The 72,089-nt window shown below is 39.0% G+C and overlaps 1 protein-coding gene across 1 annotated transcript; it reads right to left on the bottom strand.

Annotated features, from left to right (window-relative positions):
- Positions 1-32,278: 32,278 nt before the first annotated feature.
- LOC127131254 (uncharacterized) lies at positions 32,279-57,698 on the bottom strand. The gene is made up of 3 exons (XM_051060183.1): positions 57,498-57,698; positions 32,828-33,265; positions 32,279-32,746 (listed from the first exon to the last, which is right to left on the bottom strand). The coding sequence occupies exons 1-3, from the start codon at positions 57,696-57,698 to the stop codon at positions 32,279-32,281; spliced, it is 1,107 nt and encodes a 368-aa protein (XP_050916140.1).
- Positions 57,699-72,089: the final 14,391 nt, after the last annotated feature.

Below are 72,089 nucleotides of genomic sequence, written 5' to 3'. Positions count from 1 at the left end.
GCATTTCTTCACATATTTGCAGCAGTCAGACTCCATTGTCAGCCAATGGTAGCCTGCTCTTAACATCTTCTTTGCCATGGCATGTCCATTGGAATGAGTACTAAATGAACCCTCATGGACTTCAGTCATTAACAGGTCTGCTTCGTGTCTATCCATGCATCTGAGCAGAACCATATCAAAATTCCTCTTATAAAGCACATCACCATTAAGGTAGAAACTACCAGATAACCTCCTCAAAGTCTTCTTGTCTTTAACAGATTCCCCAGGCGGGTAAATCTGACTTTGGAGGAAGCACTTGATATCATAATACCAGGGCTTATCATCTTTTACTTCTTCAACTGCAAACACATGAGCGGGTCTGTCCAAGCGCATCACGGTAATATTGGGAACTTCATTCCAATATTTCACCACAATCATTGAAGCAAGTGTAGCAAGGGCATCTGCCATCTGATTCTCATCTCGAGGAATATGATGGAAGTCAACCTTAGTAAAGAAAGTTGAAATCCTCCTTGCAAATCTCTATATGGGATGAGGCCAGGCTGATTCGTCTCCCATTCACCCTTAATCTGATTAACAACAAGGGTTGAATCACCATAAACATCAAGATGTTTGATTCTAAGATCAATACACTTTTCCAAACCCATAATACAGACCTCGTACTCCGCCATATTATTCGTGCATTTTAAAGTTAGCCTTGCCGTAAAAGGAAAATGTGTGCCCTAAGGAGTAATAATCACTGCCCCAATACCATTTCCATATTGATTAACAGCATCATCGAACACCATACCCCATCGGGAACCAGGCTCTGGCCCTTCATCGAGCGTAGGCTCATCGCAATCTTTCATTTTCAAATACAAAATCTCCTCATCCGGGAAGTCGTACTTGTTAGGGACCAATTATCACTATTTTTCATATATTTTTATTGGTCCCTTTTACCATTTTCTTATTGAATTACACACTTTTATTTTCACAATTTAGTAAATATGCAATTAAATTTAATTTGATTATGTTTTGAGTAGGTATTTCACTTATTTGTTAGTTTTGTAGAAATTATGAACAAAAGAGCATTGGATTGCATGATCATAATTTGGAAGGAGTTTGAATGGCATTTTGGAAGCATTTGAAGAACAAAGCTTGGAAGAAATGGTTTAAAGGAAGCTTGCAAGGCAAGGAAGCTGAACTTCCTTCAGTTCGCGCCGTGACCCTTGTTGGCATCGCGAACCTTGCAAAGACAGCAAGCTTGTTATTTGGTTTGGGCCAATGGTTATGTTTGGAACCCAACTTAAGTGTGATAGTTTTAGATCATTTTTAGAGTACTTTTCTGTTTTAGATAGAAATGAGACATTTAGGGAAAGGATGTACTCTTTAAACACACAATGGGAAAAGAGGAAAGATTATCATTCACAAGTTGGAGAAGAAAAACAGAGGTTATTATTGTATTTCATTTGACTGTCAAATATGATGATGAGGAGCTAAACCCCATTTTGTCAAGATTGGAGGTAGTAGCTATTCCTTATTGCTTATGTATTCCTATTGACTCTTGTATGTGATACAAGATTATTGATGTAATGATTGATATTTTTGCCCTATTTTGAATATTCAGATTTGAGTTATTATTGAGAAAGATTATTCAAGTCTTGACTTAAAATATGCTTTCAAGTAGTGAATAAATTGTAGAAATAGATTTATACACTACTCTTCTTTTGTATCAAACTTTAAAGATTGATTATATTAATAGTTAGGTGGAGAAATCGTCTAACGATTAATATAGTGATTATCACCATCTCATTTAGAAATAAATGTTATTGAGAGGATACTTGAATATCATCAATAATTTTGAGTCCATATAGTTGTCATTAAGGAAACATAACAAATTTGGATAGTGAACTCCAATCTTGCCAAGCCTTTTATATTTGATTAAAATTATTTTCATTGTTTAAGTGTTATTTTACTCAAGAGATAACTATTCAATCAAAACAACTTGGTTACATTTCAAACTTATAACAATGGGAATTATAGAACGGCAGTAATAACAATCAATCTCTGTGGATACGATATAAAAATATTTGCCGGAAATATACTTTTCAACAGTACTGCATAGACTGATAATCTTCAATTGGTTGATGTGCCAAGTGGTCAGCCAAGATACTTCCTTTAATAGTTTTTTGAGCTCGATACTCAATGTCATACTCAGACAACAGCATCTGCCAACGGGAAATCCTCTCAGTTAAAGCAGGCTTCTCAAAGATATACTTGATTGGATCCATTTTGGATATCAACCAAGTCGTATGATTTAACATATACTGGCGTAAGCGCTTAGCAGCCCAAGCCAAAGCACAACATGTCTTCTCAAGCGTTGAGTACCGAGACTCACAATCAGTGAACTTCTTACTCAAGTAGTATATGGCATACTCTTTCCTTCCTGATTCATCTTGCTGACCCAATACACAACCCATAGAGTCATCAAGCATATTCAAGTACATAATCAATGGTCTCCCTTCAATAGGCGGAGACAGAATCGGAGGCTCAGACAAATACTCTTTGATACTGTCAAAGGCTTTCTGGCAATTCTCGGTCCAATCATCACGCTGATCTTTCCGGAGGAGCTTGAATATTGGTGCACATGTGGCAGTCATGTGGGATATAAATCTGGAAATATAATTCAAGCGCCCAAGAAAACCTCGGACTTGCTTCTCAGTTTTGGGCGCAAGCATCTCTTGTATTGCTTTGACCTTGGCAGGATCAACTCCAATACCTCTTTCACTGACAATAAAGCCCAATAACTTGCCGGAACGGACTCCAAATGTACCCTTGTTCGGATTCAGGCGGAGTTTGTACTTCCTCAAACGCTGGAAAAGCTTCAACAAGTGTTCTACATGTTCTAATTCTGTTCTCGACTTTGCAATCATATCATCAACATATACCCCGATCTCCTTGTGCATCATATCATGAAACAAGGTAGTCACAGCACGTTGATACGTGGCTCCGGTGTTCTTTAAACCGAAGGGCATCACTCGATAACAGAATGTTCCCCAAGGTGTGATGAATGTTATCTTCTCCATATCCTCGGGTGCCATTTTAATCTGGTTATAACTGGAAAATCCTTCCATAAATGAGAAGACATTGAAATTAGTTGTATTATCTACCAACATATCAATGTGTGGTAGAGGAAAATCATCTTTCGGACTAGCTTTATTCAAGTCACGGTAATCCACACACATTCGGGCTTTTCCATCTTTCTTAGGCACCGACACAATATTGGTCACCCATTAAGGATATGTAGAAGTCACCAGAAACCCCGCATCAATTTGCTTCTGAACTTCTTCTTTAATCTTCAGTGCCATATCAGGATGAGTTCTTCTGAGCTTCTGCTTTACAGGCACACACTCAGGCTTCAAAGGCAGGAAATGTTGCACGATATCAGTATCTAGACCAGGCATGTCTTCATACGACCAGGCAAAGACGTCAACATATTCTCGCAGCAACTCAATCAACCCCTTCTTCATAGACTCTTCAAGGAGTGCCCCAATCTTCACTTCACGAATGTAGTCTTCAGACCCCAAGTTGACTGTTTCCAGATTCTCAAGATGCGGTTGAATGATCTTCTCCTCGTGCTCAAGCAGACGGGTAATCTCATCAGGAATCTCTTCAACATCATCTTCTTTCGCCTTAAATACAGGGAACTCAAAGTTGGGAGATGGTGTTGGATCATTATGTTCAATGGGTTTTATCAACCTGCATAATGATTTTGAGTATAAAAGAGATTTCAGAATTCAAACAAGGCAAATCATTATGCAGATGAAAAGATTGATTTTATTCTCTTTAGGGTTTTATGGTGATCACCAATTTCATGCAAAAAGCAAAAAGGGAAAATAATTTGAAAAACAAACATTTAACATGTAATTTTTGAATAAATATCATTGTATTAATCGAAATATGCCAACAATGTCATCACTTCTCCTTTTGGCATGGGAGAAGGGTTTTTAAACAAAATGAACATATTACGTGGACTTGTGGATAACTGCTGGAACATCAACAGCGACCCAATTATTGCAGATTCCTCCAGGAATGACAAAGTTGCCCAGATCCTCCTCTTCATCATCTTCCACAATGGCCGCATCCTCTTGATCTTCAACAGTGTGGATAAAACCACCACTCTGGAACAGCCCAAGCTTGTTGGAAACACCTGAAGAATACCCTATGCCAGCTCGGGATTTATTATCTTCCAATTTGATCATTTGTCCTAAACCAGTAGTTGCATCATGCTCAATGGCCAACTTAGCATCATTGTAGGAAGCAAATGAAGAAGGTCCTTTTCTTGAAGGCTCAACAATAGATAAGGCTTGGAACAGAGTTCCAACCTCATCCTTAGCGTCAATATAGGGAAAGGAAGATAAGTGGCTAACCAAGAGAGCCTTCTCTCCCCCTATCACCACCAACTTCTTGTTTTTGACAAACTTCAACTTCTGGTGTAGGGTGGATGTCACAGCGCCTTCCTCGTGAATCCATGGTCTTCCAAGCAAACAGCTGTATGATGGATGAATATCCATGACCTGGAAAGTGATCTAGAAATCACTAGGTCCAATCTTGATCGGGAGTTCCACTTCACCGATCACGGTTTTTCTTGATCCATCAAAAGCTTTGACTACCACTCCACTCTGCCTCATGGGAGGCCCCTAGTAAGAAAGTTTAGCCAGAGTGGATTTTTGCAACACATTAAGTGATGATCCTGTGTCCACCAACACATTGGACAAGGCATCATCCTTGTAGTTCATTGAAATGTGTAGAGCCAAATTATGGTATTTTCCCTCCTCGGGAAGATCAGCATCACAGAAGCTCAAATTGTTGCAAGCGGTTATGTTTGCAACAATGCTATGAAACTGCTCAATAGTGACATCGTGATCCACGTATGCCACGTCCGACACCCTCTGCAAAGCTTCGCGGTGTGGCTCAGAATTCATCAACAAAGACAACACAGATATCTTTGATGGAGTTTGTAGCAACTGATCCACAACAATATACTCACTCCTTTTGATGAGCCTCAGCATCTCATCACCATCATCTTTCAAAATGCCATGTTGGCCAACCAGGACAGGAGCTTTTACAGGCTTATCAACAACAGGGTCAACACCCTTCACAAAAAGTGCCGGATTGGAAGAAGAAGAAGTCCCCACGGAACCGGCAGGATTAACCACAGCAGTTCTCACAACATCTTCGTGGGGTATCGGCGGCACCGAGAAAACACGACCACTACGGGTCACACCACTGACGTCGAAAATGCTCACTACGGAAGTGGAGGGCAACGGCACCTCCTTCCCATCTTCTAGCATCACAGCGTTGTATCTGTAGGGAACAGCTTTATCTGATGAATACGGGACAGGGCCCACTGGTTTGATCATAAGAGTGGGAGAAACCTTCTTCTTGCTGCCATCATATTTGACGATAACAGGATCTGGAATCCTGAATACAGGAGAGATAACATCAACTTCATCCTCGTTGTGATTCTGAAGTATCTCGATCATATCCTGATCCAGCATCTCTTGGATGTCCTTCCTTACTTGTCGGCATCCTCTTTCATTGATAGTGCACACCTGACACCTATCATGATCATGCTCATAGTGACTGTATCCACACAACAGTCTATGCATCTCGACCAAAGATTGCCTCATATCATTAATATACAGGACTTTATATTTGCCAGGACAACCCTGGACCATATTTACAGCAGCTTTCCCATGCTCGGGCAATGGGTTCTTCTTCACATTAGGACCTATGTCCTCGAAAAACAAAATCCCACTTCTCACAAGGTGTTGCACCTTGGTCTTCAAGGGATAGCAATTCTCCACATCATGTCCGGGAGCACCGGAATGATATACACAGTGTAATTCGGGCTTGTACCACCACTGAGGGTTGGTCGGTACAACAGGTAGGTCTCGTGGAGTAATTAACTTTCTATCAATCAGGGATGGATAGTGCTCAGCATAAGTCATTGGAATTGGATCAAAAAAGACCCTCTTCCTCTCGTAGCTAGTGCTGGTGTTATTATTGTTTCGAGGCTGGTAGGCCTGCTGTTGTGGATGATGTTGTTGTTGATATTGTTGTTGTTGTTGATGATGTTGAACTTCTCGAAAGGCAGGTGCTATATGAGCCACCTGGTGTTGGCTAACGGCAGGACGCACGTTCTTCCTCTTCACAAAGGGTCTTCTCTTGATATGGGAGGACACAGCATGTGCCTCTCCCTCCTTCTTCTTCGCAAAGCTCCCATATATCTTTGCTGAAGAGCCTTCATCCTTGGATAAACGTCCCTCTCGGACCCCTTCTTCCAGTCTCATTGCCATATTCACCATCTCGATGAAGTCTGAGGAAGCACTGGCAATCATCTTCTCATAATAGAAAGAACTCAAAGTCTTCAAAAAGATCTTTGTCATTTCTTTCTCTTCAAGGGGTGGCACTATCTGAGCGGCCAACTCACGCCATCTCTGGGCGTACTCTTTGAAAGTCTCCTTCTCTTTCTGGGACATCGCCCTCAGCTGGTCCCTATCGGGAGCCATATCCACATTGTATTTGTATTGCTTGACGAAAGCTTCGCCAAGATCGTTAAAGGAGCGGATGTTCGAACTCTTCACACCCATGTACCACCGGAGAGCAGCACCAGACAGGTTGTCCTGGAAGTAGTGGATAAGAAGCTGATCATTGTCAGTTTGCGTTGACATCTTGCGAGCATACATCACAAGATGGCTGAGAGGGCAAGTGTTTCTCTTGTACTTCTCAAAGTCAGGCACTTTGAACTTAATAGGGATCTTGACGTTGGGCACAAGGCACAACTCAACATCACTTTTACCGAAGAGGTCCTTACCCCTCAGAGTCTTCAGTTCCTTGTGCAGCTCAAGGAATTGGTCTTTCATCTCATCCATCTTCTCATAAACATCTGGGCCCTCAGATGGCTCAGAATGATAGATGGTGTCTTCAACTCTTGGCAATGTGTCCACAATGGGAGGTGGCACAGAAAGGACCGGGCTAGATGCCGGCAGAGAAGCGAGAGTTGGAGCAAAACCCTCGGGCACAAAGTTGGTGGGCATCCCCCACGGGAACCCGGCTGGCATAGTTGGTGCAAAATAAGCTGTTGTGGCAGGCACAGTTGAGGAAGCTACCTCTGATACAACAGTCCTCGAGGGAGGAGTTGCAGGAGTTTGTGACGATTGGCTCTGAGCAGCCAGCACTGACTCCATCATGGCAGTCAGCCTAGCTACTTCCTCTTTCAGTTCCTGGTTCTCTTGCTCTAGATGCTCCATTAGTCTTGGAAGATTGGCTCTTATGTTATACCAGTGCGTCAGCTTGTCTTCAAAATAAATGAAGAGCAAAGAGTTAGACCACTGAGCTGAACAAAACCTGCTTATGCATATGATGCATGCAATGCTTGTGCATATGATTTTTTTTATTTGAGGAACTTTATGGAGATCTATTTGCAAATATTTGAAAATATTAATCTTTTAAGACATATATGGAATATTCATAGCAATAATATTTGGAAAAATTTTACACCAATGAAGTAGTACAGTTTTGGTAACCAAATACAATACAAGAGGAAAGGAGAAATAACATCCTATGGAGCCCTAGAAGCAATTGTCCAAAGCTCTCGAGATCGGAAGATAAGTTGCACGAAGCCTCTTCACCTCTCTCTCATAAGCTGCTTCCATATCAGCCTTCTCCTTAGCAAGTCGACCATACTTCCTCTTCCAAAACATGGATGATTGAGGAAAAAGAGAAGTAACTACATCATCAGGCTCATTAATAACCTGATGCTCCAGAAATTCTATCACAGCATCCTTATCTCTGAGTTGCTGAAGTAGTTCCTCTCGCTCACGAACCCATGCACGCGAACAGTCTTCATCTCTCAACTCCTCTACTCCTTGGTTAGGGAGGGTTGAAGGCCCAACCATAACCATAGGGGTAGGTCTCGGATAATCATAGGGCATGTGGTACTCAAAAGCTCTCTTCCTCACCCAAGAGGTGTAGGGTTCCAAAGCAATGCAATTCTTCGGACCAAACTCTTTCCTTCCCTTCCTATGAATCTTGCGCCAAGCGCGGACCATTCTGCCCTTCAAGTTCTGGGGATCTTTACCCTCTTGAAAGAACACACCTTCCAACAGAATGTTATTAGGTTTATCCTTTAAGGGGAACCCAAGCTGACGGCGAGCTAAAACATGATTGTAGTTAATTCCACCATATATACCAAGAAGAGCCACATTGGAGAATTCACCACAAGAGTCAATAATCTGAACGCCATCATACACACAGTTGTACCAAAAGATATCATCATTAGTGAGAGACATAAGTCTCGTAGACCACCGTAGACATCCCTTGTTCTCCTTGAAGGCGAGCGTCTGTGGCAAGTGCGAAATAAACCACTTGTACAACAGAGGCAGACAGCACACAATGGATCCACCACCCTTTGTATTCCTCATATGCAAAGAGAAATAAGTGTCACCCAACAGAGTCGAAACGGGATTAAGAGTAGAGAAAACCCTAATAGCGTTCACATCCACAAAATTGTCGATGTTGGGGAATAACACTAGTCCATAGATAAGAAGTACAAATATGGCCTCAAAGGCGTCCTCACTCATGGCCTTCCCAAACAAAGTAGCTTGGGCAATGAGAAAATCAGATGGGAGACCTTGAATTCCACCTTTGGTAGTCATATGAGCAACAATCTCAGATACATCTACATGAAGCATGTCAGCAATCTCTTGGGAAGAAGGAACCCTCTCCAAGCCACTGAACGGCAACTGATCCAAGATAGGTATACCCACAAGATAGGCATACTCCTCAAGAGTAGGCAAAAGCTGGAAATCCGGAAAAGTGAAGCACCGATACGGGGGATCATAGAACTGCACCAACAAACTTATCAGACCTTCATCCACCTGAGTAGAAACAATAGCCAGAAGCTTCCCATGGCGAGCTTTGAACTCCAAAGGCTCTAATACATAAGACGTCAAACTCCTTAACTCTTTCAAGTCAGGTTGTCTGAAACTGTACTTCTTTGTATTCCTTCTTTGTTTATCCATGTCTGAAAATTTGCAAATAGACCTCTTAAGTTCCTTGAAAATTTTCTTGTTGATGATATGGATGCAAATGAATGCATGAATGCATGGATGCAACAATCACACTCAAGGATCAAGCAAGTCACACCACACAAAGGTCACGGGATGGCTCAAGTCATCCTCAATATCAATCATCCATTTTGGTGGATTATGGTTTACACCTTATCAACACCCAAGTTCCATTGATATTGAGGATATACGAGAACGGATCAACCACGAATCAAGGGTTTGTTGCAAGTCACGGGCATGGAGTCTCGGTTAAGAACCACCTAATGGGAGTGTACTATGGTTAAACCTGACAATCATGTTCTAAAAAGGTCCCCATAGTCATCATCTCATCTTTCGGATATTATCGGATAAAATGACTACTCGTATTCCAAAAATATTCTCAAGAGAGATTCTTATGAGTGTAGTATCGCGTAACAATCGTATCAAATCTTACACTTGAACAACCTTCGCACTACGTCCTAAAATAGGCCAAGATGGGCTAGGTAATATAAGTTCCTTGGCTTCTAAGGTTTGTATTGGAAAGAGTAATGCCTAACCACGACTAGTCGTGTGACATTATTGATCCCAACAAGACCTCCACCAAGTGAATGGACTTGCAAGTCAACTTGCTAAGGAATAACTCCACACAAGTCAACAAGACTATGTCATTCTCCTATCATAAGTGCACTCGATTTCGGGTATAGAACTCATCTCACAAGAGACCACCAAGCACACAAGCAATTGATTTATATCAAGCAATTCATACATTACAAATAATACAGTCATCCCAAATTTACACAAAAATATGTCACAAATAAATACAATACAACAAGCAAAAAGTAGGCTAAACCCACTAGGAATAGATATAAGATAAATCCCCAGCAGAGTCGCCACTTTTCTGTAGCGGCGTATTCGTTACCTTTAGATTTATTGACTAAATCAAAAGTAAGCATACAATTCGAGTCGCCACCGCACTTTTATTTGTCCAAAGGAAAGGCTAAAAAGCAAACAAAAGTCAAGTAAGAAGTTTTATCAAATCAAAAACTAATAAAAATGTCAGAGATCTAGGTAAGAGGGTTGGTTATGAAATGGGAAGGTTTTAAGCACCGAAAACATCCTTAGTACTCTAAGGGAGCCCTTTTTGCAAAATGTATTGTAGGTTGGTATTTGTGAAAATATTTATCCAAACAAGATTGAGGGGATGAGAAGAGAATAGATTATATTTACATTTTTTTGTTTGAATGGATAAACCCATTGCCTACGTACCATCACAAAGGTAGGATCAAAATCTCGTAGTTCGGGGTAAAAATCTCAAAAGATTGGTGAATTGATTTGATCAAAAGCCTTAAGGTCTTTTGTTATCAAAGGGAGAAAACTCAACCTAAACCAACAATCCACCATATGAGGAGAGCTTCAACATACTAGTGAAGGATCCACCCTATAATAAGTATGGAAGACTTATAGTCCAATCACTAAGGATAAGGTGAGGTTTACATCAACCACTATGATAACTCAAACCTATGGCTAATGTTTATGAAAATAGGTTTTAGCAAAGGTGGCCATTGGAACCACAAAAATCACTTGAAGTGAGTTGTGTTTACAAGTTAAGTGTATTTACAAAATGTAGTCAAAGTTGACTTAAGATTTATTCACAATGATGTATTAATGAAAAGATTTTGAAAAATCAAAGGCATAAGGCCTAGGTTTCTAATTTGAAACAAAGTCAAAGTTTGCACATAAATGAGTTTGGCTTGGGTTAGAGTGGGGAGAAGAAGAGAAGGGTTAGTCCTAAACATGCAAAGACAAGAGAAGAGATAAAACCCTTGGAGTTCCTTTTCTAGAGATCATAAAGATGATTCAAGATGCTCCTTTTTTTTGGACTTAGAAATCACTCAAGCAATCAAACAAATATTATATTCAAGCTCCTAGGATCTCCATTTGGCTTGTCTCTCTTAACTTGGTTATTCATGACAATGGTCCTTATTACTATCTCAAGATGGAATCCCTATTACACACAAACAAACATCAAAAAGTTCACAACACAATAAGAGGAATGGACAAAGAATGAGTTTAGATTAGGGGTCCTTTGAAGTCAACTTTAAGATTTAGCATTCTAAAGGCATGAGGCCTAGTTGCTCTTCAACAATTTTAGCATTCTAAAGGCATGAGGCGTAGTTGCTCTTGAACTTTTTTAAGCATAGGTAAGGTCCTAATTCTAAGTCATTTCTCCTTTTCGCATTGGGTTCACACAGACAAAAGCAAAACAAGCACAAAGCAATAATATGTTTATATACAATATGAGCTCAACTGAGCAAAAGGAAAATGGCATAAACATAAAATATGAGCTCAAGTGAGCAAAGGGAAAAGCTATATGAATAAATGAGGAAGAAAGTAAATTGCGTTAAAGTAAATTGCAAGAAATTAAATGCTTGAATTAAAGTTAGTTGTTAGTAGTTAATGTTAGTGTGTCATAAGACAATTTAGCGCTATGTTAAGCAATCGTAAGTGGACTAATGTAGTAGTCACACCTATCTGAGGTCGGTCAATAAAACTATAGGCAAATAAACACAAGTTAGAGATCATGACTAGTAAGCCAAGCTCCTACAACTTGCCATGCCAAAAGAAAAGAAGGAAGGCCTTGTATGGATTTTAGGTTTTTTGCTTGACCAAGAAGCAACCTTTCTTGGACACAAAGCAACTCACTTGATCTTTGATCAAGTTGAGTTTGATTTGGATCAAAGAAGGTTAAGCCTCTCATATGTCAAGACCAACCACAAATCATTAACTCATTGGCCAAAATAAAAAGAAGAAGATGAAGATGAAATGAAATGGACAAAAGGAGAATTCAAATGAAATAATTACAACACAATGATCAAATGTGAATCATATCATCATCAACCAATGTAAAACAGAAGAGAAATGAAGATTAGAAGTCAACAAGTCAAATATATTTTTTAATATTTTTGGAATTAAAATAAATGCAAAATTAAAATGGACAAAATATGGTCAAACCTCAAATTCAATTCAAATCAACTTGGATATATCCAATTAAATTCTCATAGGTCTAACATGGTCAAACAAGGTTTGACAAAATTTCTCAATAATTTTTTAAAACAAAAACTATTTAAAATCAATTAAAAACAATGAAAAAATAACACAAATGAATTAAAGTCTCAAATAAATCTCAAGTCAATTAAGAAATTAATGAGACTATTTTTCATAGACTTATCATGATCCATATGTGTTAAGAAAATATTTTTGGATTTTTTAGATATCAAAAAGTATTTAAAATGAATTAAAAACTATTAAAAACAAAATAATTCACAAAAAATATTAAATGAAGTCACAAAAATAATTACAAATCATATTATGAAACTAGATTTTTCAAGAAAAATTTTGGTGTTGGTCTCATAGTTTTGTGACTTCAAATAAAATAGTTATGAATCTTTTAAATTAAAAGGAATTAAAAGAAAATAAAACGAAAAATAGAAAATAGCAAAAAACCAGGAGCGTTGGATTGACTTCATTAATTGACATGGTGTTATCCAATGGCTCAGAGGCGCTGGAGTACCATGGTCATGAGTCAAACGTGAAACAAAGTAATTAAAATAAGTCAATAGAAAGCATGGCCATGATTAGATCATTTGAGTGAGATCTAAAGGCACAGGTTCATCCACGTGGGGATGGTGGTGGAAACCACCATCTTCTCCGACCAGCAAACAACTTCCAGCCACCACGCGCAGGTTTTTGCAAGTTAATGAAAATAAGCAAACGTAGTACCAAAATGAAGCTGGGGTGATGTACATCACCCCTGTAACCTTGTATTGTGCTCAATGTTTCTATCAAGTGAGAAATCTGAGCTTGAAAATCCAGGTATGAAAATTGAAATGCTTCCAATCATGAAATCAAGACCACAATTGGCCTGCCTCTTGCTCGAGGACTTCAGAAAACAGTTTAAAACACAAGCAATTCACATTGTATAGCAAGCTTTAGATCAAAACAGTTTGGTGTTATACCTTTGAAGAGCAGCTTTGAACAGCACGATTCCTTCAAGCTTTTGCTTCCAATTTGATCTTGAGATGTGATATGAATGCAAGGCTAAGGAATAAGACTTGAAGATCAAATTATTGTGTTGAAATTCAAGCTTGAAATTTGAGAAATGAAAATTGGAATTCCTTTGAGTGAGGTTAGGTTTTGATTCCATCAGAGTTTCAGATCACCATAAGGTTGAATTTTGAATGAGCATGACAATGTATTTATATCCGAGATGGAGCAAGCAAATGAAATGCTCGTGTGCATGAGAATTGGGTCCTCCATGCATGGGCCTGTACAGGCGCATGTGAGGCCCAAAATTGAGTGGAAATGCAAGCTGATATCATTCTGAGATGGTTTGGACGTGCAATTGGCTTGGTGTTTGCTTGTGCATGAAGATTCAATGTGAATTGCATAATTGATCATAAATGTTAAGCCCTTCAAAAATCACACATGGCAAATCCAAACATGGTGGTGTGAGTAATGGTTGGAAAGCTTTTTGAATAAGGAAAAAAATTTATGTTAGGTAAAAATCCATTTGAAGTTAGGAAATTTATGAAAACTGACCTTGAAGTTTGAGGTACAAAACATGTCTAGGTTTCGTTTGAAAAAATTTACCAAAAGTGATCAACTTCAAGCCCTTATGTTGCATTGATGCATGCCTCAAATGGAAAAGTCTCCAACATAAATGTTGTAGATATTGTCAAGATGATCAATTTGGACTTAAATTTTGTATCATTTGGATTTGTTATGAGAAATTTATGGGCACTTGAAGTTGGACATTTTTCAAATTCAATGGTTTTGGTCCAAAGTGACCTATAATGTTTTGTATTATCACATGTGTTTATTTTAGGATTATGAAATTTTTTCCAACATGAAAATTTATGCATACATCATAATATTTCCAATGCAATTGGTCTCACCTAAGAATCATAGAAAATAAAGAAGTTAGGTCCTTGGGAAGTTGACCCAAAATTAGGGTTTCAGTCAAAATGACCTATAATGTTTGGAAATGAATGATGATCTTCCAAGTTTCAAATGGATTTTTGATGAACATGAAAGTTGTTCATATGGTTCTTAAGAACATTTTTGATCTGAGGGTCATCTTCATTTGAAAAATACATCAAAAGTTAGGTCTCAATGATCCTCAGTTTAGTCAGATGACTTGACTGGTCAACTTCTCAAGGCCAAACCTCAAATCTTGATGAATGAATAATTGAGGATACTTACATAGGCTCATATATGCATAAGATGATGAATGAAAGAACTCCCCTTGATTGAATTTGATCATAGGTTGAGGTTGCTTCATGAGCAAGGCACAGTTGAATTAGGGTTTCCTTGGGAAACAATCCTCAAGCCCTTTGGTTTATTTTGATCAAATTGGCAAGTTGAGATACTTGGGAGACATATATGATGATTGAGAGCTTTGTAGACCGTTGTCATGCTTGCTTTCATCTTCATCTATCCACTTCAATGAGCTTAGGAGCCTCCTAGGAGCAAGGGCGCACATGATCACTTGAGCTTCAAAATAAAAAGGTTAGTGACATATTTTTGTGCTTTTGGTTAATTAAACAAATAAGAAAAGCAATAATATACAATTCAAGCATGCTTGGTGGTCTCAAATCAACTCACACAAGTCCCAACCTAGGGTTAAGGAGCCACACATGCTATGATCCTTGAGGCAATGCAATGAGCAATGATATGATGCCATGAGGGATCTTAGGGTTTAAATTAGGGTCTTACAATCTCCGACGTGGAGCACATAGATTTTTTGGCTTTGTGGTTGTCACATTCCGTGTTATGTTAAAAATCCCTTCAAGTTTCCAAAAAATATCTTAAGCGATGGAGTGGATCAACTGAAGAATTTGGGGAAGTAAGGGAACCTTCTTCTGTCTGGCCCTTTTTGGTTACTACAACTTTGGCTCAATGCCACTTTCGAGGCCAGCCTGCCGAACAAGGGCCTCGTCGACGAGGATGTTGAGGGAATCCGGAACAGAAGGGTCGAAGGCCCAAGATTATCTCAACTAACCCCTAGGGACTAAGGACAAGCTCTTCAACCAACCTTCATGAGTTATATCATGATGTTTCCTAAGCGGCGTGCCTTCACCTCGAGCATGGCCCCATTCGCCCTCAGGAATATTGGCCCCAAGTGGTTTCCTAGGACCTTCCCCTCTCTATCTAAGAAACAAGAGACATAATCCTTGCTGATTTGGGAAGCCTTTTTAACTCCCAGGATTCTAACTCTTCGATTCAACCCTTCGAAGGTTTAGGTTACTTTGATAACCTACCAGCCCAACCTCGTTGCTCGACAATTTGGGTTGGTTCAGGTCCTCCCAAAGTTCCTGTATGACAAGAAAAGTAATCTCCTTCTCCATAATGCAGTCCATATCGAAACCACTGCTCTCAAACAAATAGCCAGGTATATTGGCAGAACCCATTTGACTCCATTCAACTTCGAGCCCAGTTTCCTCTGCAGTCGAGAATTTGGGAAGTGGTGGGCTAAGTACTACGTCGAAGAATTCTGTGACGTCACCTCCTTTATTCAGCTATTTGACAAAGCTTTTCTTCTTGTGCAAGAAAAGACCAGGAAAGGTACTTATCCTCTTATAAGAGAAATTCAAGCTTTTCAAAGCTATTTTAAAATTTCTTATCGACCTGATGATCTTAGTCGAACCATTCGCGAAGCAGTTGTTACGCTTAAAGAGAAATTTTCAAAGAAAATGGAAAACTTAAAGATTCCCTCATACGTTCCTCACGAGAAATGCTATCAAATGGCTCTTGAACCATTTCCCCCAAAGTTTCCTCCATTTCCTAATGTTGACATCGGAGTGACCCTTGCCCCTTCATTTCTAGATTGGTTTATTTGTGGAGATTCTATTAAAATACTTCAACAACAATCTCAGAAAAAAGCTCAGTGGGTGGTTGCGACTAAGCATACTTTAGGCAGTTTCAAGGGGCATCTTCATATAGGGATCGAAGATGTCCGAATCGAATCAAACATATATGAAGGTCTGACACAGGAGGTTTCCCTCGAAATACATTCCCTTTGAAAGCCATTTGCTCTCAGCTAACATTGATTGTTTTATATTATTCTTATTTATCTATCAAGATTCCACCCAAGAAACCCACTAGTAAAAGACCAATCGAGTTGAAGACCGAAGGAGGCAGCAAGTCGGTAAAGGTACCCCTTAATCCTTGTTCTTTTGTCTTTGTTGTACATTGATGATACTAATATTTCATTCTTGGCTCAGGATGCTCGAAAACCTACAGTGAGTCCCTTATAAATCCAAAAGCCTATTGTCGCCCCCATCATCATAGAATCTGATGAAGAAGATTTGTCGCCTGTTCTCGACCTTACTTCTAGGAAGAGGAAGTCATAGCCGAAGGCCACTGATGCTTCGGACCAACCTCCGATCAAACTTCCAAGGAAAAGGCATGTTGCACTTATTATTCAAGAGCCTACTCCTGAGGAGATGGAGAAGGTAACAACGGCCCAAAGTGAGAGCGATAACTCTAGCCCTGGGGTCGAAGGTGATAAGGTACATCACACGTCTCCTTACCTTACTTAACTTATTTACCTCTTTTAGCCATTTATACCTTTTGACCGTATTGATTTTAGGGTGGTGCAAGCACTGTCGTTCTAACCAAGAAGACCATTTCCTCAACGCCTGTCTTTGCGCCAAATATTTTAAATAACGTTGGCGAACCTACTTATCGACCATCATCTGAAAAGGGGTTTATAAGTGAGATTAACCAACCTCCATCTGGCGACCTCGACGCTTCACCACCAAAAACGGTTACTCAACTTCTCAAACCAGTGACTCTAGTCACGAAACTGATTCGAGCGAAGAAGTTGGACCAAAGGTAATCCAGACCCTATGGTTAAGGATAAGTTAGTTGAAGACGAGTAAACCCCTGTGGCTGATTTACATATAGCTGAAGGAGCGAATGATCCCCAGGGAGAAGCTTGGGGCATCGAAGACATGGTTGTGGAGGATGCGGATGAAGGAAACCCCGCCACCAATCCTGATGATGTTGAAGGCCTAAAAGAGGGAAAGGCTAATGCAGGAGAAGAGAACGCTCAAACTCAAACTCATGTTACTCCTATTATGGATGACGTTCTGGAGGTCGGAGTTTCATCGAGTAGTGTCGGAGCCTTTTCTGCATAAAAATTGGTTATCTTGAAACGAAGTCAGCCCCTTGAGTATTTGAAAGCTATGCTAAACTGCAAGGAGAGTTCTTCTGACTAAAGCCATAGTACTTCAGTGTCTGAAGATCAACCTTCGAGCACCCCTGCAGGCGAAGTTCTTTCTAAGATCAAAGACAAAGTCTTCAAAGGTGACTTGTTTCTGTTGCTGCTGGTTGATCCTTCTTCCCCTTTGACTCTAAAGGCTCTTCTCAGCGAAGTCGACCTACTAGAAGCTTCTCCCAAAGTGGAAAATGAGATTATCTGGAGATAGGAACTATGATCGACCAAGCCGTTGCAGATCATAAGTTGCTACCTCAGCTCACAGGGGAAATAGAGAAGAAGTTTGGTTTTGAGGCTACTGCCTGGGATGCTGCCACCGATTCCACCAGTAGGGAAATGGGATTGGAACAAACCAAACAGAAGAATAATGAAAAGGTCGAAGCTCACAACCATAACATTACTTCCTGGAGGAAACAAATAGAAGAACTTCAGGTGGAGATCTCTGATGCCAAAAAAGACAAAAATCAACTATTGGAGTTTGACGAAGCTTTGATGGCTCAAGAGCTATCATTTGGCATGGAATTTATCGAAAAGTCTCGACAACTTGAGTCTGACATCAGACTCCTGCGGTCAAAGAGATCTTTGTGCGAAAAACGGCTGGAGCTCCTTAAGGCCAAGTATCTTCAGATCAAGGCCAACCTTCCCTTTTAGTGTTGCTTTATTTCTCTGGAAATGTAATGAAATTTTCTTTGTAACGAATATTGGTCTTTTGGACCTATGACTTCAATAATACCATATTGGCGATGTTTTATTTATATGATTATTCGTCTCTTATTTTTACTTCTTGGATTATCGATTTTTGTTTTTTCAAATATTTCCTGTTTACTCTCATAATCCTTTTATCTTTACTAAGCTCTTCGATTTCATAGGCACTATTAGATAATATTTGTAAAACTTGGAAAGGGCCTTCCCACTTTGGGGACCACTTCCCCAAGGCTTTATCTTTTCGATCCATTGGAAGGATCACTTTCCAGACCAAGTCTTCGGGTGTAAAACTTTTAACTTTCACTTTCTTATTATAAGAGAGTTCTACTCTATTCTTTTGTCGCTTTAGCAGTTCTAAGGTATTTAACCTTTCCTCGTCTAAATCAACCAATTCATACAACATCATGCTCCAGTATGATTCTGTTGGGAGTTCATGTTGCCTTTGAATCCTTATGGATTGTAGGTGAATTTCTACTGGTAGAACAGCATCATGGCCAAAGGTTAGGCGAAAGGGAGTCGACTTAGTAGCCTCTTTGGGGGATGTACGACATGCCCATAAAATATGGTCCAAAGTTTTGTGTCAATTCCTAGGCTTCTTCCATACATGCTTTTTAATCAAACCAATGATCACGTTATTGGCAGCTTCAACTTGTCCATTGGCCTGAGCATAATAGGGCGTTGACGTTAATAATTTGAAGCCCATTTCTTTGGAAAATTCTTACATTTTTCGACCAGTAAATATTGATCCTTGATTCGTTGTGATCGTCTCCGGGACTCCCAATCTATAAATAATGTGCTTTTGGATAAATTCGACCACATCCTCTTGGTTCACATTTGGTATGGGTATAGCTTTAATCTACTTTGTAAAATAATCAACTCCTACTAATATATATCTTTGAATTTTAGATGATGGAGGTCGAATTTCTCCAATCAAATCTAAATCCCAACCCCTAAATGGCCAAGGCTTGATGATAGAATGTAATTCACTTGCAGGAATATGTTGTATGCCCGCATGCATCTGACATTCTTGGCAACCCTTCGCGAATTCAATACAGACTTTCAACATGGTAGGCCAATACATCCCTTGGAGAAATAAGAGCCATTTCATCTTATGACCAACTTGGTGTGCCCCACACGCTCCACTGTGCACAGTCGAAAGGGCAAAGTATGCCTATGACTCACTGAGGCACTTTAGCAAAATTCCCTCAGGATATTTCTTAAACAACTCTGAACCTAAAAGAACGTAACTCAATGCTCGATACCTGGTTTTTCGATCAGTAGACATTATTAGATTCTGCAAATACACCATTATTGGCCTTCTCCAGTCTTCATCCATCAAATTGTCTATTGCCAATATTTTGAAATTTCCTTCATCAGCATATCCTAGCTTCGTCTTTTCTAAATCTAAGGGCGTTAATCTAGTTGCCATGACCTTTCCCCTGACTTCAATGACTTTGTGCAACTTTTCCTTTGAAATTTTGTACCCGGATGCAATCTGAGCTAAATCATTAGCTACCGTGTTTTCTATTCGCGGTATATGTCGAATATAAATCATTTCGAACTTTTTTAACAATCGAATGACGATTATGAAATACATGATCAAATTCTCCTTAACATGTCTATATTCCTTTGTGATCTATTTTATGACCAACTATGAGTCTCCCATTATCTCAACTCAAGTTGCCCCTAATTCCAACAACATTTCAAGTCCTGCTATAAGGGCTTCGTATTCAACCTCATTATTTGAACAAGTACCTTCTACTTTGTACTGGAATTTTATTAGAATTTTATTAGGAGAAATAATTACGACCTCGGCGCCTGTGCCATCTTTATGACTAGATCCGTCAAAGTATAATTTCCACGGTCCCAATTCGACATAGTTCAATACGTTGGCGTCAATGGAGTGATCGACTATGAAGTCCGGTACCACTTGTCCTTTAATAACTCTTAATGGCATGTATGTTATAGATAATTCAGCTAATGCTAATGCCCATTTCCCAATTCGACTATGCAAAATTGGTTTGGATAACATATGTTTAATAACGTCATAATGAGATGAAACATACACGTCAATAGGTTTGATATAATGTTTCAATTTTGTACAAGAGAAATATAAGCATAAACATAATTTTTCGATCATGTTATACCTAGTCTTTGCATCGTTTAAAACTCTACTGGGGTAGTAAAAGGTTCTTTCGGCACCACTATCATCCTCTTGGGCTAACATGCTCCCTAAGGTTTTGTCAGATGCAGATATATACAATCTCATACTTTTATTTCTGCAAGGTGGTGGTAAGATTGATGGATGGTTCAAGTATGCTTTAATCTTATCTAATGCTTCTTGTTGAGACCACCCCCATTCAAACACTTCCTTGTTGAGTTGAAGCAAAGGGGAGAATGCTTGTGTGTTCCAACTAAGGTTTGAGATGAATCTTCTTAGGAAATTGATCTTGCCCAACAGCGACTTCAAACCTTTCTTCGTCGATGACACTTTTTCTTCCATGATGGCCTTGGTCTTATTCTGGTTTATTTCAATCCCCTTTTTGTGGACCACGAAATCTAGAAAATCCCCAACCTGCACACAAAAAGCGCATTTTAAAGGGTTCATTTTTAGACCATATTTTCTCATTCTCTCGAAAGATATTTGAAGATGGTCTACATGACTCTTCCCTGAAACAAACTTAACAACAATATCGTCTATATAGATTTGCATAAAAGTTTCTATGAAATCATGGAAGATTGAATTCATTGCTCTTTGGTAGGTCGCCCCAGCATTTTTCAAACCGAAATTCATCACTACCCATTCGTAGGTGCCTAAGGCTCCGGGGTACGGTAATGCTGTTTTTGAGACATCCTCTTCAGCAATAAATATTTGATTATATTCAGAATACCCGTCAAGCATGCTTAAATATTCATAGCCTGCAGCAGAATCGACTAACATTTTCGCCACTGGCATCGAATATTCATCTTTTGGGGGTTGCGGTATTTAAATCTCTAAAATCTATGCAAACCCTTAAAGTACCATTCTTCTTTACAACTGGCACAATTTTAGCTAACCATTCGACATACCTGGTCGTGCGAATGAAATTACAACGGAGAAGCCTTTCAACTTCCTCCTTGATCTTTGACAGTATTGTTGGAGCAAATCGTCTTGGGTTCTGCTTCATAGGATTCTTTCCAGGCTTGATCGAAAATTTCAATTCGACCAACTCCCTGCTTAAACCAGGCATTTCGTCATAGTCCCATGCGAAACAGTCTTTAAACTCTCTCAGCAGCTGGACCACTTCGATCTTGAGTTGAGGATGAATGTTGGCATTGATGTAAGTCGGCCTTTTTATTACCCCATCTCCCAAGTCCACTTCTTCAAGGGGGTCTTGAGCAAGCATCTTAATGTTTGTTGCTAGCGGATCCTTCTTGAAACCCAAAGGCTCACCGTCGTAGATCGCATCGAGCCTCTGGTCTTGCTCTTCATCTTAACCTTTATCAGGCGGCATTGGGTCAAAGTCCTTCCCAGGACCTATTGATGGAGAAATTTCACTTGCTTCGACAGCCATATTTTTGACCTCAGCCTCTAAGGCCAATTGCTGCTTGTTTTCGGCTATGTAAGTTGAAATCCTCTTTAAAGTTATAAACTCAATCATCATTACTGAATTCACTTCCCCGACCTGTGGGGTCGATTCCAGATACTCCCAAATATCTGAAGTTGTCTTCGCCTACTATCTCTCTGTCCCACCAAAAACCATAGTGAGGGTGTAGTAACAAGGAATAATAGGTGTTGTCATCAGGGGTAAACGTAAACTCAGGCGAGTCACGAGGAGCTATAGTGGTTAAGTGTTTGTCAAACTGGCACCTATCGACATGATTGATAGGGTTTTAAAGTACCCCTGATCTGCCTCTATATTTTCGACGATGCCATTTGGGTGCCAAATTATTATCCTCTGGTGCATTGAAGATGGGAAAGCCCCGACCCCATGGATCCATTCTCTTCCAAGCAAAAGATTGTAGTTAGCCTTTGTTTCCACAATCATAAACATTATGGACCTAGTGATTGTCCCCACAGTTAATTCGACGTGGATAGCCCCTAGGGGGAACCTACTTTACCTTCATAGTTGGTTAACACCATATTATGAGGTTTGGCATCAGTATCATATTTGCCAATTTTCCTCAGCATATGGTGAGGCATCAAGTTCACAGTCGTTCCACAATCCACCAATACTTTATTAACCGGGATGTCTTCGACTTTTCCAATGATGAAGAGGGGTTTCAGGTCAGGGTGTGCAAAAATTTGGTTAACCAAACTATATTACTAAACTGAATTGAATTGCACCATAAAATAACTGAACCACTTGAATGATTAATGAACTAAACCATTTAAATCAAACAATTCTAATTCAGTTTAAAACTAGTTCATAACTAGTTTTCTTTTTTAAATTACTTTAATTATATAAATAATTTTTTTTAATAAAAAGAAGAAGAACTATTGAGACGAAAAAAAATGGAAATTAAAAAATATATGTAATTATAAAAAATTAAAAATATTTTATTAAAAATTAAAAATTAAATTATAAAAAGGTACACTTTTTTTATAAAAAAAATCTGAAAATAATATAATTTTTATTTTATAAAATAAAAAATATTTTTTTCTGAAAATAATTATTTCTTTATTCATTAAAAATAAATAAAAAAATTTAAAATAAAAAAATATTTTTCAAAAAAATAAAAATTTATTGTTTTTTGAATTATAAAAAATATTTTTTTCAAAAAAAATAAAAAATTATTGTTTTTTGAAATAAAACTTTTCTGAAAAATAAAAATTTCAGAATAAAAAAAAATTTGTAGTGAATTTTTTCCCGAAACTTAAAAATTTTATTATTCTAAAACTTTTTATATAGAAAAAAAAATATTTTTTTTATTCTGAAAATTTTGTTTTTCCAAAAAAAAATATTCTGAATTTTTTCCCAAAAAATTATAATTAAAATAATTATTTTTAATTATTTTTTTCCAGATATTTAAAAAAAATCCAATTTTTTTACTTTTTTTTTCAGAAAAATAAATTTTTAATTTAATTTTTATAAATAAAAGATTGCTTTTTAAAATAAATATTTTCAAATATTAGAAAAAAATAATTATTTTAAATTAATTATTTTTTATGAAATTAAAAAAATTAATTTTAAAAGAATTCAAATTATAAAATTAGTTTATAATTGCAAATTGATTATAAACTAGTTTATAAATACAAACTGGTTATAAACTAGTTTTACACTGAATTGAAACCATTTTAGTAGTGAACTGCATTTTTATTGAAATGGTTATTATAAACTGAATTGAACTATAAATGTGGTTTGGTTCAGTGCAGTTCATGAACCATGAACACCTCTAGTTTCAGGTGGCTCTTCATGGCTTCACTGGGCCTTTCGAAAAAAGCACTTTGCTCTTCAGCACAGTCGTTGTTCATTACATAGTAACATATTGGCTTGTGAGCGGCCATCTCCTTCTCGGTGACACTGTCATTGTCTTCGACTTTAGTAATCCGATCGAATTCCCTAGGCATTACGGATACCACTCTGACTAAGATGTCTAAGGAAGCCTCCGAACGAGAGTCGAAGTTGCCAGTTAAATATTCATCTTCGGCAGCCACCTGATTGTATTTTTCTCCGGTCGTCTTACCTGAAATATTGGGATCTCTTTTGGTGAAGTTTGGGTCTTCTCTTTTCTTCATAATCACGTTGGTACTCGACTCAACCTGATCCCTCTCACTAGCTTCTCTTTGGGCTTTTCGCCTTCTTTGTTCTCTTCTCCATTGAGATCTCGTCATAGGGTTTTTTCCTTTATAGTTCTCGGACACATGCGAGGTCCTTTTGTCAGACCGAAATTACTGGCGGTAAGCCAGCGATGAACCTCTTTCAACCTCGAAGTTCTGCCACTTTCCATGACCGTGTTTCCTGCCATCAGTTTGCTTGACCCACTTTCCATTTGATGCCTCGATGCTTGGCTTAAAGGTCATGGGTTTGAAATTTCGTCCTGCTTGCTTGGTTTCGCTCAGCCTCACCATGGGGCGTATAGGATCAGGATATCTTTTGGGATCAAAAGTCCTTTCTGGCTTACCCACTAGATGATTTTGGATGGCTTTGTGGCCATCTTGGTGATTTACTCTCCTAACCCCTTCAAGATTCTGAGCTTCCTTTTAGTCGAAAACAGCGCTACACCTAGGGTATAACATAACTTCCGACTTCTTTTTCTGACACCTTCGGAGGAAGTCTGACAGTGTCTCTTCCTCCTGAGGGAAGGCGACCTTGTTATACTCCTCCTGTCGACATTCATCATCGACCTCCATAGAGGTTTCTTGAGATAACTCCACCATATTAACCTCCATGTGGATATCCTTAGTAATATCCAACCTTTGGAATTGTTTTTGAAGGCTGTCAGTGGCCTTGTCCATCTGAACGAAATTATCAGCGGTTTCTTTAGTAATCATCATTAACTTTGACCTTCCAGTGTCCTCGACATCCGAGACTTCAAGGTTTTCTTTGTTGACATCCCATGTATCCTTTTGGGTGAAATCATCAAAAGGTGCTTACTCGAAGTACTCATGAACCCTAGCCATAATAGGTCCATTGGCGAAATCTTCAGTGACTTCGGTCATGTAGAAATCATCAGTGACTTTAATAAGGTTTACTACCTCAGGCTCAGTATAATGAGCCTTAGCTGCCTATAAAGGATCGGAGTCGATCTTCATCTGACTCCGTGTTTTGCTCCGAACTTGAGTCTTCCCTCCTGGATGGCATTCTGCACAAGGTCCCTGAAAAGAAAACATTTAGACGTTTTATGACCCAAAAAACCATGGTATTTGCAAAACCCTCTTTTCTTTCTTTGTTCTAAAGGGAGTACTTTAGCACCCGGAGGTACTATCACCTGACCATCTTTGACTAGTAAGTCAAAAATTTCGTCACATTTTGTAACGTCGAACGTATATGTTTTCTTAGGAAATCTGTCACACTTTTCAGGTTCGATAGGATTCTTTTCGTTCGAAGGGGATAAAATTTTGCACGCATATGGTGGCCCTTGTGTCAATTCCGCAAGGTCGATCTCATTGTCATCGAAGTCTGAAACTTCATGACATGAACCTTCGTCATCATTCCTGAAATCGACATAGGCTACCCTTTTACCTTTGCTCGCCCTAGCCTTTTCTTCCTTTAAACGTTCTAACTGTTGAACTCTGTCAGCCAATTGGGACATATCCCTTAGGTATTGAGTATCTAATTTCTTTCTAATCGAATAGTCAAGGCCCCCAACGGCCATTTCAACCAGTTCATGCTCTGGTATTTGCGTAAAACACCTGGCTTTGAGTAGTCGAAATCTGTTCAGGTAGTCATCAATTGGCTCAGTGAACTTTCGTCTGACACTAGCCAACTCTTTCAAACTTACCTTTGTTTGCCTCGTGTAGAACTGCTCATGGAACATTCTTTCCAGTTGGTTCCATGTGTGGATCGATTTTTGGGGCAAGGTTGTGAACCATGTGAAAGGATTCTTTGTAAGAGAACTTGGAAAAAAATTCATCCTAAGGCTCTCGTTATTTGACATATCTCCAACCTCGATTAAATATCTCGCCACGTGTTCAAAATTATACTCACTAGTATCCCCAGCAAACTTGGTGAATTTGGGGATTTTTGCCCTGAGGGTTGCTTCCGCTTGTAAGATATACTCCACTAAAGGCGACGTATAGTTTGGCCTTCTAAGGCCAAAATTTACCCTGTTTCGAACCATAATTCTTTCGACTATAGCTGCTAGGTTATTATATGTTGCCACATCATCATGTCGAACTTGACGTATGATATCATCAGCATTTTGGTTCCTATTTACCATTAACACCCTCGATTCCCTGGGTACATGTGGTTCGATCCTAGGGGGTACTGCTACTCCCCCTTGGTTTTGTGGGATTTGGTTAATGGTGAGGTCTTCTTCAAACGTGGCCTCTTGATTTTCTCTTACCCAATTCCTAGGAAGAGGACGTTGATGCTGAGGTATACCAAGAAACTCAGACATTCAAGACACCTGTGTTGTCATCTGATGATTCAACTGAGTCGTATTCTGAATAAGAGGATTTAGCACAGTGGTCAAAGTTTGAGTTAACATTTGGACCATTTCATGATTGCTTTCGTCCATCTTTTGCCTCCATGCCGCCACAGAGTTATTAGTAAGAGTAGGTAGTTATGTTGGGTGTCTCAAACCTAAAGATTGGTTGGTTCGACCCATGCTAATCCCGGACCCTTGCACTGGAAAATTTATGTTGACCACCGGTTTCGAAAAAGTAGAACCCACGTTTTGTAGATTAGCCATCACTGAAGTTGGCATTCCATACGGCTGCTCTCGACCACTAAATGGTATTGAGAAACCAGGGGGTACCAACGACCTATTTGGAACATCTCTAATTGGTGAGGAAGTGTGAGGAGGTCCCCTAGGCCCAATGTAGGTTAAAATTGGTTCAGTATGGGAGATCGAATGCATAGGCATCAAACTCACCATAGACGGAACTACTTCGAACGCATGCGTTGTGGCCGTGTTTTCCCCTATCAAGGAAGACGGGGGCGTTGTGTTACTAGTTTATGGATTTTGAGCGTTTTGAGTGTCTGGCGGATTCACATTCGCCATCCTCGTATAGGATTCTCTCCCTGTTCTTCGTTCGTCGTTTATGGCTATTTTACCACTTCTTAATAGCATACAACGAATCTTTCCCAAAAAAAAACTTAACAACCAGAACTACACACAATACATAACGTTAGCACTGGTCTCACTGGGCGTGCCAATTTGCTTACCTAGAAAATTGGTAAACAACCGCTGATCTTCCAAATTTCTAAATTTGGTTACTCACAGGATCGATCAGATTGATCCTAGGACATGTGTTAAGTGTTTTAGAAATGTGGTAGTAATGAATAATCAAGACTAAGCGTCAAATCAGAGTTAAAAAGAAAACTAACAACAATGGGTGAGTTGAATGAAAGAAATCATAAATCAGCATTTGAAAACTAATAGAAAAGAGTGAAGTAAACAACAGAAATCATAAAGGATTTAGAAATGACAACGTAAATGTCGCAAGTACGGGAATCTTAAGACTGTAACGTAAGTGTTGAATGCAAGGAAAGAACGAAGAAATCTTAAAAATGAAAATGATAAAGTAAAGGAAGGTGTTTTAAAAGAAGAAGTGAGGAAGTATTCTAGAAAAAAAAGTAAAGACAAATTTATATTGTTTGAAATAACTAACAATGGTGTAGACAACGTACATTATGTGCTTTACAATTCTTCTTCACACGAATACTTAGTAAATTTACAGATTTTGTACACAATTTGACACACACTTTTCTAGCACTAAGACCCTATATTTATATTGGATCGAGATAACCATTTTGATTGTTCTTCAATCACGTTGAGACACATGGCACCTTGCAGGCGAAGGCAAAATTCCCTCCTTTATTTAAATTTTGAATCTTTGATCAAAAACCATTTTCAACCGCTTCTCCAAAGAACCTCTCTGAAGTCTCAGTTGTAAGCTTGACCTTTATCCACCTAGCCAAGTTGACTCGCTTCCAGCTGGTCGAATACTACTTCTTGGTAGAAACCAGTTGTGCATATTTGTTTTCCAATTTTAGTAATTCTTGATGGGCGTCGAAAATATGAGCTAACATGGGTGCACAAGCAACTCTGCTTAAATAATTAGTTGCTGCAAATGCAACAACATTAATAATCTCATTATTTGACATTGCATGCAGAAAAAATAACTCCCTCTAGGTGGCCACTCCGGTACTATCACCCCGACCAAAAATATTGTATCCAGTGCCCTTTTTGGCATATCGGAAGCATGGGTTTTAAATCATCGATGCCTTGTCAGTTGCGGAATCGTATCGAGGACTACATGTAATTTCAGACCAAAAATGTTTCACCGGGAAATCATCTGGAATATCGTTTGGCCCGTAGATGGGCTCTTTTAGGATGTTTTTGAGCTCCTCAATGGTTAATTCATGATTCTCATTAAAAAAGCGAAATATGAGGGTACCAAAGTAGTACCTCACACTTCCAAGCCATTTTTTCTACAGCTGAAAATCAAGTGTGCTAAAAAAATTCAAGAGTAATGCACTCAAAAGTCGGCGCTTCAAAATGCATAAACTCTAATAATCTTATTACATGAAACATTCTATCAACCTCAGACTTCAACCCTAAATCAGTTAGAGTTCGTTCACGCATGTACCTGGATGGCATGATTTTACGTCGTATGAGCATCAAATACCTTTTGACTTACCCATCGTCCTCGAAGTCAATGTTGTGAGGGTTTGAGTTGCGGGCACTGTGCTTTTTTGTTCTGGATGATTCTGTAACATTGATTCTTTTTGGAGGCATCTTGAAAAAATTGTCAATTAAAAAGTTGAGCTTCAGAGAAATTTGTACTCAGAATAATATTGAGGAGGGGATTTTATGAAGGTTTGATGAATGGAGTTTGAGGTTTTGAGTGGTTATGTGGGAAAAGGTGGGAGGTTTAGGTGATGGAAACAATGGAGTTTTTGTGATAAGTTGGAGACAGAAGTGGAAATAGGAGATGAATATGGAAGGATTGGAATGAGAGATAAAATATTAAAGGTAATGATTTGGGATATAATTGGTGGTTAAGGGGATATTATGAGATATGATGAAGGTTGAATGGGTAGTGAATGGTGAGTGGGCCCAAGGTGAGAGAAGATGGAGGGTTGGAATTCAAACCCTTGGTATTTTAAAAAATTTACATTTTTCCCGCAAACCTACTATGGGTCGTAGCCGCTGCTACGGGCTCCCATAATAGGCTTCTGAATTGCCACGATGTTCCAGTATTTGCCTACTATGGGCGCTCGTAGTAGGTTTCTATTTCAGGCCAGTTTTTGGAGGGTCTTCCTGCTACGGGCCATAGCCACTACTATGCGCGCCCGTAGTAGGCTTCTGTTTCCCCTACTTCTGATCAAATTCTATTCTGCTCACTACGGGCCATAGCATCTGCTACGGGCTCCCATAGTCGGCCTCTGATATTACTTCCAAAACTTGTTTTTCTTGACTGTGTAGTTTTTTATTCCGGGTACCATTCATTGTATCAACTCGTCATCAGTTTCTAATATCTCCTTTGTCTTCCCGTGTTAAGAGACTATATATCACCTGACTAAGAAACTAAAACAAATAACAAAAAACAAAAAAGAACGTCAGTAAGTAAAAGCGTGGGTTGACTCCCACAAAGAGCTTCGTTTAACGTCGCATGGCTCGACGGTTCATCATACTATCAGTACAGATGAACATTTTCCACCAGGCTACTTCCTAGTCCTTGATGATAAGGCTTCACTCTCTGCTCGTTGACTTTAAAAGTATCCCCATTTTTATGATTCTTCAATTCTATTGCACCATGAGGGAATACTGTGTTCATAATAAATGGCCCTGACCATCTAGACTTCAATTTTCCAGGGAATAATCTCAACCTAGAACTAAATAAGAGAACCAGTTGTCCTTCCTGAAATTCCTTCCATTGAATCTTCCGATCATGCCATTTTTTTGTTTGTTATTTATATAATTTGGCATTCTCATAAGCTTGATTCCTAAATTCTTCCAACTCATAGAGTTGCAAGATTCTGGAACCTCCCGCTTTGGAAAGATCATAATTTAGAAATTTTGAAGCCCACAGTGCTTTGTGCTCCAACTCTAAAGGCAAATGATAAGCTTTTCTGTAAACTAACAGATATGGAGACATACTTCTTGGAGTTTTGTAGGTGGTTCTGTATGCCTATAATGCACCATCCAACTTGGTTACCCAATCTTTTCTGGAAGAGTTTATGGTCTTTTCTATAATTTCCTTGAGTTGCCTATTAGACACCTTTACTTGTCCACTGGTTTGAGGGTGGTAGGGAGTGGCAATTTTGTGTTTCACATTGTACTTCTTGAGCAGGTTTTCCATGAGGTGATTCATAAAATGTGTTCCTTCATCGCTTATCAGTGCCCTTGGTACTCCGAACCTCACAAAAGATGTTAGTTTGTAGAAACTTAACCACCACTTTAGCATCATTTATGGGCAAGGCCACTGCTTCTACCCATTTAGACACATAATCCACTGCTACCAAAATATAAGTTTTTTCCAAATGACGATGGAAATGGTCTCATGAAATCTATGCCCCATACATCAAATAACTCTACTTCCAACATGGGTTTTTGAGGCATCTGATTTCTCTTCAAAATTATATCCGTCCTCTAACATCTATCATAGTCCTGAACTACATAGTGGGCATCCTTGAAAAGTGTAGGCTAGTACAACCCAGATTGAAGGTATTTTGCTATTGCCTTATCTCCACTAAAGTGTCCATCGTATTCTGAGTCATGACATGCTTTTAGGACGTCCCGTTGTTCTTCCTCCGGGATACATCTTCGAACTAGCTCGTATATCCCTTTCTTGTATAGGAATAGGTCGTCCCACAAATATAACCTACAATCATGCAAAAACTTTTTCTTTTTGTTATAATCAAAATCCTCAAGGATTACACCACCTACCAAATAGTTTGCATAGTCTGCGAACCATGGAATACAAGTAACAACCAAGAGGCGTTCATCAGCAAACTCATCCTTAATAGGACATTTCTCTTCATTTTCTTCAATTGGGTACATCCGGGATAGGTGATCAGCAATAATGTTTTCACACCCCTTTTTGTCCCAGATTTCTAGATCAAACTCCAAAAGTAGTAGGATCCATCTCAAAAGTCTTGGATTTGATTCCTGCTTAGCAAACAAATACTTCAAAGCATCATGGTCAGTATAAATAATTACTTTAGATCCTAACAGGTATGGTCTGAACTTGTCAAAATCATAGACTACAACTAGCAACTCCTTTCGGTAGTTGCATAATTTGTCTAAGCAGGATTTAAGACACGACTCGCATGATAAATCACATGTAACAATTTATCTCTTCGTTGTCCTAATACTACCCCTATCTCAATGTCATTGGCATCGCACATGATCTCAAAAGGTAGATACCAATCGGGGGCAATTACTACAGGTGCTGACACTAACTTACTTTTCAATGTTTCAAATGTATCGACGCAATCTTTATCAAACACGAATGACTTGTCCTTCACAAGAAAACTAGTCAATGGTTTGGATATTTTAGAGAAATCTCTTATGAACCTGCGGCAAAAACCTAAATGTCCCAAGAAACTTCGGATGCCCTTCTCATTCACGGGAGGTGGCAAATTTGATATTACCTCCATTTTTGCCTTGTCAACTTCTATTCCCCTCTGGGAAATTTTATCACGCACCATAAAATGACATTTCTCCTAATTGAGAATTAGGTTGGTTTGTTGACATCTTTCTAAAACAAGAGACAAGTTAGTTAAACAGTTATCAAAAGAAGAACCAAAAACAGAAAAATCATCCATGAACACTTCCATATGCTTTTCAAGTATGTCAGTGAAAATGGATGTCATACATCTTTGAAATGTAGCGGTTGCATTGCACAACCCAAATGGTATCCTTTTGTAAGCAAAGATACCATAGGGGCATGTGAATGCTGTCTTTTCTTGATCTTCAAGAGCTATAGCGATCTAATTATATCCTGAATATCCATCCAGGAAATAATAGTAGTCATGACCAACCAACCTTTCCAACATTTGATCAATGAATGGGAGAGGAAAGCGGTCTTTTCTCGATGCAATGTTCAACCATTTGTAACCTATGCACACTCTCTATTCAGTGGTCGTTCTGTGGGAATCAACTCATTTTTTTCATTCATGATGACGGTTGTTCCCCCTTTCTTATGTACCACATGTACGAGGCTCACACATGAGCTATCAGATATAGGGTAAATAAGACTCACATCCAACATCTTCATAACTTCCTTATGGACCAATTCTTTCATGGTGGGATTAAGTCTCCTTTGTGGTTGGACAACTGGCTTGTGGTCATCCTTCATCAGTATTTTGTGCATTAAAACCATCAGACTAATACCCTTCAAATCTTTGATTGCCCATCCAATATCACTCCTGTGTTTTTTAAGTACTTGGATGAGTTTTGCTTCTTGGAAAATTTTGAGACTAGAATTTACGATAGCGGGGCATTTCTCCTTAGTGTCAAGAAAAACATATTTGAGTTGCTTCGGTAGTTGTTTCAACTCCATACCCTTCTTGATTTCTTGTTTTTCTTCTCCAAATTGAGGTGGTCATAAATCTTCCCACCGATGTGGTTTGAATCTAATCCACTGAGGTTGTGCTTCCATCATGGCTAGCACTTCAGATTCTGTCTCATCTTTCTCTTCATCATTTTCAAAAATTGACATGCTCAAGACCCGTTCCAACGGTAACTGTGGTGTCTTCATAGGACTGCTCTGAGCAATCACTTGATTTATTACCTCTATAGTATGACTGGTACCAATATCATATTTGTATTTTATAGTGTTTCGGACATCAATCTTCAACTCTTCAACATAGACTTTTAGAGTCATCGTTCCTTCTTCTATGTCTATCATGCATCTTCCTGTCTCTAGAAATGGTCTGCCTAAAATGAGAGGAATCTCTTCATCTTCAGGCATTTCAAGAATCACAAAGTCTACTGAGAAAAGAAATTTTCCTATCTTCACCATAACATCTTCCACCACACCATAAGGTCGCTTAACTGAGTGATCACCAAACTATAGTGCCATCCTAGTGTCTTGAATAGTGCCAATTCCCTATTTTTTGTAAATAGATAAAGGAATCAAACTAACACTAACCCCCAAATCAATAAGTGCCTTTTTAAAAGTTCTATTTCGAATAGTACAAGGAATAGTAACCGATCCTCTGTCCTTCTTCTTCACTGGTATCTTAATCCCCTGCAAAATAGCACTACAGGTTTCAGCTAACAGGACATGCTCAATGTTGGTGGGACATTTCTTTGAGACGATGTCTTTCATGAATTTGGTGTATAAGGGCATTTTCTCCAAGGCTTCAACAAACGGAATGTTAATCTCAAGTTTCTTGAATATCTCCAAGAATTTCTTGAAATTTTTCTCATTCTTCTTCTTCTTCTTCTTTGTTCTTTGAGGATATGGGAGTCTGATGGTTGGTTTAAGGTCTTTCTGCTTATCTTCCTCCACAACTGGTAATATAACAACCTCTTCTTGTTTTTTCTCATGATCTCTTATTTCTAAATCAACTTCTAGCAACTCATCCTCTTACACCTGTTTAATATCAGAATTCTCAGTGGACTTACTGTAAGACCCCAATTTTGTCCCTAAGATCCCTCATGGCATCATATCATATCATATCATTGCCTCAAGGATCTTTGTGCACCTTTGCTTCCCTCCTAGTGGGTGGGTTATCTTGTGAGTGTGGTTCTTGATCACCAAGCATGTATTGCATTTGTGTATCATTGCTTTTCATCTGTCTATTAACCAAAGGTACAAAAATATTGTCATCTAACCATGCTACTTGCAGATGAAGCCAGCTAGGTCAAATCAGTCAAAACAGTCATTGAGCAATAGATGGTGGCCATTCTTGAAGAATTTGGGCACCATAATCATTCATCAAGAATTCTTATGAGTTGTGTTATCATTTTGAATCAAGATCTCAAATGGTAGGGGCTTGGAGTTCATCAGAACATGGTTCAGTCAACCAAAACCCTAGCAAAGTCAACTGTGGTCAACTGTGCATTTAATCAGTGATTTGATGGTGGGAATTGGTTTGAGAGGTCTCATTCATGTCCATATAAGCCTCATATAACATGTCAAACATCCACAGTGAAGAATTTGAGGTCAGACAAAAAGTTTCCAAAAATAGTAAGTTGACCTGTAATTGGAATTTGCCAAAAATGGAAAGTTCTTCTCCTCAAAATTACTTCATCATACAAGATTCAAATGAATTTTTGTCCAACATGAAAGTTGAAGATCTTGTTCTCCCATTTCCAAAAAGTCCAAGAACACTCATTTCTCATATGTGGTTGGCAAGTTATGATCAAATCATTCTCAAAAAATTTTGAACTTCAAAGTGAGATAACTTCCAAACCATTTGGCCAAATTGAGTGAGGTTTTTTGCTACAAGTCACATTTGACATGCTCTATCCAAATTCTTCATCACATTTCACCAAAAATCTTCCAATCAAAATGGCCTTTTTCAAGTGCATTGAATTAAAAAGAGAGGGGTGAAAAATGGACTTTCAAATTAATCATTGTCCACATATTTTACCAATTGCAAATGACTAAAAACCACATTTGGAGTGTGCCTAAGCCCATTTTCGCACTGTAGCATGCCATGCACATGCAACTTGAGTAAATTCACCAATTTACCAAAACACTTTCATTAAGCTAAATTCAATTACCATTCCACTAACCAAACTTAGGCTTTGTTAATCAGAAGTATATATGACTCATTTCAGACTGAAAAACCCTAGCCACTATTCACAAATCAGATCTGAAATTCATTTCCTCTCAAAAACTCTCATTTCCTTACTTGGATTTTTCTGAAAAAATCTTCAAAGGACTCGTGCTCTTGTCCATTGTGCCATCATCTACCATCCTTTTGGAAGCCTTTGCAAGCATCATTCCACAACTGTAAAGCCATTTCCAGCACTGTTGCATTGAAGTTCTTCCATGGCAAGTATCGATTGGAGCCGCCTCAAGGGTTGTTGAGCTAAAATTTGTTGTTCATTCATCATTTGGAACATCATTGTGCATCTGTTTCAGCTCAACACGGCCAGAAAACCACGATTTCACCACTGCTCTTCAAATCAGGTGAACTTTCGAACCTCATTATTCTTGAAATCATGTTGTGCTTTGGATAGATCTTGCCATGCTGAGTTCACTGAATGTTATGGTTTGGATTTTAGTTAAGTATTGAGAGTGAAATTTTGATTTAAAGTTTGTTGGTCAAATGTTGTTGTGCTTAGTTCTTTCATGTTAGCTCGAGTTAGTGAAAACTAGGGTTAGATTATTGATGTACACTGCAAGATGAGTTGATTGGTATGTCGCTTTTTGATTTTGGTTGCCAAGTGTTCTTGCTGGGATTTTGGATGATGAACATGGCAACTGTAGCATAAACCCTAATTTCTCTGTACCCAGAACCCTGTTTGATCGTATTTGTTGGTTTGCTGCATGAGGTCACTGTTTCATTGGCCATGCACCAGTAAGCACGCGACACGCCCTTAAGTGAAACGCGGCGTTTCACTTAAGGGACCGATTAATTACAATTTTGCCATTGCCGTTTATTAATTCAATTAAATCATTTTCTTTTTTCAATATTTATTTCATTTTGCATGGGAATCTTCAAAAATTCATAAGTCACTCAATTTTAATCCAAATTTGATGGGATTTTTTGTGAAATTCTCCTCTTGATCTCTAGTTTACTATGGTGATTTTTCCAGATTTTTTGCACGTGTGGATTTTTAAATGTGCTAGGGTTTGTTCATGTGTGTCCATTTTGTGTATGCCATGCCATTTTGCTTGTGAAATGATGATACATAATCCAATGCCTCTCAAATTTTTTGTGCTTAAACTAGACATGTTCATGGTGATTTTGGTGTAGAGTTTGTGATTTTATCATTTCTGGTTGATGAGATATGATTTTTTTGAATAGAGGTGTGACAATTTGTGTCACACCATTCATGTCCAACTTCATGATTTTAATTACCATGCTTATTGAACTCAAAATGGTCTGGATTTTTGCATGAATATACTTATGGGTGTTGAGAATACATGTGAAGTTTCTGGAATTATTGATGGCATTTCCTATTTGATTGGAATTTTCTCCCCTGTTTGGTCATTTGTTGATTTTTTGTGATACATGTTTGTATTTGGTTTGTGAAATTCTGGTTATTAATTGGATGGATGTGAAATTTGGCATGAGTAATGTAGACATCTTAAAGTTTGTCGTGGTTTTAGTCCCATTCATTTATCATGTGTTGTCACTGTGTTATGATTAATTGAAGTTGGTGCATGTTTTGATGCTTTGTATGAGTTTGCTTGAACTTGCTTTGACTTTCTGATTTTCATTGACCTACTTCCCTTGATCCAAATAAGCTGAAATTTGGTATGCTTATCATGTTATGGATGTTGTTTTATCATGAATTATTTGAGAATTTTTTGAAATGTTTGTGACTGGATTTGAGTGGAGTCTTTCTGTTGACTTCTTTGAGGTTCTATATGACATGCCTTGACCTAATTTGTTTGTGAAATGATAATGATGAATGATATGAATATGAAACCACTTGGGTTTGTTTCTTAATTGTTTGAACTTGATTTTGGATATCTTTCACTTGCTGTTTTGGATTTTTTTATCTCCTTTTGACCCTAGGCTTGTCCTAGTGGTCTTGTTGCTCATGTTTGAGTTTGGTTTTTCAGGTTAAGAAGCAAATGCTTCAAGGAGATTAATGCAAGTTGCTTGAGTTTGATTGATTATCATGAACTAACTTGTTTTTTTTGTAGGATGCTTAGCTCATATGCTTTGAGCTTTGTGCATTGCACATTTGACTGATTGTGTTGACTGTCGATCCTTATCTTATATTGGTTTTGAATTTGAGTTGTATACTGATTTTGTTTGATTGATTTCAGGTACCATTAGTTGCTAATAGTTCTTTGAGAACTTGCATTGCTTTGCTTGATAGCATTTGCATTGAGGTAGAATCTCTTGTCTTCATGTAGTCTGGAAGACCTGGCCTGTTACTTGGCCAGACAACTGTCTGAAGTCCTCCTTAAGAGGCGATGTTTGTGCTTGTTTACTTTTGTCCCAAGCAGGAAAAGTCCTTTGAATAAGGCAATTGGTAGACAAAAGAGATATGTAGCCTATCTCCTACTATTATGTGTGTCACTCACCTTGCTCACCCCACATGTGTTGATGCATAGTGAGTAAAAGCCCAAGATCAATCGAGTCTAACTTGTGGAGAGAGTTCCTACTTTCTGAACTCCCACACCTTCTATCATTTGAAGCTCTCCCTGACCAGGGATAAGAGCATGAGGCACACCCCTCATATCCTTTCATCTGCTTCACCTTGGCTCTCAAATGTCAAGGTTAAGAGCACCATTAACCCTATTCCAGTTGGCTTCAGTGCCTACCCTTTGTATGAGCCTGATGCTTGGTTATAGAGTGTGCTGAATGACTTTGGTTGATTGATTACTTAGTTTATTTGTACATGTCTGCTTGCATGCTTTGTGCATTTATCATCATTAATTGCTCATTAGTGCATGACCATTTCATTTGTCTTTGTGACATATCTTTGTTGTTTGCCCATTGAGGACAATTGTAAGACCATTCATTGGCCATTGTTCCTATGATATGGAAGTGAGTATAAGACCATTCCATTGGCCACTCATCTTCTCTTTGCTTGATGCATTTGTTTGATTTATGTGAGGATGCAATTGTAAGTCCATGTAATTTGGCATTTGTTTTCCCATGATCATATGTTGGAGGTTAGAGTAAGCCCAGATAGATTGGCATCTGACATCCAAGTGTTTGCTTTGTTTTTGTTGGAGATTGGTATAAGCCCAGATAGATTGGCATCCGGTATCCACTTTTCATTTCTTTGTTGAGGAGATTGGTATAAGTCCATAGAGTGGCCTCTGATATCTAGTTCTGTTTTAGGAGATTGGTATAAGTCCAGTGATTGGCATCCGGTATCCGCTTTTGTTGATTTTCTTCTTTTGCTTTGTTTGTTTGTTATTGCTCATTGCCTATTCCAAAGGACACACTTGAGTCATCTTCTATATGATTTCAAGAGGTGAACCTTCTAGGAAGTTTTACGCTCCATCTTCATTCGTTCATCCCTCTTTGTCCTAAACCTTTTCACACATTGCTTTTAAAACTTGAGATAAATATTGTGCAAACATCTTCATGCTTTCAAATTAGAAACCTGGACCCTAAGTCCTTGACTTTTCAAACTCCATTTCATAATACTTCTTTTGAATCAATCTTAATCATACTTGACCCTCCTTTTGTGAATAATCATAATCAAATTAACTTCACTCATTCAATTGTTTTGTGGCTTTGTCCATTCTTGTTAAGTTTTCATACATTAGCCATAGGTTTGATTTATCCTAGTTGGTTGATGTTAATCTCACCTATTTGTCCTTAGTTGATTGAATTGTAAGTCTTCCTTGCTTATTATAGGGTTAACCCCTCACTAGCAAGTTGAAGCTTTTCTCACATGGTGGACTCGTTGTTTTATAAGGTTGAGTTTTCTCCCGTGGATAACGTAAGACCTTAAGACTTGTGTTTATAATTGAATCCACTAACTTTTGGAAATCTTTTAGCCGAACTACGGCGTTTTGATTCTTACCTTTGATGGAAGGTACGTAGGCAACGGCTTCATCCGTTCAAACACAAAAACAATAAAAATTGTATATTCTTTTCTCATCATCCCATTCATGTTTGCACAATAATATTTCAAAACAAATAACAATTTTATACAACAAGTGTGAAAAGGGCTCCCTAGGAGTACCTAGGACGTAGTGGGTGCCTAACACCTTCCCATTGCGTAATTTACCCCTTACCCAGACTCTCTGATCTTTTCATTAGTTTTCTATGTGTAAAACTTCTTAGGCTTTTGTTCGCTTTTTAGCCAGTCCTTTGGATAAATAAAAGTGCGGTGGCGACTCGATTCATTGTATGCTTTGCTTTTGATTTAATCAATAAATCATATAGCGACGAATACACCGCTACAGAAAAGTGGCGACTCTGCTGGGGATATCGATCCTTGGTGGTATTGCCTACTTTTCACCCTTGTTGTGTGCTATATTGTTATTTGTTATTTGGCATATTTTTGTACAATTTGGGATAACTGTATTGATTGTAATGTTTGAATTGCTTGATATACAATTGCTGTTTGCTTTGGTGATCTGTGAGATGAGTTCTATACCCGAACTCGAGTGCACTCTAGGATAGGAGAATGGCATAGTCTTGTTGACTGGTGTGGAGTATTCCTTAGCCAGTTGACTTGCGAGCCCATTCACTTGGTGGAGGTCATGTTGGATTAATAATGTCACACAAGTTATTTGTGGTTAGGCATTATTCTTTCAATCATGTGCCGCAGAAGCCAAGGACCGTAGTTTACCAAACCCATCTTGGCCTATATTTTTTAGGACGTAGTGCGGAGGTCGTTCAGATGTAAGTTCTGACGCGATTTTTACGCGATACTACACTCATAAGAGTTTCTCTTGAGAATATTTTTGGAATACGAGTATTCGTTCCTCCGATAATATTCGAAAGATGGAACGATGATTATGGGAACCTCTGGTAGAACATGTCTGGCAGGTTTAAACCCTAGTACACTCCCTTTGGGTGGTTCTTAACCGAAACTCCAAGCTCGGGACTCTCAGCAAACCCGTGATTCATGGTTGAGTCGTTCAGACAACCTTAATATCAATGGAACCTGGGTGTTGATCAGGTATAAAACCTAAATCCCCCAAAACGGATGGTTGATATTAAGGATGTTCGAGCCGGTTCATGTACCGTTAATATCAATGGAACTTGGGTGTCGATAAGGTGAAAACCTAAATCCACCAAAATGGATGATTGATATTAGGGATACGATGAGCTTTCCCATGACCTTTGTTTGGTGTGACTTGTTTGATCCTTGAGTGTGATTGTTGCATTCATGCATTCATGCATTCATCTGCACTTCATGTCATCAAGAAAAAAAAGGAAAATTTTCAAGGAACTTAAAAGGGTTTATTTGCAAAATTTTCAGACATGGAAAGACCAAAAAGGCATACGAAGAAGTACAGCTTTAGGCAGCCCGATGTAAAAGAGTTAAGGAATCTGACATCTTATGTATTAGATCCCTTGGGTTTCAAAGCTCGCTATGGGAAGCTTCTACCTCTGCTGACTACACAAGTTGACGAAGGGCTGATGAGTACTCTGGCTCAGTTTTATGATCCTCTGTATCATTGCTTCTCATTTCCGGACTTCCAGTTGCTGCCTACCTTGGAGGAGTATTCTCACCTTATTGGGATCCCGATTCTGGATCAAGTGCCGTTCAGTGGCCTAGAGAGTATTCCGACTGCTCGAGAGATTGCCAACTTGTTGCACATAGATGAAGATTTGATTAGGGCTAATCTGACTACCAAAGGCGGAATTCAGGGTTTTCCTTCCGAGTTCCTCATTGATCAAGCTACCTTTTATGGGAAGGCCATGAGTGAGGATGCCTTTGAGGCTTTGTTTGTGCTGCTCATTTATGGATTAGTGTTATTTCCCAACTTCGACAAGTTCGTGGACATGAACGCCATTAGGATCTTCTCAGTTCTTAATCCCGTTCCGACTTTGTTGGGCGATGCCTATGTCTCTTTGCATCTGAGGAACGCAAAGGGTGGAGGAGTTATTGTCTGCTGTCTACCTCTGCTGTACAAGTGGTTTATTTCGCACTTGCCGCAGACAGTTGCTTTCAAGGAAAACAAGGGATGTCTACGGTGGTCTCAGAGACTCATGTCTCTCACCAATGATGATATCACTTGGTATGATCGCGTGTATGATACCGTCCAGATCATTGACTATTGTGGTGAATTCCCTAATGTGCCTCTTCTTGGCACATGCGGTGGGATGAGCTACAATCCCATTCTCGCACGACGTCAGCTTGGGTTCCCCCTGAAGGATAAACCTCATAACATTCTGTTAGAAGGTGTGTTCTTCCAGGAGGGTAAAGATCCCCAAGGCCTGAAAGCCAGATTTGTCTGTGCTTGGCGCAGTATTCACAAGAAGAGTAGGAATGAGTTGGGTCCAAAAAACTGCATTGCTTTGGAGCCATACACCTCTTGGGTCAGACAGAGAGTTGCCGTGTACTTGATGCCATATGATCATCTGAGACCTACACCGTATGATGTGGCTGGGCCTTCAACCCTCCCTACCCAACGTGTAGAGGAGTTGAGAGAAGAAGACCTTTCACGTGCTTGGATCCGTGAAAGAGAAGAATTGCTTCAGCAGCTTAAGGAGAAGGACGCTATGATTGAGTTCCTCGAGCATCGAGTGATCGACGATCCGAACGACACTTGGACCTCTCTGCTTCCTCAGTCTTCCAAATTCTGGAAGAGGAGGTATGATCGACTTGCAAAGGAGAAAGCAGATATGGAAGCGGCCTATGAGAGAGAGATCAAGAAGCTGTGTACTTCTCGTCTTCCAGCATCCCGAGCTTCTAGGGATCCATAGGATGTTTATTTCCCTTTTTCTCTTTGTAATAATCAAAAATACTGTACTCCTTTGCCTCGATATATTGAATGAAATATTTTCTGTGAGAAATTAAAATGCTTTAACTATTCAAAATATTGCAAATAATACCCTAAGGGTTCCTTGAAAATAAACAAAGCATCTACACAAGCATTTCATGCATCATTTTTGCATAAGCAGGTACCCTTTATTTCTGGTCTTCTTGTCCTAACTCTGTGTTCTTCATTTATTTTGAAGACAAGCTGACTCACCAGTATTATACTCGAGTCAATTCTGCAAGAGTTATGGAGCAGCTAGAACAAGATAACAGAGAATTGAAAGAAGAGGTCGCCAGACTTGGCGCTTTGATGGAGCAACTCCTCGCTGCTCAAAATCAACCTGCTCAATCGCCTGCAACTCCTGCCCAGAGGACGGTCATCTCAGAGGTCGTCACTTCGACTGTGCCAGTCAGTGCTCATCAGGTGCCCAATGCTATGCCAGCCAGGTTCCCTTAGGGGATGCCTCCAGGTTTTATGCCTGATCGGCCTGCTCCAACTTTTGCTCATATGCCGGCATCTAGCCCGGTCCCTGTTGTTGCTCCTCCTGTCGTGCATACCATGCCAAGGGTAGACGACACCATCTATCACTCCGAGCCGTCTAAGGGCCCAGACGTTTATGAAAAGATGGACGCCATGAACGACCAATTCCTTGAGCTGAGAAAGGAATTGAAGACTCTTCGAGGTAAAGATTTGTTCGGCAAGTCTGCTGCCGAGTTGTACCTTGTTCCCGGTGTGAAGATACCGATTAAATTCAAAGTACCTGACTTTGAAAAGTATAAAGGGAACACCTGTCCACTCGCTCACCTGGTCATGTACGCCAGGAAGATGTCTACCCAAACTGATAATGATCAGCTTCTGATTCATTATTTCCAAGACAGCCTGTCCGGTGCCGCGCTCAGATGGTACATGAGCTTAGACAGTGCCAATATCAGATCCTTCAACGACCTTGGCGAAGCCTTCGTCAAGCAGTATAAGTATAACGTCGATATGGCGCCTGACCGAGATCAACTCAGGTCCATGTCGCAGAAGGACAAGGAAACTTTCAAGGAGTACGCCCAGAGGTGGCGAGAGCTGGCAGCTCAGATTACTCCACCGCTGGAGGAGAAAGAAATTACCAAGATCTTTTTGAAGACTCTTGGCTCATTCTATTATGAGCGGATGGTAGCAAGCGCTCCCTCTGATTTCACCGAGATGGTGAACATGAGGATGCGTCTTGAGGAAGGTGTCCGTGAAGGACGATTGGCGAAAGATGAGAGCTCTTCTTCTAAACGATATGGGGCGTTTAAGAGGAAGGATGGGGAAGCACATGCTGTGCAATCCCATCCCAAGCACAGAAGACCCTCTGTTCAGAGGAAGCCTGCACGTCGTGCCGGTCATCAGCACCAGGTGGCTCATATAGCACCTGTCTTTAAAGACAATGCTCAGCAACATCAACAATATCAGCATCAGCAACAATATCAACAGCCTCAGTACCAGCAACAACATCGTCCACAGCAACAGGCTTACCAGCCTCGTGGCAGTACAACCAATCAAGCTAACCTGAGTTATGATAGGAAGAAGATCAGCTTCGATCCAATTCCTATGTCATATGCAGAGCTTTATCCTTCCTTGTTGGAAAGGAAATTGGTTTCTCCCAGGGATCCTCCGACCATTCCTGCAAATCCACAATGGTGGTATAAACCAGATCAGCATTGTGTTTACCATTCCGGTGCCCCAGGCCATAACATTGAGAACTGCTACCCACTCAAGACTAAGGTTCAAGACCTTATGAGATGTGGAATCTTGAGTTTTGAAGATTCAGGCCCGAATGTCACCAAGAACCCATTGCCTGCGCATGGGAAATCAGTTAATATGGTTCAGGAATGCCTTGGGAAGTACAAGGTCAGATATGTAAGCCACATTAGGCAGTCGTTGGTCGAATTACATCGTTTGCTGTGTCAGTACAGCTACTTAGAGCATAACCACGACAAGTGCCGCGTCTGCTCGGTTAACCGCTTAGGTTGCAATCAAGTACGAAGAGAACTCCAAAAGTTGTTGGATGAGGGTACCGTTGAGATTCTGCAGAATCGCAACGTTGACGAGGACGAGCCTGAGGTGAATGTGATTTCACCAGTGTTCAAATTGCCCGAGCCTGTTGTTATTCGTTACAATAGCAGCAAGCCAAAGGCTTCCCCTTCTTTGGTCATTAAACCTGCAGGCCCTGTGCCCTATGCCTCTGACAAAGCCGTACCGTTCAGATATAATCCTGTCGCTGTGCAAGATGGGGTAGAAGTGCCTTTGCCTTCAACCTCTGTGACCAACGTCGCTGATGTAAGTGGGTTGACCCGAAGTGGTCGTGTGTTTTCTGCGCCTCCCAAGGTTGTTGCTTCTGATACGGTTGAGCGTCCGGTTGGGACCGCTGTTAATATTCAGAATCAGGCACGTGATGTTGCCAAACCATCCTCCTCTGTACAAAAAACTCTTACTTCTTCAGTTGGCCCAAGTGGCATTGTAGATGAAGAATCTGATGAGATGCTGAGGCTCATCAGAAAGAGTGAGTACAACGTTGTAGACCAGCTTCTACAAACGCCATCCAAGATTTCCATTCTTTCTCTGCTGCTGAATTCAGAACCCCATAGGGAGGCTCTGCAAAAAGTCTTGGATCTGGCGTATGTTGATCACGACGTCACCATTGAGCAATTTGATAGTATTGTTGCAAACATCACCGCTTGCAACACTTTGAGCTTTTGTGACGCTGATCTCCCTGAGGAGGGAAGAGACCACAACATGGCTTTACATATCTCCATGAATTGCAAATCTGATGCAATGTCCAATGTGCTGGTGGACACTGGATCTTCTCTAAATGTATTGCCAAAGACCACACTCTCCAGATTGTCATATCAAGGTCCTTCTATGAGGCAGAGTGGGGTTGTTGTAAAAGCATTCAATGGGTCGCGTAAGACCGTGATTGGGGAAGTTGATCTCCCAATCAAAATTGGACCAAGTGATTTCCAGGTTACCTTCCAGGTAATGGATATCCACCCATCTTATAGCTGTCTCTTAGGCAGACCATGGATTCACGAGGCTGGCGCCGTGACATCCACCCTACACCAGAAGTTGAAATTTGTGAAAAACAAGAAATTGGTTGTAGTAGGGGGAGAAAAGGCTCTCCTGGTTAGCCATTTGTCTTCTTTCTCGTACATTGACGCTGAGGACAAAGTTGGAACACCATTCCAAGCTTTATCTATTGATGAACCAATCGAGAAGAAGTCTCCTTCATTCACTTCCTACCGTGATGCAAAGCTGGCCATTGAATGTGGCGCAGTTGCTGGATTAGGGAAAGTGATCGAGCTTGAAGACAATAGATCCCGGGCTGGCATTGGCTACTGTTCTGGGGCATGTAATGAGCAAGGTTTGTTCACAAGTGGAGGATTCATCCATACTGATCAACCTGAGGAGGAAGCTGCTGCTATCTTGGAAGAGGATGCAGAGGACGTGAACAACTTCGTTATTCCTGGTGGTGTCTGCCACAATTGGGTCGCTGTAGATGTTCCTACAGTCATCCATAGATCAGAGTAATTGTTCACTTTGTTTAAAACCCTTCTCCCATGCCAAAAGGAGGAAGTGATGACATTGTTGGCAAAGCATATATACAATGATGTTTTCATTCAATTAATGCATTGTTAAACATTTGTTTTTCCTTTGTTTTCACTTTTTGCTTTTGCATGAAATCAGTGATCACAAAAAAACCATAAAAACAAGAATAAAAGCAATCTTTTTCATCTGCATAATGGTTTGTTTGTTTAAATTCTGGAGTTTTTCATTAACCAAAATCATTATGCAGGTTGATCCTAAAACCCATTGAACATAATGATCCAACGCCATCTCCCAATTGTGAATTCCCTGTATTTGAGGCAGAGGAAGATGACGTTGAGGGGATTCCTGATGAGATTACCCGTCTCCTTGAGCACGAAGAGAAGATCATTCAGCCGCATCTCGAAGACTTGGAAACAGTCAACTTGGGGTCTGAAGATTGTGTTCGTCTGGTGAAGATTGGGGAACTTCTTGAAGGGTCTGTCAAGGAAGATTTGATCAGTTTGCTACGAGAATATTCAGATATCTTTGCTTGGTCCTATGAAGACATGCCGGGTTTAGATACAGATATTGTGCAACATTTCCTGCCTTTGAAGCCTGAGTGCGTGCCTGTGAAGCAGAAGCTCAGAAGAACTCATCCAGACATGGCAGTGAAGATCAAAGAGGAAGTTCAGAAGCAAATTGATGCGGGGTTTCTGGTGACTTCTACATATCCTCAATGGGTGGCCAATATTGTGCCTGTTCCTAAGAAGGACGGAAAAGTCCGTATGTGCGTTGATTATAGAGATTTGAATAAGGCTAGCCCGAAAGATGATTTTCCTCTACCACACATTGACATGTTGGTAGACAATACAGCTAAATTCAAAGTCTTTTCCTTTATGGACGGATTTTCCGGATATAATCAAATCAAGATGGCACCAGAGGATATGGAGAAGACAACATTCATCACACCTTGGGGAACATTCTGTTATCGAGTGATGCCCTTCGGTTTGAAGAACGCCGGAGCCACGTATCAACGAGCTATGACTACCTTGTTTCATGATATGATGCACAAGGAGATAGAGGTTTATGTTGATGATATGATTGCTAAGTCCCGAACGGAAGTTGAACATGTTGAGCATTTGTTGAAGCTTTTTCAGCGTTTGAGGAAGTTTAAAATTCGCCTGAATCCGAACAAATGTACATTTGGAGTCCGTTCCGGCAAATTGTTGGGTTTTGTGGTAAGTGAAAGAGGTATTGAGGTTGATCCTGCAAAGGTCAAAGCAATACAAGAGATGCCTGCACCCAAAACTGAGAAGCAAGTCCGAGGTTTTCTTGGCCGCTTGAACTACATTTCCAGATTTATATCCCACATGACTGCCACATGTGCGCCGATATTCAAGCTTCTTCGGAAAGATCAGTCTCATGATTGGACCGAGGATTGCCAGAAAGCTTTCGACAGTATCAAAGAATATCTGTCTGAACCTCCGATATTGTCTCCGCCTGTGGAAGGAAGACCTCTGATCATGTATTTGACAGTTCTTGAAGACTCGATGGGTTGTGTACTCGGTCAACAAGATGAATCGGGGAAGAAGGAATTTGCTATATACTACCTCAGTAAGAAGTTTACTGATTGTGAGTCTCGGTACTCTATGCTTGAGAAGACGTGTTGTGCTTTGGCTTGGGCTGCTAAGCGTTTGTGCCAGTACATGATAAATCATACGACTTGGTTGATATCCAGAATGGATCCAATTAAGTATATCTTCGAGAAGCCTTCTTTAACTGGGAGGATTGCCCGTTGGCAGATGTTGTTGTCTGAGTATGATATTGAGTATCGAGCTCAAAAAGCTATCAAAGGTAGTATCTTGGCTGACCATTTAGCGCACCAGCCGATCGAAGATCATCAGTTTATTCAGTATGATTTCCCTGATGAGGAAATTCTGTATTTGAAGATGAAAGATTGCGATGAGCCTACACTTGATGAAGGTCCGGAACCTGGTTCCAGGTGGACGATGGTGTTTGATGGCGCTGTTAATCAATATGGAAATGGAATTGGGGCAGTGATCATTACTCCTCAAGGTTCACACATTCCGTTTACAGCAAGGCTAACTTTCAACTGCACGAATAATATGGCGGAGTATGAAGCCTGTATTATGGGACTTGAAGAATGCATTGATTTGAGAATCAAATATCTTGATGTGTATGGTGATTCGGCCCTGGTTGTTAATCAGATCAAGGGTGAATGGGAGACGAATCAACCTGGTCTCATCCCATACAGAGATTATGCAAGAAGGATTTCAACATTCTTCACAGAAGTTGAATTTTATCACATTCCTCGAGAGGATAATCGGATGGCAGATGCTCTTGCTACGCTTGCTTCCATGATTGCGGTCAGACGGTGGAATGATGTCCCCAATATTACTGTGATGCGCTTGGATAGACCAGCTCACATATTTGCAATCGAAGAAGTGAAAGATGACAAGCCTTGGTATTTTGATATCAAGAATTTCCTCTAGAACCAGGTCTACCCGCCTGGGGCATCTGTGAAAGATAGGAAAACTTTGAGAAGGTTGTCAGGCAGTTTCTACCTCAGTGGTGAAGTGCTGTACAAGAGAAATTTTGATATGGTTTTGCTCAGATGCGTGGATAGACACGAAGCAAACCTATTGATGACTGAGGTCCATGAGGGTTCATTTGGTACTCATTCCAATGGACATGCCATGGCTAAGAAGATGTTGAGAGCGGGCTACTATTGGCTGACAATGGAGTCTGACTGTTGCAAGTATGTGAAGAAATGTCACAAGTGTCAAATTTATGCGGATAAGATTCATATTCCTCTGACACTTCTGAATGTGATTTCATCACCATGGCCTTTCTCTATGTGGGGAATCGACATGATCGGCATGATTGAGCCGAAAGCGTCCAACGGACACCGGTTTATTCTCGTAGCAATTGATTACTTCACCAAATGGGTTGAAGTCGCTTCGTATGCGAATGTAACCAGGCAGGTGGTTGTGAAGTTTATCAAGAACCAGCTGATTTGCCGTTATGGTGTGCCAGAGAGGATCATTATTGATAATGGATCTAATCTGAATAATAAGATGATGGATGAGTTGTGCGCTGAATTCAAGATTGCACACCATAATTCTTCTCCCTACAGACCTAAGATGAATGGGGCTATTGAAGCTGCTAATAAGAATATCAAGAAGATTATCCAGAAGATGACTGTTACGTACAAAGATTGGCATGAGATGCTGCCATTTGCTTTGCATGGATATCGTACGTTTGTACGCACTTCAACAGGGGCAACCCCTTTCTCTCTTGTTTACGACATGGAAGCTGTTCTCCCAGTAGAGGTGGAGATCCCATCAATGAGAGTCTTGATGGAAGCCAAGTTGACGGATGCTGAATGGATGCAGAGTCGTTATGACCAATTGAATTTGATTGAAGAGAAGCAGTTAACTGCCATGTGTCATGGTCAGTTATATCAGCAGAGAATGAAGAAAGCATTCGATAAGAAGGTCAAGCCGCGTGTGTTCCGAGAAGGTGACCTCGTGCTCAAGAAAGTCTTGTCTTTCGCGCCCGATTCCAGGGGCAAGTGGATTCCAAACTATGAAGGTCCATATGTTGTTAAGAGAGCCTTTTCAGGCGGAGCTTTGATGCTTACAACAATGGATGGGGAGGATTTCACTCGTCCTGTGAATTCAGATGCTGTCAAGAGATACTTTGCCTAAAAAAAAAGTATATCCAAATGAAAAACAGAATAGCTCGCTAAGTTGAAAACCCGAAAGGGCGGCTTAGGCAAAAATGAGCGTCTCGGTGGAGAACCCGCAAGGGTAATCCAGGCAAAAATTAGAGACTTGAAAAAAGAGAATATTTGCATCCCGCTAGATTGAGTACCTCACCCTGGGGCAATCTAGGCAAAAATTAGGGATTTGGCAAGTAACTGCATCCTGACAAGACTTTCTGTTCCACAGCTGTCATTTCGTCAGAGGATTCTCGATTCTTCGTCAAACTGAAGCTTCGAATACATCGAGATTCAAATTGGTAGAGAAAGGATCATTATGTTCAATGTAGCCCTCTTCCAATATATATCACTGATTTCAAATTTGTACAGATCTATGGAGTCATGCCATTTGCAGGCTACCATTCCATCAAATGAATTTGAGCTTTTATCCAATTATTTGCACTCTTATTTGTTTCAATTCAACAAATGTTTTGCATGTTTTAATTGATAAAATGTCATTGTTTTAAACGAACAGATTTTTCAAAATTGTTGTTTTAAACAAAGTGAATATTCACAAGGTTGAAAGGATACTCAAGAATATCTCAGTGCTCTCCCAAGGGTGGCATGATCTCCAACAGGTAAGACATTTGGTTCATATTCCTGGTTTGGTTGTATCTTCTTTCTCCAGATCTTGTGATGGGGGTTGTTCCCCAGCATAGTTGCAAGCAGAGTGTTGTTGAAGACTCAGTTTTCTCCAGCAGCAGTTTTCCCCAGTAGAGTTGCTTATGCAGTTGGATTCTACTTGGATGATGTTCTTCTCCTCCAGTGGGTTATTCCCCGGAGTTGTTTGGAGTTACGAAGCTCTTTGTTTCTCAGTTGATGCTGAGATCCCCTGCGGATCTTTGAGATTTTCTCTTGTTCCCCAACAGATTCGTCTTGGTAGCTGTTTTGCCCGTTGTGACTTTCTGTACCCTGGTTGGGTTGTTTGCTGATCCATCACTCAGAGATTTGGTGTTTCCTGATATCTCTGAGCCTCTGCTTCTCCAGCAGTACCCGCAGATCTACGCTTTATAGCATGTAGATCTCCGCAGATTGGCTTTCCAGTTGGTTCTTCCATGGAAGTATAGTATCGGGCGTTTGATTCCTGGACCTGTTTGTGTTAGATATGTCTGTTTTGTCAGCATTCATCAAACATAAATCACGCATATTCATGCATATTCATAAACATTCAGATATTCATGTTGCATTTCTCGCCATATATCTTTTGTTGATTGTTCCTTGCTATGGTGGTGCAGATCCCCAATAGATCTCCCCTAGAAGATGTCGGGTGTTAAATCTCTCCATATAGAGTCAACCCCATAAGCAGAAAATGTCTGTTGTCTTTCCTTCTGCAGTTCCCCACTGAGATATATCCTCGTGGATGACGGTTTCTTCCGTTTCCTCCCAACATATATATTGGGATGGATTTTCCTATTTGAGTTACATCCTCATTAGGACGTCTCTTGATTCAGTCTGTCTTTTCGGATTATTCCCGGATTGGCTATTTGTCAACTGTCTTGTGCTTCCCAGTGAGTTGTTCCCCAGCGGAGTTTTTTCGGGCCTCTACCCTTATACCGGTAGTTGTAAGTCCTATTTTCTTTTCCCTTTCAGCGGAATTGGTGGTTATATACCTTTTATTCCTTGGCAAGATTTTTGGTTTTCTACCCCTTATTCGGTAGATGTAAACCCTAATTCATGGTTATCCCCACCAGAGTATGGCTATTACCCCGTATTCGGTAATTGTAAGTCCTATCTCTTTTCCCCTAACAGAGGTAACCTGTGTGGTTCGTCCTGATTGTAAGTGGATTTCTGTTGTTGTGGTTTTTATCCCTAACAGAGTTGGTGTCTCCCTGTGGTGATTTCTATTCCCCAGTTGAGTTTGTGGTCTTCTACCCCGTATTCGGTAGTTGTAAATCCCAGGTGTTGTTTTCTTTCTCCCCAGCGGAGTTTGTGCCTTGTGGTACAGTTGGATAATTGTCGGATGCTTGCAATTCATCCCCAGCGGGTCTCCTTTCATTTACCCTTATGTTGGTAATGTTGTTGTTCCCTTTGATTGGTCATCATTATATACCTAGTTTGGTATCCCGGTGCCTTCCTTTTCGTTTGATTTATCCTTTATTAACCCAGTAACCGGTTGTGGATAATCTTCCATGCGAGTATGTTATTCACGGTCTGCCGATAATGAATAATATATCTCATGCACTCTTCAGTCGAAGCCTTTTGTGTTTCCCTGGTCGAGTAAGTTTCGTTATTTCCCTTTGTGGAATCGAATATTCTCTGTTGTTGGATAATTGCCGGATGCTTGCAATTTATCCCTTTGAGTTGTCTTTCGTTTACCCGGATGCTTGGTATCGATTGTCTCTCATTTTTGGTTAGTCACCTATTATATACTTCGGTATCTCTGGTGTCTTTTCCTTTCAAGTATATTATTCACGGTCTGCCGGTAATGAATAGTATGTCTCAAGCGCTCTTTAGTTGGAGTCCTTTGTTGATTTTCCCCAGCTGAGCAAGATTCGTATTCTTTGTAGAATCGAATATCCATCCTTTAACCAGTTTGTGTTTCGGATGATGAGTGTTTTGGCATGTATACCAATTCACGTGTTCGGTAGATCACCTATTATATGCTTCGGTATCTCTGGTGTTTCTTACCATGCGAGTTTATTATCTACGTTCTGACGGTAATAAATAATATATCTCATGCGAGTATTCTTATCCACGGTCTTCCGGTAATGGATATTGTATCTCATGCACTCTTTGGGTTTGTGTCCCCAGTTGAGTAAGGTTCGTTTTCCCGTTGTGGATTCGAATGTCCATCCTGTAAGTCGATTTGCTTCTTCAAGCCCTCCTTTTGGATGATGAGTGTTTTGGCATATATACCAATTCACGCTTCGGGCGGTCACCTATTATATACCTCGGTATCCCTAGTGTTCCTTCCTTTCTGCTCCCTATTATGACCTTGGTCCCTTGTGGAGTCAGATTTTTCCTGAGTTTATGTACCTTTTCCAGGTCTTCCCCAGTGGAGTTCCTTGTTACTTCTCCCCAAGAGTCAGCTTGTGTCTCTCCAATGGATGTTTTTCCTTTGGAATTTCTTTTCCCCGGTGTGAGTCCTTCACCCCCCAGTGAGGTCTCCAGTTTGATTTCTGTTATTCCCCTAATCAGAGTCGTGTCTTGTCCACGCTGTGTCAGTTTTGTTTTTCCCCAACTTGAAGTCGTGCCCTGCTCACGCATTCTTTTTCTTTTACTATCCCCGCTACAGAGAGTCTTGTTAGAGTCTCTGTCCCTGGTGAGTGTATTACTCCGATGGATCATCTTTTCTTCTGTGTGAACTGTATCCCCACAGAGTTTGTCTTTTGCATGCATACATTTGCATCATGAGGTCTCTTAGGGACCAAAATTTGTCTCATTACTGTTATTTAAGCCCATTCTACCGCGTCGAGATGAAGATTTCTAAACTTCACTTCTCCGGCTAGAATGACCTTAAATAGGGGCATCTGTAAGACCCCAATTTTGTCCCTAAGATCCCTCATGGCATCATATCATATCATATCATTGCCTCAAGGATCTTTGTGCACCTTTGCTTCCCTCCTAGTGGGTGGGTTATCTTGTGAGTGTGGTTCTTGATCACCAAGCATGTATTGCATTTGTGTATCATTGCTTTTCATCTGTCTATTAACCAAAGGTACAAAAATATTTTCATCTAACCATGCTACTTGCAGAAGAAGCCAGCTAGGTCAAATCAGTCAAAACAGTCATTGAGCAATAGATGGTGGCCATTCTTGAAGAATTTGGGCACCATAATCATTCATCAAGAGTTCTTATGAGTTGTGTTATCATTTTGAATCAAGATCTCAAATGGTAGGGGCTTGGAATTCATCAGAACATGGTTCAGTCAACCAAAACCCTAGCAAAGTCAATTGTGGTCAACTGTGCATTTAATCAGTGATTTGATGGTGGGAATTGGTTTGAGAGGTCTCATTCATGTCCATATAAGCCTCATATAACATGTCAACATCCACAGTGAAGAATTTGAGGTCAGACAAAAAGTTTCCAAAAATAGTAAGTTGACCTGTAATTGGAATTTGCCAAAAATGGAAAGTTCTTCTCCTCAAAATTACTTCATCATACAAGCTTCAAATGAATTTTTGTCCAACATGAAAGTTGAAGAGCTTGTTCTCCCATTTCCAAAAAGTCCAAGAACACTCATTTCTCATGTGTGGTTGGCAAGTTATGATCAAATCATTCTCAAAAAAATTTGAACTTCAAAGTGAGATAACTTCCAAACCATTTGGCCAAATTGAGTGAGGTTTTTTGCTACAAGTCACATTTGACATGCTCTATCCAAATTCTTCATCACATTTCACCAAAAATCTTCCAATCAAAATGGCCTTTTTCAAGTGCATTGAATTAAAAAAAGAGGGGTGAAAAATGGACTTTCAAATTAATCATTGTCCACATATTCTACCAATTGCAAATGACTGAAAACCACATTTGGAGTGTGCCTAAGCCCATTTTCGCACTGTAGCATGTCATGCACATGCAACTTGAGTAAATTCACCAATTTACCAAAACACTTTCATTAAGCTAAATTCAATTACCATTCCACTAACCAAACTTAGGCTTTGTTAATCAGAAGTATATATGACTCATTTCAGACTGAAAAACCCTAGCCACTATTCACAAATCAGATCTGAAATTCATTTCCTCTCAAAAACTCTCATTTCCTTACTTGGATTTTTCTGAAAAAATCTTCAAAGGACTCGTGCTCTTGTCCATTGTGCCATCATTTACCATCCTTTTGGAAGCCTTTGCAAGCATCATTCCACAACTGTAAAGCCATTTCCAGCACTGTTGCATTGAAGTTCTTCCATGGCAAGTATCGATTGGAGCCGCCTCAAGGGTTGTTGAGCTAAAATTCGTTGTTCATTCATCATTTGGAACATCATTGTGCATCTGTTTCAGCTCAACACGGCCAGAAAACCACGATTTCACCACTGCTCTTCAAATCAGGTGAACTTTCGAACCTCATTATTCTTGAAATCATGTTGTGCTTTGGATAGATCTTGCCATGCTAAGTTCACTGAATGTTATGGTTTGGATTTTAGTTAAGTATTGAGAGTGAAATTTTGATTTAAAGTTTGTTGGTCAAATGTTGTTGTGCTTAGTTCTTTCATGTTAGCTCGAGTTAGTGAAAACTAGGGTTAGATTATTGATGTACACTGCAAGATGAGTTGATTGGTATGTCGCTTTTTGATTTTGGTTGCCAAGTGTTCTTGCTGGGATTTTGGATGATGAACATGGCAACTGTAGCATAAACCCTAATTTCTCTGTACCCAGAACCCTGTTTGATCGTATTTGTTGGTTTGCTGCATGAGGTCACTGTTTCATTGGCCATGCACCAGTAAGCACGCGACACACCCTTAAGTGAAACGCGGCGTTTCACTTAAGGGACCGGTTAATTACAATTTTGCCATTGCCGTTTATTAATTCAATTAAATCATTTTCTTTTTTCAATATTTATTTCATTTGGCATGGCAATCTTCAATTTTGATGGGATTTTTTGTGAAATTCTCCTCTTGATCTCTAGTTTATTATGGTGATTTTTCCAGATTTTTTGCACGTGTGGATTTTTAAATGTGCTAGGGTTTGTTCATGTGTATCCATTTTGTGTATGCCATGCCATTTTGCTTGTGAAATGATGATACATAATCCAATGCCTCTCAAATTTTTGATGCTTAAACTAGACATGTTCATGGTGATTTTGGTGTAGAGTTTGTGATTTTATCATTGCTGGTTGATGAGATATGATATTTTTGAATAGAGGTGTGACAATTTGTGTCACACCATTCATGTCCAACTTCATGATTTTAATTACCATGCTTATTGAACTCAAAATGGTCTGGATTTTTGCATGAATATAGTTATGGGTTTTGAGAATACATGTGAATTTTTCTGGAATTATTGATGGCATTTCCTATTTGATTGGAATTTTTTCCCCTATTTGGTCATTTGTTGATTTTTTGTGATACATGTTTGTATTTGGTTTGTGAAATTCTGGTTATTAATTGGATGGATGTGAAATTTGGCATGAGTAATGTAGACATCTTAAAGTTTGTCATGGTTTTAGTCCCATTCATTTATCATGTGTTGTCACTGTGTTATGATTAATTGAAGTTGGTGCATGTTTTGATGCTTTGTATGAGTTTGCTTGAACTTGCTTTGACTTTCTGATTTTCATTGACCTACTTCCCTTGATCCAAATGAGCTGAAATTTGGTATGCTTATCATGTTATGGATGATGTTTGATCATGAATTATTTGAGAATTGTTTGAAATGTTTGTGACTGGATTTGAGTGGAGTCTTTCTGTTGACTTCTTTGAGGTTCTATATGACATGCCTTGACCTAATTTGTTTGTGAAATGATAATGATGAATGATATGAATATGAAACCACTTGGGTTTGTTTCTTAATTGTTTGAACTTGATTTTGGATATCTTTCACTTGCTGTTTTGGATTTTTTTATCTCCTTTTGACCCTAGGCTTGTCCTAGTGGTCTTGTTGCTCATGTTTGAGTTTGGTTTTTCAGGTTAAGAAGCAAATGCTTCAAGGAGATTAATGCAAGTTGCTTGAGTTTGATTGATTATCATGAACTAACTTGTTTGTTTTGTAGGATGCTTAGCTCATATGCTTTGAGCTTTGTGCATTGCACATTTGACTGATTGTGTTGACTGTCGATCCTTATCTTATATTGGTTTTGAATTTGAGTTGTATACTGATTTTGTTTGATTGATTTCAGGTACCATTAGTTGCTAATAGTTCTTTGAGAACTTGCATTGCTTTGCTTGATAGCATTTGCATTGAGGTAGAATCTCTTGTCTTCATGTAGTCTGGAAGACCTGGCCTGTTACTTGGCCAGGCAACTGTCTGAAGTCCTCCTTAAGAGGCGATGTTTGTGCTTGTTTACTTTTGTCCCAAGCAGGAAAAGTCCTTTGAATAAGGCAATTGGTAGACAAAAGAGATATGTAGCCTATCTCCTACTATTATGTGTGTCACTCACCTTGCTCACCCCACATGTGTTGATGCATAGTGAGTAAAAGCCCAAGATCAATCGAGTCTAACTTGTGGAGAGAGTTCCTACTTTCTGAACTCCCACACCTTCTATCATTTGAAGCTCTCCCTGACCAGGGATAAGAGCATGAGGCACACCCCTCATATCCTTTCATCTGCTTCACCTTGGCTCTCAAATGTCAAGGTTAAGAGCACCATTAACCCTATTCCAGTTGGCTTCAGTGCCTACCCTTTGTATGAGCCTGATGCTTGGTTATAGAGTGTGCTGAATGACTTTGGTTGATTGATTACTTAGTTCATTTGTACATGTCTGCTTGCATGCTTTGTGCATTTATCATCATTAATTGCTCATTAGTGCATGATCATTTCATTTGTCTTTGTGACATATCTTTGTTGTTTGCCCATTGAGGACAATTGTAAGACCATTCATTGGCCATTGTTCCTATGATATGGAAGTGAGTATAAGACCATTCCATTGGCCACTCATCTTCTCTTTGCTTGATGCATTTGTTTGATTTATGTGAGGATGCAATTGTAAGTCCATGTAATTTGGCATTTTTTTCCCATGATCATATGTTGGAGGTTAGAGTAAGCCCAGATAGATTGGCATCTGACATCCAAGTGTTTGCTTTGTTTTTGTTGGAGATTGGTATAAGCCCAGATAGATTGGCATCCGGTATCCACTTTTCATTTCTTTGTTGAGGAGATTGGTATAAGTCCATAGAGTGGCCTCTGATATCCAGTTCTGTTTTAGGAGATTGGTATAAGTCCAGTGATTGGCATCCGGTATCCGCTTTTGTTGATTTTCTTCTTTTGCTTTGTTTGTTTGTTATTGCTCATTGCCTATTCCAAAGGACACACTTGAGTCATCTTCTATATGATTTCAAGAGGTGAACCTTCTAGGAAGTTTTACGCTCCATCTTCATTCGTTCATCCCTCTTTGTCCTAAACCTTTTCACACATTGCTTTTAAAACTTGAGATAAATATTGTGCAAACATCTTCATGCTTTCAAATTAGAAACCTGGACCCTAAGTCCTTGACTTTTCAAACTCCATTTCATAATACTTCTTTTGAATCAATCTTAATCATACTTGGACCCTCCTTTTTGTGAATAATCATAATCAAATTAACTTCACCCATTCAATTGTTTTGTGGCTTTGTCCATTCTTGTTAAGTTTTCATACATTAGCCATAGGTTTGATTTATCCTAGTTGGTTGATGTTAATCTCACCTATTTGTCCTTAGTTGATTGAATTGTAAGTCTTCCTTGCTTATTATAGGGTTAACCCCTCACTAGCAAGTTGAAGCTTTTCTCACATGGTGGACTCGTTGTTTTATAAGGTTGAGTTTTCTCCCGTGGATAACGTAAGACCTTAAGACTTGTGTTTATAATTGAATCCACTAACTTTTGGAAATCTTTTAGCCGAACTACGGCGTTTTGATCCTTACCTTTGATGGAAGGTACGTAGGCAACGGCTTCATCCGTTCAAACACAAAAACAATAAAAATTGTATATTCTTTTCTCATCATCCCATTCATGTTTGCACAATAATATTTCAAAACAAATAACAATTTTATACAACAAGTGTGAAAAGGGCTCCCTAGAAGTACCTAGGATGTAGTGGGTGCCTAACACCTTCCCATTGCGTAATTTACCCCTTACCCAGACTCTCTGATCTTTTCATTAGTTTTCTATGTGTAAAACTTCTTAGGCTTTTGTTCGCTTTTTAGCCAGTCCTTTGGATAAATAAAAGTGCGGTGGCGACTCGATTCATTGTATGCTTTGCTTTTGATTTAATCAATAAATCATATAGCGACGAATACACCACTACACTTACCATTCTGGTTATAACAACATTCACATTATTATGTTCTCTTGGATTTATCATAGTTCCACTAGGTAGTGTACCTGGTGCTTGTGAACCGGCTAATTGTTGTGTTATTTGCCTCATTTGTACTTCAATACTTTTTATAGAAGTTGTGGTGTTTCTCTGATTATTTCTGGTCTTTTCTTGGAATTGAATATTTTGAGCTGCCATCTTTTCAATGGCTATTTCCCAATCTGCTTTCTTCGGAGTTTGTTATTGTTGTCGTGATTGTTGATATTGATTCTGGTATTGACTTTGAACCTATTGTTGAACATTCCCTTTTTAATCTTTCCAAGAGAATTTAGGATGATTCTTCCACCCTGGATTATAAGTGTTAGAGTAGGGTTGTTCTGCCTCAAAAAATTTATCTCCTCTATTTGCTTTGAAGTTGAAACACAGTATGCAATCGAATGAGGTACTGCACAAATTTCACAATTAACATTATGAACTGGATGAATTTATGCTACCTTTTATGTACCAATATTCATGGCATGTAGTTTCTTCTCTACTTCTGTAGCAATTGTGTCTTCTATCCTTATTTTGTTTGTTTCAAGCTTTAGATTAGTAACTCTTTCAGATTTGCTTGAACACCTATCATGTAACTACAAATGCTCATTTGCAGCGATTACCTCAATGATCTTTTTAATATTTATGGTTGTTGAAAAGTTTGATGAGCCACCGACTGTTGTATCAATCAATTGTTTTATTTTCAGTCAAAGACCATTGACAAACATCTGCCTTTGCTCTGTCTAATCCAAGTTGTGTATTGAGAAAGCAACAAGTAATCTCTTGAATCTTTTGTATGAATCACCAAGTGATTCACCTTCTTTTTGTTTGAAGTTCACGGTGTCGTATCTTTTCCTGAGGAAAACTGAATCTGGAAAATACTTGAAATTCTGGTATCAGATATAAGATGTCGAAGGTAATGTTACGAGACTAATATCTGTTCATACAATGGATAAATATACATAATGGTAAAGCAAATAACACAAGCAATTGTTAACCCAGTTCGGTGCAACTCACCTACGTCTGGGGGCTACCAAGTCAGGAAGGAAATTCACTAAAATAGAATTAGTTCAAAGACTCTCTGTACACTTCAATAAGTTACAGTCTTTCTCACCTAATCTCTACCCGTGCAATTTCTACCTAAGCACTCTTAGATATGAGAACCCACTCACTTCCCTACAATCACACACCAGTGATTTTAAACAACAATCCCTTGTGAAAAGAAAATACTTTTCAATTACACACTCTTGATTTTACTTCACAGTTTCAATCAAGAAGACACACTCTTGATCTTGCTTCACAACTTTGATCAACAAGACACACACTCTTGCTCACCAGCTTTAGAGTGACAAATTACAACCACAAATCAGTCCAATTCAATCATCAATGGATGACTTGAATGACCTATAAGTCTCACGACTAAATAGACACAAACCCTAGCTTTCTCTCTATATTTCGCTCAGTATTAGTTGTATGTTCAAACAGGTTTTCTAAGTCCCTTTTTATAGAAGCTTTCAACTGGGCTTGGACATCTTGAAAACCCTAAATCTATTTTCCAATCAAATCTTTTTATAACAGCTGGTTAGATCTCCTTGGAAAATAAGTAAATCTGGTTGTAATCCATGATTGAATGCGCCAGCTAATCATATCTTCAATCATACAAAGATTGCCATTAATTGTGCAATCACAAAACACCAGACATTCATACTGAATGTTTTGTGTACAGGATGTCATGACATCGGGTCTGACATCCTGGAAAAATCCTGCATAATCCAATAATTCCTTTTATAACTTCCAGCAGGTACAGCCATATCAGATGCCATGACCTTGTGTATGTCATCTGAAACAATCTTGCATGAACATGTCTTTCATTTAAGATCCAGCAGGTACATCTAATATCAGAAGCCATGGCATTGTATGTGGCATTCTGAAACAATCATGCATGAACATGTTCTTGAACTCCAGCAGGTGCATAGGATATCTCATGTTAAGACATCACACATAACATCTTGTGAACACTCTTTGTTTTACCAAAATTGCTGCCAACACTTAGAATCAACAAACTCCCCCTTTGGCAAATTTTTGCTAAAACATATGTGTGTCCTTTTTGTTCACAAGGTATTTTATCAGTAGTTAAACAACTTAACAGTAGTTTAATCAGCAGCAGAAGCAAAAACAATTACTAGCTATGGCTACTAGTAATACACACATGCACAAGGGTACTTCTCCTCCCTCTAAATCTGTGCAACAAACAGAATTACTAGTTATGGATGCAACTAGTAAGACACACAAATGCACAAGGGTACTCCTTCTCCCCCTATATTTGTGCACACACCAAACAGTCTTCATGAACATAACAGCTATTGTAACTCCAGCACCTTTACCAGCCAAAATGTCATTCTGACATCTGCTTCAACAACAACACCTGTGCACCAGCTCACACCTCCAGCTCCCCCAGCTCCACATACTTCTAGCTCCCCCAGCTCCACATACTTCTAGCTCCATATACTTCTCCCCCCTTTTAGTCAAAATTGACCAAAGGTGACCAGTTCTCATAACATCTTCACACCCATCACATCCTTCACTACACCATACCTCACAAAACTCCATGCTCTTTTTGTGAGAGCTATCCACAGACTCCTTTGATTGCTATAGATTCTCATACACACAAATCCCCAATTTTCCTCTTAAAGATTCAAATTGATTGGCATCCAAAGCTTTTGTGAATATGTCATTTAATTGCCTCTTTGTAGGAACATGCTCCAGAGCTATGATCTTCTCTTCCACAAGTTCTCTGATGAAGTGATGCCTAATATCAATGTGCTTTGTCCTGCTGTGCTGAATAGGATTCTTGGAGATATTTATAGCACTCAGGTTATCACAGTATAATGTCATGATGTCTTGTGTTGTATTCAGACAATATTTGTTTCATCCAGACTAGTTGAGAACAACTACTTCTAGCTGCTATGTATTCTGCTTCAGCAGTGGATAGAGATACACAATTTTGTTTCTTGCTGAACCATGAAATCAGATTGTTCCCTAAGAAGAAACATCCTCCTGATGTGCTCTTCCTATCATCAGCACTCCCAGCCCAGTCAGCATCACAATATCCAGTCAACATAGATCCAGATCCATGCGTATATAACATCCCATAGTCACTGGTGCCATTGACATATTTCAGTATTCTCTTCACTTGGTTTATGTGACTGACTTTTGGTTCAGCTTGATATCTAGCACACACACCAACAGCAAATGTAATGTCAGGTCTGCTTGCTGTGAGATATAGCAGACTGCCTATCATGCTTCTGTGTAGACTTTGATCTACACTGACACCATTTTCATCTTTGGAGATTTTTACATGTGTAGGAGCAGGTGTTCTTTTATGACTTGCATTCTCCATGCCAAACTTCTTCACAATGTTCTTGGCATACTTGCTTTGAGATAAAAAGATAGAGTCTTCCATCTGTTTGACTTGTAGCCCAAGAAAGTAGGTCAGTTCTCCAACAAGGCTCATCTCAAACTCAGATTGCATTTGTCTGACAAAATGTTCAACCATCTGTTTTGACATTCCACTAAATACAATGTCATCTACATATATTTGTGCCACCATGAGCTTCCCTCCTTCATTCTTCACAAACAAAGTTTATTCAATACCTCCTTTCCTGTATCCATTGTCAGTAAGGAACATTGTGAGTCTCTCATACCAAGCCCTAGGAGCTTACTTCAACCCATAGAGGGCTTTCTTCAATCTGTACACATGTTGTGGAAGATTTGGATTTGTGAATCCTTTAGGCTGTTCAACATATACTTCTTCATTTAAGTAGCCATTCAGGAAGGCACTTTTTACATCCATTTGAAACAGCTTGAATTTCAGAATGCATGCCACTCCAAGCAATAGTCTAATGGACTCAAGGCGAGCTACGGGAGCAAATGTTTCATCAAAGTCTACTCCTTCAACTTGAGTATATCCTTGAGCTACTAATCTGGCTTTGTTTTTAGCAACAACCCCTTGCTCATCAGATTTATTCTTATATACCCACTTTGTTCCTATGACATTTACTCCTTCAGGTCTAGGAACAAATTCCCATACTTCATTCCTCTTAAATTGGCCTAACTCCTCTTGCATTGCATTGATCCAGAACTCATCGGTCAAGGCTTCCTTGATATTTCTGGGTTCAATCTTTGACACAAAGCAGCCATGTGAGATCACTTCCCTTGATCTAGTAGTGACTCCTTTATCTGGATCTCCTATGATAAGATCTTTGGGATGGTCCTTCTGAATTCTGGTAGAGGGTCCCTTGTTGATTTTGTCACCTTCAGGTTCAGCTTGAGGAGGTTCTTCTTCCTTATTTTTGTCTGAGAAGTCAACTGGAGAATCATTCAGAGATGTCTCAACATCGTCTGTGACATCCGTCTGTTGGTCATCAACCACAACATTAATGGATTCCATCAATACATTAGTTCTGGAATTAAAGACCCTGTAAGCTCTGTTGTTTGTTGAATAGCCCAGAAATATTCCTTCATCACTTTTGGGATCCATCTTCCTTCTTTGCTCACGATCAACCAGGATATAGCATTTGCTACCAAATACATGGAAGTATTTGACTGTGGGTTTTCTTCCTTTCCAAACTTCATAAAGGGTTGTGGGAGTTCCTTTCTTTAATGTCACTCTGTTATGGACATAGCAGGATGTGTTCATTGCTTTAGCCCAAAAATGATAGGGCAATTTCTTAGCATGAATCATAGCTCTGGCTGATTCTTGAAGAGTCCTATTTTTTCTTTCCACCACACCATTTTGCTGGGGAGTGATGGGAGATGAGAATTCATGATGAATTCCTTCTAAAGAGCAGAATTCAGCAAATTTGCTGTTCTCAAACTCCTTCCCATGATCACTTCTAATTTTGACAACAGGACTTTCTTTTTCCCTTTGAAGTTTCAAACAAAGCTCCTTAAAGACCTCAAATACATCAGATTTTTCTCTAATAAAACTGATTCAGGTGTATCTTGAGAAATCATCCACCACCACATATGCATATTTCTTCCCACCAAGGCTTTCTACTTGCATGGGTCCCATCAAGTCCATATGAAGTAGTTCCAGGACTTTGGTAGTTGTGTCATGTCTGAGCCTTTGGTGTGACATCCTTGTTTGTTTTCCAATCTGACATTCTCCACAGATTTTTCCCTCATCAATCTTTAAGTTGGGAATTCCTCTAACAGCTTCAACTGATATGATCCTTTTCATCCCTTTAAAGTGTAGATGTCCCAATCTTTGATGCCATATCTTCACTTCTTCTTATTTGGCTAAGGTACACATTGAAGAGTATCCAGTTTCTTGCGAGCTCCACGTGTAGCAGTTGTCTTTGGACCTAACTCCCTTCATGATTACTTTATTTTCTTTGTTAGTAATCAGACATTCAGTTTTGGTGAAGTTTACATTCAGACCTTAATCACACAGTTGACTGATGCTTATAAGATTAGCGGTTAATCCCTTAACAAGTAGGACATCATCAAGGTCAGGAACTCCAGGGCAATCCAGCCTACCCATTCCCTTGATTTCACCCTTTGCACCATCACCAAAGGTAACATAACTCATGGCATGAGGATGAATTTCAATTAGCAGATTTTTGTTCCCAGTCATATGTCTGGAGCAACCACTGTCAAAATACCAATCTTCTTTGGCTGAAACTCTAAGGGAAGTGTGAGCTATTAGACTTGTGACCTTTGTCTTAGGAACCCATTTCTTTTTGTTGACAGTCTTGTGATGCTTGGACCTTGATTGGTGTTGAGAATGAACAGGGCCAGGATAGCCACATAGCTTGTAGCAAAAGGGCTTCAGGTGGCCAAATTTTCCACAGTATTGGCATTTCCATCTTTGATGCTTCCCTTTTTGCTGTTGTGACATCTGATGTGACATCTCAGGTTTGCTTCTAACTTGGCTGCACTTAGGTTTAGATTTTGGTTTGCAACCAGTGTAATTGCACTCAGCCTTGAATCCAATGCCAGATTTGTTTCCTGTTATTTGGCCAGTCTGGAGAATCTTGTCTAAGATGGCAGATCCATTGTTAAGCATTCTTACATACTTAGTCATCTCATCTAGTTTGGAATTCAAGAATACAGCTTCAATCTTCAATTTTGAGATGGTTTCCACAAGCTCTTCCTTTTCATTTTCCAGCTGAGCTATCACTTTCTTTTGGCTTTCAGCTTGTCTGCACACTCTTGCCCTTATGCGGCACAACTCTTTAAGGGTTCTTTCATCATCAATTGACTCTTCCTCAGACCCCCATCTTCCTGTCAAAGCAGTCACATGGTTTGTAGCTTCTTCTGTTTCACTTCCATCAGACCAAGAGGCCACAAGACTCTTCTTTTGTTTCTTGAGGTAGGTCCCACATTCAGTTTTAATATGACCATACCCATTACATTCATAGCACTGAACTTCTTTAGGCTTTTCTTAAGACTTTGGTTTCTTACCAAAGTTGTTGGATTTACTGATGTCAGATGTGATGTTCTTGACATTGCCCTTTGCTCTCACATCTACCTTTTTTATCAGTCTGTTGAACTGTCTTCCCAGCATTGCTATCTCATTTGCCAGGTCTTCATCAATATCTTGACCACCTTCCTCATCTTCCTCTTCAGTGTTTGACATAAATGCTATGCTCTTGGCTTTCTTTTCAGCTCCATCACATATTCCCATCTCAAATGTTTGGAGGGATCCAATTAGCTCATCAACTCTCATATTTGAGATGTCTTGAGATTCTTCTATGGCTGTTACTTTCATAGCAAATCTCTTGGGGAGTGATCTGAGTATTTTTCTTACTAACTTTTCATCTGACATCTTCTCACCTAAGGCTCTAGAGGCATTGGCAATTTCAAGGATACTCATGTAGAATTCATGAATATTTTCATCTTCTTTCATTCTCAAGTTTTCAAACTTGGTGGTGAGTAGTTGTAGTCTAGACATTTTCCCTCTAGAGGTGCCTTCATGAGTGGTTTTGAGAATGTCCCAAGCATCTTTAGCTACTTCACAAGTATTTACTAATCTGAAGATGTTCTTGTCCACTCCATTGAAGATGGCACTCAATGCTTTAGAATTTCCAAGGGCTAGGTCGTCCTCCTCCTTGGACCATTATTCTTCAAGCTTTTTCTCAGCAGTGGCTTCTCCTACTTTAGTGACTACAGGGTGCACCCAGCCTGTCAATACAGCCTTCCAAGCCTTGTTATCAAGAGATTTTAAAAAGGCTACCATTCGAGGTTTCCAATAGTCATAGTTAGAACCATCCAAAATTGGTAGCCTATGAACAGATCCTCCACCTCTCTCCATTGTACCAGAAAGTATTGTCCCTAGATCTCACCCAGAACCAGAGCAAGATGCTTGCTCTGATACCAATTGAAATTCTGGTATCAGATATAAGATGTCGAAGGTAATGTTACGACACTAATATCTGTTCACACAATGGATAAATATACAAAATGGTAAAGCAAATAACACAAACAATTGTTAACCCAGTTCGGTGCAACTCACCTACGTCTGGGAGCTACCAAGCCAGGAAGGAAATTCACTAAAATAGAATTAGTTCAAAGACTCTCCGTACACTTCAACAAGTTACAGTCTTTCTCACCTAATCTCTACCCGTGCAATTTCTACCTAAGCACTCTTAGATATGAGAACCCACTCACTTCCCTAAAATCACACACCAGTGATTTTAAACAACAATCCCTTGTGAAAAGAAAATACTTTTCAATTACACACTCTTGATTTTACTTCACAGTTTCAATCAAGAAGACACACTCTTGATCTTGCTTCACAACTTTGATCAAGAAGACACACACTCTTGCTCACCAGCTTTAGAGTGACAAATTACAACCACAAATCAGTCCAATTCAATCATCAATGGATGACTTGAATGACCTACAAGTCTCACGACTAAACAGACACAAACCCTAGCTCTCTCTCTATATTTCGCTCAGTATTGGTTGTGTGTTCAAACAGGTTTTCTAAGTCCCTTTTTATAGAAGCTTTCAGCTGGGCTTGGACAATATTTCGCTCTCCTTGGAAAATAAGTAAATCTGGTTGTAATCCATGATTGAATGCGCCAGCTAATCATATCTTCAATCATACAAAGATTGCCATTAATTGTGCAATCACAAAACACCAGTCATTCATACTGAATGTTCTGTGTACAGGATGTCATGACATCAGGTCTGACATCCTGGAAAAATCCTGCATAATCCAATAATTCCTTTTATAACTTACAGCAGGTACAGCCGTATCAGATGTCATGACCTTGTGTATGTCATCTGAAACAATCCTGCATGAACATGTCTTTCATTTAAGATCCAACAGGTACATCTAATATCAGAAGCCATGACATTGTATGTGGCATTCTGAAACAATCCTGCATGAACATGTTCTTGAACTCCAGCAGGTACATAGGATATCTTATGTTAAGACATCACATATAACATCTTGTGAACACTCTTTGTTTTACCAAAATTGCTGCCAACACTTAGAATCAACAATACTCATTCAGAAAAGCGATTTCCATTTGTTCCCATGTGGTAATACTCCCAGTAGGTAATGAGTATAACCATTCTTCTGCATCTTCAGATAGGGTGAAAGGGAACATATGTAGCTTCTTTGCCTCTTCAGTGTGCCTCTCTATCTTCAGAGTGATGCTCATAGTCAGAAACCTTTGTAAATGCTTATTTGCATCTTCGTTGATATTTCCCGAAAAATGTCTCCTTTCCAGTTGATTAATAGTGCTAGGATGCAGTTGAAAGTTTGGCACATTCATCGGTTGATTCACAATTGTTAGGATACCGCCCGGTGTATTTATCATCCCATAGTCACCTAACAGTCTTTCTGGTGGTGGCGGATTTTCACCCATTGTTTCGGCCTGTCTTTCTGGCTCTTTTTCCGGTTCTGAGTCTAGCTCTGAATGAATGGTTAGTTGTTCTTTGTCTGATTCCAGTTTTGGTAATCTAGCTTGTCTGAGTCTTGCACGCAAAGTCCTTTCGATTTCTGTTTTAAAAGGAAATTCAGTTGAGGCCTTACCTCGCATAAAAATATCAGAGACAGATTAGTTGATAGAGGTCGAAAGAAATGAAATAACAAAAATAAAATTTTAGTTATAGAGCATCAAAAATTTAACTGAACTAAATTGAACTCTATATTTTTGGCAGTCCCCGACAACGGCGCCAAAAACTTGATCGTAAAAATAGCAAGTGTACCATTTTGCCTTTATAGTAATAATGAGGAAAGTTCCCCGAAAGTCGATCTTAATGTCTGCTCGTAAATATTTAGTTATAATTATTGTTCAATTAAACAAAAAATTGAGTTGGGGGTGATGCAAGGTTTTTAAGAGAGAGAGAAATATGCTAGGGAATGTGTGTGATTTTGCCCTGTGACAACTCCGAGTCACTATTGCAACAACAAACATCAATTAATTATTATCAGTTCTCAAGGGTATTTTCTTCCAATTCTTTGGTGAGAAAACCTTTAATCATTCATCCCTAATCTTTATGTCCATAGAAATTTATCGGTGAAATTAAGCCTTATTATATCGAGAATAATTTGGTTCCTACAGGGTATCCCTAGTCCTAGGTAATATCTACTGTAAAATAATCTCATGAAAGCATTATCAAAGGCGGTCCAACCTAATTGATAATCATATAAAAATCTCAATTGTTCCGAAAGAGAAAGCATTAAGCACATCACAAGATTAAAGTAATTATGAAAAACAATATTGTCATTGCAAGCATAACCTCAAAGTCATTACAGATTCAAATCAGGGACACCCTTTAGCATTGGGGGGTTTAGCTACTCATAGTATTCAAAGAAAACAAACTATAAAATGGAGACATTATAAGTATTCAGATGAACTTTGATCTTCAATTGCTTCCGCTCATGAAAAATCTCGTTTCTCCCAAAACCTTGATTTCTCTAATTCTGAATCGTCTGAATTCTTGCTTCTCAAAAGTCTTTTTCTTGTTTGAAAACTCCCATTTTTATAGAAAAGTCCTCTCTCTCCTTGAACAGAACCACAATAGTCCATCACATCCGCTTCCCAATTGACCAAAATGCCCCTCACTTAAGAATAACAACAGAAAAGACAAAATTGGACTTTTTCACGCATGACTGCTACGGCCCGTAGTCGGTGCTACGGGTGGCCATAGCAGGTCACTGTTTCTTGTGGATTCTGCTTCTGTTTCAGACCTCCCACTACGGCCCGTAGTAGGTGATACGGGTGGTCGTAGTATGCCCATGTTTGGATGGTTGTATCATTTGCTTCAGGACTTCCTGCTCGGCCTGTAGCAGACCTACTGGACCATGAAAACATCTTTCAGATTATTTTATCTTCTCCTTGGTTTCTATATTCGATCGTACTTGACTACCTGCTTGGACCTGAAACGCGAAAAATGCACACAACCAAAGCATAAAATGAGAAAAAATAGAAATGACACTAAAAATGGCGAAACAATAAAATTAACTATCGGTGAAAGAAATTGACTCAACAGACCATTAACTAAGAACAAAGTAATACAAGCTACCTGGATTTTTGGCGAATAAGTGACATAATATATAGCAGAAACGGTGACTAATCAAAAGGGTTTAAGGATCAATCGCACGACTATGAGAAAAGAGTTTGATTGGTTTGAATGTGTTTTGAGAAATAGCGAGAACTTTGATGGGTAAGATATCCATCTCGAATCCTAGCCTCAGGAGCTATTGGTATCCACCATGTTCCGTTTCCATCTTATTTGCGAAAAGGTTTGATATTTTTTAGTGTTTTGAAGATTGATTGAAAAAAGGTGCGAAGAAACCGCATTGAAAGTTTTAAATGATGGCGAGAGCTAGGATGGGCGAGATATCCATCTCGAATCTTAGTCTCAAGAGCTCGTTGTATCCACCATGTTCTGGTTCCATCTTTATTGAAAAGTGTTTGATAAGCATTAAGTGTTTCTTATTTTTATTGTGAAAATGGATTGACATTGGATTAAGCATTTGATTAACGATTACAAAATGATTTAATACAATGGTTTGAGAAATTTGAAAAGGGTAGAAATGATTTAAATTAAAGGTTTGAAATGGATGAATTGTTTAGTCTTTGAGAAAATACTTGACGTTGGGTCGAGTTTTTATTTTTGCTCTTTTTGAGAAATAGTTGGTTTTATTCTTGTGTTAGAAACTACCTAAACAAAACAATAAAAAATAAAGCGATAAAAATTATTACACGTCATGGGAGTGGGGGTACACTTTGTCGAATGGGGATATGAGATAATAAAACAATTAAATCAAAACTCCATATAACAAACACAAGTAAATGAGTGTACGTGCACGAGAAAATGGTCTCATTGTATAAAGGCCCAAGAGTAAGCCATGTGAATTAGAGATAGCAACACAACGTCATATGTACAACACACGTTCATAATAATTAAATCTAAAGAAGTAAAAATGAAGTGTGCATGGATTAAGATGTGATGCGAGGATGTGAATGAATGTCACATAACGCAAGAACGTGCAAAGAAAACGGAGGTTGAATTCAAATTTTATTTAAACAACAACGAAGTTGGATCGTTGTATATTATCATGAATCGAAGGAAATGCTAACGTGAAGCGTATCATTGTAAGATGGCGTGGAGTGGGAATGAACTCAAGATGCTCAAGAATGAAGTCATAAAGTGAGGTTTAATTTACAATGGCAAAGCAAACGGTATCAAAACCGATATTAAGCAAACCTCACAATCGACATATGAAATGAGCATAAATCAATAAATGCAACCGAAACTCTAGGTAATGTGCTCAAAGTTGGTTTGTGCGTATCAACAACAAATGAGACGTCGTATGCAAAGATCATAACTCGACGAAATACAATCAATATATAGATAAAAAAAATCCGGTGGCTTAACGACATGGAAAATATCAAATCCATAAATTAAAATTTTGATTTTTACACGATGAAGTAAATGAAACCAAACAGTCCACACATGAATTAATATTATTGCAACATCATTACAAAATTACTACATCTCTTGTCATCGTAATCGAAATGAAAAAACTATTTATCATGTACCTTAAAAATAAAATAAAAACAAAGAAAACACCAAAGGGGTGTAAATATCAAGGGCTAAATGGGATTTAAATTGAATGGTACAAGCCCAAAAAATACAAACTATTTGATTAAAAAAATGCCAAAAATAAACAACAAAAATAGTGAAAACCATAAAAAGGGTGTTGTGTGGCCTACAAGGTGGAACCTAGGACATGAGAGTTGGAAGACCAAAGCCTTAACTAACTCAACTATTGATCCTACCATGTCCTAGGGGTGTTCAAAACCAAACCAACCCAATAGAAAACCGCAAACCAAACCAAACCAAACCGAAACCGCAAAAAACCGCATTTGGTTCGGATTCGTTTGGGTCATTTTTTAATAAAACCGCACGGTTTAGTTTGGTTTGCGGTTTGTATTTTGCAAACCGAACTAAACCAAACCAAACCGCATTATGTTACAACCCAAAGTTCACTTATCCCACATCCAACCCAAACCTCAAACCTAGTATGCCTTAACCTTATAATTACAAACGATTTTCTCTTAATCACACTTAGGGTTTCAATTTCAACCTTCTTAAATCTCTCATAGTAGTATCACACATTCTTCTCATCTTCTTTTCCATGTAGGTCTCGTCTATTCTACTCTAATAAGTCCTCTATTATGTTCTTTCTTTTTTTTATCTTTTATGTTACTATTTTCTCTTTCAATTACGTTTTTATTGCACTTTTCTTCTCAATCTCGCATCTCTTATGTTCTTTTTTTCATCTTCTCTAATCTCTCATCTCATATGTTTTTTTTTATGTTTTATTATAATGTCTTTGGTATTATTTTATGCTACTATTTATATTTGTCTTTTATTCCACTTTTGTCTAATCTGGTTTTTTTTATATTGAGTGAAACGTTTTCGTCTAAATATGATGAATTTTGATGTTATTTAGTAATATATGAATGATTAAACACAAAGTTATGTCGTTATTTATAGGAGTATATATGGCTCAATAAAAATATTATAAAAAACCGAACCAACCGAACCAACCCAAACCGCATTGATTTGGTTTGGTTTGGTTTGGTTTTATTTCTAAAAGTCAACCGAACCAAACCGAACCGCATGCTTTTTTCTTTTGCGGTTCGGGTTATTTTTATCGTAAAAACCGTCCAAGCCGCACCGCGAACACCTCTACCATGTCCAATAACGGCATTGAATGATATAAAAATGAAAAAATGCATAAATGAAAAAATGCATAAATCAAACTCAGACCAATATAAACCAAATGGAAAGAACAAACATCAGTAGCAGCAACAAACATTTTTATTATTCAAGAGTTCTACAATATTGTTACAACATAAGTAGCAGCTACATACATTTTTATTATTCAAGAGTGCTACAATATTGTTACAACATAAACATCGCAAACGAAATCGAAAGAAAAACAACCACAATTAAAACGCAATGATATCGAGAGGCATGAAAACAAACATACATAATCCAAATAAAATCAGAAATCGAATGAAGATGAAATGACACCAAACGAAATGAAACTCAATTGTTACCGCACTGAGTTATTGATGCTGCAAAGAGAGATGTTGTGTGTTGCTCATCGGAACTCGAAAACGCCGTTCATGGCGGAGCTCATTTTTGCGTTTGGTGAGCGAACAAGGTGCTTGTTGGTTGTTGTGTTGCTTCCATATGCTGTCGTAGTGATGCTTGTGGTGTGGTTATAATGAGCACGATAGTTTACAAATGTGTAAAGATGTAGAGTTGGTCCCTCCTTATTTCAATCTTATCTTAAAGAGCTAGCAAAAAAATATCACTAGTTGTCACGTATTTGTTGATGGAATTTGAGGGGAGAGCTCCAATAAGAGAGTGGCAAGTGGCAAATTAAATTCTGATTTTTCTAATCTTTTTTATTATTTATTTTTAACAATAAATATAAGTTTTGGAAAATTAAATTAAAATAAAAATACACAATATAAATTCAAACCAGATGATCAAATTAATTCTAATTAATTATGCTGACCATTTTGACTAAAAGATATAAATAAAAGGATAAAAAATAAATAAAAGTCGGGTGCAAAAATTCTCGAAAAATTAAAATGAATGCACCACAATAATCAGCGCAAAATAAATTTCCCAGAAACATACAGGTTTTTGTCAAATTTTAAAATAAAAATGTCTGCTTAAAATGCTTAGGTGGATCGAAATCTGAATGAGAGAGTAGTCGAAAAAAATCGAGCACACCAGATTAACCTACGTGAACCGTAGATTAATAAAATTGATGTCTGCAAGCTCAATTTGGAAATATTCCACCCGTTGATTTGACACGCATTTGAAAATTGATTCAACCGATTTGTCTGTATATTCAAAAATTTATTTTGACTGACATTCTAGGCATTATACGGCATAGAATGCATGCTATGATATGCAGAGATGCAAAAGATGTTATGTATGTATCAATTCGGCGAATCAGGATCAAAATTGAGGTGTGACACCACATCCTAGGATTTC

The sequence above is a fragment of the Lathyrus oleraceus genome, chromosome 3, assembly GCF_024323335.1.
Source record: "Lathyrus oleraceus cultivar Zhongwan6 chromosome 3, CAAS_Psat_ZW6_1.0, whole genome shotgun sequence".
NCBI classification, from domain to species: Eukaryota; Viridiplantae; Streptophyta; class Magnoliopsida; order Fabales; family Fabaceae; genus Lathyrus; species Lathyrus oleraceus.
Note: the sequence above shows the minus strand (reverse complement) of the source record. Positions and strands in the feature narration are given on the sequence as shown.

Bases quoted from the DNA above. Each gene is read 5' to 3' on its own strand.
- LOC127131254 (XM_051060183.1), bottom strand. From the start codon at position 57,698: ATGGCAGCTCAAAATATTCAATTCCAAGAAAAGACCAGAAATAATCAG. The intron at 33,266-57,497 runs GTAAGTGTAGTG...CAGGTGTAAGAG, and splicing joins ATGTTGTTATAACCAGAATG to GATGAGTTGCTAGAAGTTGA. The intron at 32,747-32,827 runs GTTAGTGTTAGT...ATGGCACTATAG, and splicing joins AGGCACTTATTGATTTGGGG to TTTGGTGATCACTCAGTTAA.